The sequence below is a fragment of the Solanum dulcamara genome, chromosome 4, assembly GCF_947179165.1.
Source record: "Solanum dulcamara chromosome 4, daSolDulc1.2, whole genome shotgun sequence".
Lineage (NCBI taxonomy): Eukaryota > Viridiplantae > Streptophyta > Magnoliopsida > Solanales > Solanaceae > Solanum > Solanum dulcamara.
The window spans coordinates 16,104,129-16,176,217 of NC_077240.1; the positions used below are offsets into that span (position 1 = coordinate 16,104,129).

At 32.8% G+C, this 72,089-nt stretch overlaps 5 protein-coding genes and 1 long non-coding RNA gene across 9 annotated transcripts in view; 2 read left to right on the forward strand and 4 right to left on the reverse strand.

Moving 5' to 3' along the window:
* The first annotated feature begins 232 nt into the window (after positions 1-232).
* On the forward strand, positions 233-2,057 carry LOC129886613 (serine/threonine-protein kinase STY13-like). 2 transcript variants are annotated; one of them, XM_055961376.1, is made up of 4 exons: positions 233-577; positions 733-858; positions 1,044-1,295; positions 1,414-2,057. In XM_055961376.1, the coding sequence occupies exons 1-4, from the start codon at positions 560-562 to the stop codon at positions 1,426-1,428; spliced, it is 411 nt and encodes a 136-aa protein (XP_055817351.1). In that variant the 5' UTR covers positions 233-559; the 3' UTR covers positions 1,429-2,057. The 2 variants fall into 2 exon arrangements, with proteins under 2 accessions (XP_055817351.1, XP_055817352.1); XM_055961377.1 differs by having other exon boundaries at positions 1,423-2,057.
* A 20,041-nt stretch (positions 2,058-22,098) lies between these two features.
* Positions 22,099-24,307, reverse strand: LOC129884752 (gibberellin 20 oxidase 1-D-like). The gene is made up of 3 exons (XM_055959035.1): positions 23,626-24,307; positions 23,101-23,422; positions 22,099-22,652 (listed from the first exon to the last, which is right to left on the reverse strand). The coding sequence occupies exons 1-3, from the start codon at positions 24,219-24,221 to the stop codon at positions 22,389-22,391; spliced, it is 1,182 nt and encodes a 393-aa protein (XP_055815010.1). The 5' UTR covers positions 24,222-24,307; the 3' UTR covers positions 22,099-22,388.
* Positions 24,308-29,579: 5,272 nt separating this feature from the next.
* Positions 29,580-37,091, reverse strand: LOC129886614 (polygalacturonate 4-alpha-galacturonosyltransferase). Its single transcript, XM_055961378.1, has 11 exons — positions 36,832-37,091; positions 36,491-36,644; positions 32,994-33,028; positions 32,860-32,919; positions 32,622-32,759; positions 32,433-32,511; positions 32,302-32,348; positions 31,842-32,176; positions 31,389-31,746; positions 30,504-31,091; positions 29,580-30,224 (listed from the first exon to the last, which is right to left on the reverse strand). Exons 2-11 carry the CDS (start codon positions 36,639-36,641, stop codon positions 29,949-29,951), a joined length of 2,067 nt encoding a protein of 688 aa, XP_055817353.1. The 5' UTR covers positions 36,642-36,644; positions 36,832-37,091; the 3' UTR covers positions 29,580-29,948.
* Positions 37,092-51,179: 14,088 nt separating this feature from the next.
* Positions 51,180-52,518, reverse strand: LOC129886616 (uncharacterized). Its single transcript, XR_008766230.1, has 2 exons — positions 52,437-52,518; positions 51,180-51,305 (listed from the first exon to the last, which is right to left on the reverse strand). It is a non-coding gene; the product is annotated as an uncharacterized LOC129886616 (long non-coding RNA).
* Positions 52,261-58,159, forward strand: LOC129886615 (agamous-like MADS-box protein MADS3). Of its 2 annotated transcripts, none has more exons than XM_055961380.1 (8): positions 52,261-52,810; positions 55,869-55,944; positions 56,096-56,157; positions 56,274-56,373; positions 56,640-56,681; positions 57,259-57,300; positions 57,518-57,669; positions 57,936-58,159. In XM_055961380.1, the coding sequence occupies exons 1-8, from the start codon at positions 52,629-52,631 to the stop codon at positions 58,021-58,023; spliced, it is 744 nt and encodes a 247-aa protein (XP_055817355.1). In that variant the 5' UTR covers positions 52,261-52,628; the 3' UTR covers positions 58,024-58,159. The 2 variants fall into 2 exon arrangements, with proteins under 2 accessions (XP_055817355.1, XP_055817354.1); XM_055961379.1 differs by having other exon boundaries at positions 52,263-52,810; positions 57,259-57,321.
* A 1,674-nt stretch (positions 58,160-59,833) lies between these two features.
* The window catches only part of LOC129886617 (MADS-box protein SOC1-like), a 16,524-nt gene continuing 4,268 nt past the window's right edge, over positions 59,834-72,089 (reverse strand). For both annotated transcript variants that reach the window (XM_055961382.1, XM_055961381.1), the window contains exons 3-8: positions 61,029-61,113; positions 60,859-60,920; positions 60,670-60,769; positions 60,542-60,583; positions 60,265-60,306; positions 59,834-60,160 (exon numbers count right to left, since the gene is read on the reverse strand). In XM_055961382.1, coding sequence (XP_055817357.1) covers positions 60,023-60,160; positions 60,265-60,306; positions 60,542-60,583; positions 60,670-60,769; positions 60,859-60,920; positions 61,029-61,113 — 469 coding nt within the window. In that variant the 3' untranslated portion in view covers positions 59,834-60,022. The remainder of the gene's footprint in view (positions 60,161-60,264; positions 60,307-60,541; positions 60,584-60,669; positions 60,770-60,858; positions 60,921-61,028; positions 61,114-72,089) is intronic.

A 72,089-nucleotide genomic window follows, 5' to 3' on the forward strand; every position in this document is an offset into this window, starting at 1 on the left:
AATATAGTAGCAGACTAGCAGGTATATGGTGTTAGAGATTGACTTGTATTAGAATTTCACTTACAGTACTGTTTGATCTTAGCGAATTTTCAATTATTGTCGTTACTTGTACATCTTCCTAATACCACAAGTGAAGTTACAGATTTTGTACACAATTTTTTTCAGTTCAATTTCAATAGAGTTATTACCTTTTTAAAAAATTAATAATTATTTGTAAACTTACTCCATATACGATACGGTTTATAGTTTCCTAATATCAATCATTCCATATAGGAAACGGATTATAGTTTCCTAATATCATTAATCCCATTCCATATAGGAAGCGGATTTACGATGATTAATATATATACGTGAGGGTGGGGGACATCACAATTCACAGCACAAAAAAAATACTTAACAAAATACTAGGTTTTTCAAGTAAATATTACCTAGGCCGTGTGGAAGTTAACATGAAGATCACCATGGAGAAAGAAGAATGGGAATTGAATCCTAAAAAACTCAGCAGTCAAAAAACTCGTTGGCTATGGAGGTTTTGGATTAGTTTACAAAGGCTTTTACAATGGAAAAGAAGTCGCGGGTAAGTGCTAACTCTTCGGTGAGTTCAATCTTTATGATTTTTACTATTGTTATTATTAATATATTTTTTATAATTATGGATTCAAAAAGTAGTATGCATTTATCAAAAAAATTGGTGGCTTTTAATTAATACACAATTCTTTCGATGAATTTCAGTTAAAATGTTTGATTTTGGAGATGAAAAGAAAACTTCAAACGGACAAAAAAAAGAAATTGATGGAAGAGGTATTCATGCAAGAAGTTTCTATTTGGTGCACTCTTCAACACTCCAATATCACCAAGGTACATATCTACTTAATTAATTTCTCTCTTTTCTTATAATATTGATTATTCGTTTTGTTTACAAAGTAAAGTTTCCATCTATTTAAGCATTTATTTGAAATATTCTCCAAATTCTCCTTTCTTTTCTTATTGAAGCCTATATACAAAATTAGCTGATCATATTTAATTATATTAATTTTGTGCAGTTTATTGGGGCTATAAAGAAGAATAACATGTCAGAAATAAAAATGAAATGTCAAAACGGTTCAGTAAATGGATGTTGCATTGTTGTGGAATATGTTGGTGGAGGAACTCTTAGATCCTATCTTTCAAAATACACAATGAAGAAGGAGCTGCCTTTGGATACTATTGTCCAACTTGCAATGGACGTTGCTAAATGTTTAGACCCATATCCCCAACACATTCCTCGTAGTAAAATCTCACATCAAATTTATAAGGTATTTAATTACTCTCTTTTCATCTATTCGTTAATTAGTTTGTTATATATATATATGTACTTCATTCGACATACTAATGAGTTGTTTTGGAAATATATATCTAAATCGTGCCCGACAGCATTGTCAGATATAATGAAGAAATGTTGGGATGTAAAGCCAGAAAATAGGCCAGAGATGAAGGAAGTGTTGCATATGTTACAAGGCATTGAGACAAGTAGACAAGGAAGAAAACAAAAGCATATGTTTTGCTTTGCATAAAAAGACATATGAAGAGAGGAATTGATCATAATTATTGGCGAGCCCAACATCAATCACAGCCAAGGGCGATGCACAAAAAAGACACAAATTCCAGCAAGAGGCAACATTAAAAGAAGAGATCAATCAAAAGCACTGAGCAGACAAAAGATGGAGGAGATACATTATACATAAAAGAGACAACCAGATCAGGTGTTGGGTTGGATGTTTTCAAAAATGAACCTAATGTTCCTAATTAAACAGCTCCGATCCTTTCAATGGATAACATTGTGTTAACACGACATGTTGCTTGTCATACCGATCGAGGATTCTTTTAGAGCTATGTATGAAATCGTATGCTGGAATCTTGAATCTTTGTTCTTCAACAAACCTTTGATTTCTCCAGTTTTGGAACACTAAAACATATTTTACACATTTTAGAATTTCATTTTCACTGTTTGATTTCAGCATGTGGTCTGCTGTTAATAATTAATGTGCGTGTGGTCTGCTGTTAATAATTAATGTGAAAGGAGGATTGTTATTACATGTAGCCTTCTCCTCTCCCTCTTCTCACTAGTATTATTTTGTAGGCATAATACATAAATATGCCATTTAATTTGGCATCATTTCACATTTATGTCCTCCTACTGTAGATGTGCATAAGTAGACACTTAAACTTGTATAAAATTGAACAAATAGACACACGTGTCATACGTAACACAATACACGTAGGATGTCATGTAGGACGAATGTGTCTGTTTATTCAAGTTTTGGATAGTTAAAGTGTTTATTTGTGCACTAGTAAGGTTAAAAGGTCATAAGTACCAGCTGAAGCCAAGTTAAGAGTCATATTTAGATATTATGCCTATTTTGTAATTGCGTACATAGTCTCTTATGCTTCTATATATTGTAATATTTGTTGCGTTATTTGCTTTGTATCATGTTAGTTGATTGTTACTATATTTTTCTTGCAATCTTATTCAAGAACATTCCTTTTAAGCTGAGCGTCTACCGGAAACAACCTCTCTATCCCAAAAGATTGGGTAAGATTTGCGTGCATACAACATCACCAGATCCAACTTATGATATTACACTGAATATATTATTATTGTATTGTCGTTACATGTACATCTCCCTAATGCCACAAGTTACAAATTTTATACACAATATTTTAGTTCCTTTTCTATAATATAAAGGTTTTCTGAGTTTAACATGTCAGTTTTTTAGTTACAGATCATTAGAGCTGTCAAAATGGGCTTGACCCGTGAAGTCGACCCAACCCAACCCTTGAATTAAGTGGAGTTGGGTTAAATATTTTCAGCCCATTTAGGAATGAGAACTTTTAGCCCAGCCTCATGGGCTCAACTCGTGAGCCTCAGAGGCCGGCCCGCGGGTTATGAATTTTTAAAATATTTATTATATATATATTTAAGTAGTGTTTTATTTTGCTAAATCTTCAGCAACTAGACAATTGAGTTATTATAACTATGAATCTTGACTTCTTTTACTTTTGTGTTTGTCGTGAATTTTTAAAATATTTATTATATATATTTAAGTAGTGTTTTATTTTGCTAAATCTTCAGCAGCTAGGCAATTGAGTTATTATAACTATGAATCTTTGACCTCTTTTACTTTTGTGTTTATGCTTAATTTCTCGTTTCACCTTTGTTGTCTAGTTTATGAAGAAATGATCATGTAATGTATGTTGTTATGATGAATCTTATGATTGTTGACTGTTGTATCTTGCATGTTCTATTGTTTTGTAAGTATTCCACTAAAGTGTGTGTAACTCATGGACATGTGGATTTTTTGACGTATTGATGTTGTGTTGATCAATGTTCGATAGTCTTTCTAAGAGGACAATATTGTCCATCTTTTGATTAAAGGGTCAATCCGTCCCAACCCGCAATCTACTTAGGATTAGGTTAAGCTGTTATTTTATAGCCCTTTAGTTAAAATGATCAGTCCATTCTAACTCATTTAACTCACTAACCCTTTAGGAATGAATTGAATTAGATTGAGCCAGCTCATTTCGACAACTGATCATGCATTACAAATGCCATTGAAGAATATGATGGGCCTCATTGAACTTTTCTATTGCCATAAATGCATATGACATGGGCCCTTAGTCTTTAATATATTATGTTGACCATTTGATTGGAGTACGATGAATAGTAAGTACTTACTATTTTTAGGTAGGTTTATATCAAATTATTTTTAGGTGGTTTTCAACTTCGATTTAATTTGGTTTGAAGCTTTTAAAATAATTTTTTTGGTGCCAACAAAAAATAAAATAAATATAAAATCAAAGTAAATAATATTTAAAAATTAAAATCATATTAAGTAATAGTATGTCTCACCATGAAACATTTATTGTGCTTAAAAAATCATATTTATCTGTCAAGAATATTGTATTTCCGGGATCCAACTATTGCTCGAGGAAAACAAGGACGATGACGAATTTCTTTACATGACGTACATTGACAAAATTACGTTTGGATTCCTCTTGGGGATTAATATTTAAAGTTAATTATCTGAATTATAAATCTGTTGCTACTTTGATTTGCTCATGAATGATATATATATATTATTTAAAAATTTAATAAAAGTTCAGTTCTTCGGTGCACCGAAGCTCCGAGACCCTTACACCGAACACCAAATCGAAGAATTGACTTTTTTTAAAAAATACATGCACTAAACGGAAAAACGGAAGAACCGAAATCAAAAAACCGAATTAGCTCGGTTCGATTCGATTTTTTGATATTTATGACAACCCCCTACTAAACTATTTAATTTTTTGAGTTTCATATCTAAACTATTGATGGCGTGCGTTTCATTTTCAAACTATCACTCACTCGTTTGAGAAACACGTCTCAGCTAATATGTGTTGGTGTGTGTACTACACTTTTTCTTTGATTTAAAAAATCTTTCCACATGGTATTCCACATCAGGGGCGGCTCTACAGGCTTACAAAAAAGGCAGTTGCCTTAGGCCCCTAATTTGAGGGGCCTCATTTTTTAAAGCAATAATAAGTTATAAGTATTTTTAAAAAAATTAGTAATATTTGCAAAACAATATTAAGTTTTCATATAAGATAGAAAGAATTATTAGATGTTTTGACAAATCTAGAATACTATGTTTCAAAATAAATTAAAAGAATTAACTTATAATAATTTTCAAAATAAATAAATTAAGGCCTCTGTTTAAATTTGACTTTAGGCCTTGAATAAATTTGAGCCACAATTGTTCCACATAGACAAAAATTTTTACCTTGACAAACATTTAGTAAATGATAACTTCAAATTCAAATAATTAATCTCATATCACGTGCTTATCATTTAATTTTTTTTTTTTTGAATTTTCTAGTTTAGAAATTTTTCATTTTGTTATATTCGGTTTAATTATAAAATATATTTTTAAAACATTTGTATATATCTGACTCAAAATAAAATATGTAAAATTCTCTTGGAGGGTGGGATAGATTTTTTTTTAGAAAAAATAAAAAAATCTCTAATTTTTTTTTACAGGAGGGGAGGGGGGAGGGAGGTAGAGTGTTGTAAGAAATAATAAAAATAAATAAAAATATTGGTAAATTCATAATGATTTTCTTTCATTAAATCATAGTTACGTTTACGCATCGCTGTGGGGGGCAGGGGATCATCCAATCCACAACAAATCGAATGAAATCTGGCGAAAAAGAAGTGAACACTTTGCGGGGCGAATGTGATGTCTTTTTTAAAGACTCCAGAATAGTTTTAAATTTCAAAGAATAAATAATGAAAAGAATTTCACATTCTTTTATCAACTTAGATAGAAGCATTATATTGTTTTCTTGGGATTTCTAGTCAATCTTAATAACCTAATTAGATGAAAGTAAACATCAATCACCACCACCATATATAATTTGTCTCTAGATATTTTTGGGATTAAAAAGAAAGAGAAAAGTGCTAGTATAAGTAACGTATATTTTTTTTTAAAAAAACATAACGTATTATTCTCTACACTCTTTAAGTTTTGCCGCACATTAAACATAGATAGATCCAAGATTTAAAAATAGCAAGTACATTATCTATATATTTTTTTAAAAAATATTTTTATATTAATTTTTTATATACGTAAATATCATGTTTTGTCCTACCACTGCTTAAGTGCTATTATATATTTATACATATTTGATTAATTTTCCTACCACTGCTTAAGTGCTAGTATATATTTATATGTATTTAATTAATTTCTTAATATATATCTAAAGTATGTACTAAAATTAATGAGTTCCATCAAACCTATTACTAATTATACTATGGATCCGGTAAACAATATCAAACAACACGTACGCTTCATATCTCTATTTTTCAATCTGTAATTATATCCTTTGTGTGTCATTTAATTTTGTCTGTCTTAATTATAATCTTTGATGAAAGTTACAAACAAGCATCTTCATCTTTGTTTTATACCATGTCAAAACTCAAAAACTTCATGAAAATTGACACTATTAGTTTAAGGTAATTATGTGCAGTTTTACTTGTCTGTTTTTCTGAATTATTGCATATGTCCAAGTACTGTTTATTACTGTTAAAAAAAACGTCATTGTCGTTGCCATCACCATCTAGAAACTTTGTTTAGCTAGTCCTTGTCATAAAAAAAATGTTTTTAGTTTTGTTTGGTTAGCCAACTTAAATAGAAACAAAAGTTGGAACAAATGTTTCATTTTTGGCATATCAAAGCTTTTATTGTGAATTGCTCCAAGTCTTGATTTTACTTTCTACCTAATGTTTCCCCATTTAACAACTACTTTAAATTTGATGGAACAGTGGAGTTATAATTTTTTACCAAACTTTATTTTCAAAGTCCAAACTCAAAATAATTTTCGGAAAAAAATTGAAAAAAACTTGAGAACTAATGTTTGACAATGTATCTTATTATTATTTGACAAATATATTTGACAAACATCCCGAGTTCTCAATTTCTAAAAAAAAACTAATTAAAATTTGGGCCAAATTCTAGTATTTGAGAATTTTTAAAAATTTAAAAATTATCCCAAACTTTTATATTTTATAAAAACACTTATTATCTATTGATCCCAATTAATATCTATCTACAACCAACTCCATTAAAAAGAATAGATTATTTTTGATGGGTTATAATTTATCCTGAATCAGTGATAAGTTTGAGTGTGATATTATTGTACTGTTTTTGTCGATATTGTTGTTTTTGTTGTTGTTGATTGTTATCAATTATGTTGTAAGGTTATTTTTTAACAAAACATGTTTATTATAAAATGATAATACAAACTTATGGGTAACACTACTAAAAAACTGCCAAAAAATGACGCTAAAAAGCGATGGACTGCGTCGCTTTTTTTGTCAAATTTGACGGAAAAGCAACGCAGTCACTTCCGTTGCTTTTTTGCTCGACGCTTTTGAAGGAGCGACGGACAGGGTCGTAAAAAGCGATGGATTGCATCGCTCCTAATTTTTTTAATTAAAAAATATATATAAAAAAATGACGGACTCCGTCTTTTTATTTTTTTTTTTAAAAGAAATTATTTACTAAAAAACGACGGACATTTAGTCTCTGTCCGTCGCTTTGTTTATCTGAAAATTTTGCAGAAGAGCGACGGACAGGGTCCTTTAGTCCGTCGCTTTTCTGAAAAAATATAAAAACAAAAAACCAGAAAAGCGACGGACTAAAAGACCCTGTCCGTCGCTTTTTTGGAAAAATATATAAAAAAAAAATCAGAAATGCGACGGATTAACGGACCCTGTCCGTCGCTTTTCTGTTGCCCACTTGCAATCAAAATTCAATTCAATTGTATTCAATTCAGTCCATTCAAACACAAATAACAACAAATAAAATCTGCAAAATAAATAATAACAAACATAATTAAACACTTAAAATAAATAAAATCATAATTTAGAACGATTTAAAGTATTTCAAAGTTAACAAAAAAAATTCAAAATGTTCATAAACTAATATAGGAAACCCTAAGGACTATTTGCTATATATTCATCACTATTGTCGGAATCATCCGGAGTGGACACTCTTGAATAACGGGGCGGAGGCTGACGGACGAGGTTGAACACTTGTTCTTTAATTTGCTCAACTTGTTCATTCATACTTTTTTGATTCTCGATCCTTCTTTTCTCTGATTCTGCCAATGCGCGTGTAAGTTCTGCAATTTGCTGAGACATTGCAGCTATCTGAACCCCGTCAATGGCCTCGGCTTGACGCGATGATCCAATACCATCTAAATCTGATTGGAGTCGTCGTACATTATTTCGAGAGCCCATTCCATATATTCGGCCCTTGTGGCTGCCTCCAACTCTTTTTTTGTCCAAATTTGAGTGGGCTGTTCAGGCGTTAGCTGAACCGAATCTCCCATAGTTAGTAATCACTTATTAATATGTAATTTGATAATTTAATTTCACACTTACTTAAGATATGACTGAATTTCTGGACAGTTAAGCAGAATATGGATCACAGTTGATTGTCTTTCCATGTTAGTGAAACTTCGTCTTCCACGCTGTTTAGATCCTCGACCACAATGATTAAAAATTGAAATCGATGGATACATTGGATCACTATCACCTTCATCATTGCGATTAGGCCTATTTCTCCTGCATGGAACTTCATCGCCAAAGTAATAGGAATAAAAGTCACCAGTTTCTCTCACAATATGAGACTGATCAATTGAGCCTTCGATTTTTCCTCTCTGTTTAATTGTTTGTTTGCAGCTTCCAATTTTCCTAAATATATGTTAACTAATAATTATAGTATATATAAGAAGAATAAATTAATTACTTATATAAGAAAAACATTACCTCTCAAATGGATACATCCACCTTGTTTGAACTGGACCTCCAAGGCGGGCTTCTTTAACAAGATGAATCGGAAGATGCTCCATCACATCAAAAAAATCATATGGAAAAATCTTCTCTAGCTTTGTAGTGATAACAACAATATTTTCCTCCATCCTATCTAAACTACTTTCCAACAACTTTTCAGAACATAAATCTCTAAAGAAAAGACTTACCTCTGTGATTGGCTTCCATATCCTGTCAGGTAGGTGACTAAAAGCGATAGAAATCAATGTTTCCATGAATACATGACAATCATGACTTTTCATACCTATTAACTTTCCTTCATTCAAATCTGCCCGCTTACCCAAATTCGAAGCATAGCCCTCTGACATTCTCAAATTTTTAATCCACTCACATATATCACGTTTCTCATCCAATGTGAATGAATAACTATATCTGGATTAAAAAATTTCAAGCACCTACATTCACGACAAGGACACCTAACCAATTCATTTCGCTTAAAAATATCAAGTGTCATGGCATGATCAATAAAACTTCTTACACCGTCAATAAATTCAGGTTTCAAACCACCACCAACTTCATAATGCATGTTATACATCCACAAACGATGATCCATCTACAAAATTACATATATTCAAGCTTAATTAGTTCATAAAGACTGCAATTCATCGAGACTACAACTGTCATTAATTCAAGTTATAATTAATTAATTCATATAATAATTCAGTTCAAGTTATAATTAATTTAAGTTATAATTAATTAATTCATGTAATAATAAAGTTCAAGCTCTACTTAATTCAAATTGTAATTAATTCAAGTTATAATTAATTCAAATTATAATTAATTAATTCAAGTTCTAATTAATTCAAGTTATAATTAAGTTCAAATTCTAAATAATTCAAGTTATAATTAATTTCAGTTTCTAATTAATTCAAGTTATAATTAATTAATTCATATAATAATTAAGTTCAAGTTCTAATTAATTCAAGTCATAATTAAGTTCATATTCTAATTAATTCAAGTTATCATTAATTTTATGTTCTAATTAATTCAAGTTATAATTAATTTCAGTTTCTAATTAATTCAAGTTATAATTAATTCAAGTACAAATTAAGTTTCAAACCTCATGACATTCAGGTTGAAGTTATAAATTAAAATATCCTAAAATTCAAGTATTTAAGTTATTCAAACTAGCTACAAAGTTTAAAGAGTTCAAAATTTATACAAACCTAAAAAATTTCTAAGTTTAACTTCAAAAGTCCTAAAGTTCAACTTCATGACTTTAAATATCTAACTCTACTTAACTTAATTAATTCTAAAGTTTAAAGATTTCAAATATTATACAAACCTAAAGTTCAAAATTAGTATCTAAGTTATTCTAATTATAAGTTCTAAATTAAAGTCCTATATATAATTCAAGTATCCAATTTCCAATATTTTTGTAAGTTTCAAACTTCAAAATTTCCTTTATTCATGTATCTAAGTTATTCTAAAGTTCAACATTAGCTTAATTAGTTCAAAAGTAAGTTTAACCTCAACAAGATTTCTAAAGAAAATAAAAATTTCAACTTCAAAGTTCTAATTAAGTTCAACTTCTAAATTTAAGTATCCTAAAATTCAAGTATTTAAATTATTCTAATTATAAGTTCTAAAGTCCTAAAACTCAAGCCTCTAATTAAGTTCCAATATTTTTCTTTAAGTTTCAAACTTCAAAACTTCCTAAGTTACAATCCAATATACAAACAAACTACAACAAACTAAATGGAATAAACTAATTAAGTAACTACTAAATCACAAATTACTATCCAATTTACAATCTAATTCAAAAGACTCAAATCTAACTTAAAGCTTAAAATCAAAACTATAACTACATTCACTAATTTTACAATCCAATATACAAATAAACTACAACAAACTAAATGGCATAAACTAATTAACTAACTAACATCACAAATTACTAAACAAATTACAATCTAATTCAACAACTCAAATCTAACTTAAGCCCTACAATCAAAATTATAACTACATTCACTAATTTCACAATCCAATATACAAATGAACTACAACAAACTAAATGTAATCACCTAATTAACTAACTAACATTACAAATTAATAAAAAATTTACAATCTGATTCAACAACCCAAATCTAAATTAAGCCCTAAAATCAAAATTATAACTACTGTAACACCCCTCAAAAATTTTCTCTAAGATTCGGACCCTTCTTGTATACGGGTAGGGTCGAACCCGAGTATTGAGGGGCGTATGCATGAGCTAGGATGAGTCCCCAAGAAATTTAAGGATGTTGGAGGCAATGTGGGATCACAAGGGGCCCCTAGGACCAAATTAAATCCAAGAGATTCGTCGTGGCTAAGTCTTGGGATGAGTTCGTATAAGGGGTCGACTTCTAACGACCCTATCTTTTGAAAGACGACAATCTGGGTGTCCCACGACCTATCAAATTAAAGTTCGTCGAGTTTTCTTTCCAACGCCACCAAGAATGTACATTTTGGAGTTTGGAGTCAAAAGATATGACGATCCTAGGACGAACTAGCACGGCAGAGATTTTCAGGCCTGGGTTGCAATTGGTGGAAAACTGGGCTTGGCGCCGCAGTGGCGCGATGTGCCACTATCGCGCCAGGAACACACCTCAGTAGTTTGTCCCCTGGCACGGTGCGCCACTACGAGGTGTGCAGGTTTTTTCAAGCCAATTTCCAGAACCCAGAAAATATGGCCTTGGAGTTGTAAGGGCGCGACGCGCCACTATCGCGCCAAGAATGTGCCTCAGTAGTTTGGTCCTTGGCGCGGTGCGCCACTACGAGATTTGTAGGTTTTAGGCGTAATCGGCCTGACGCTGCAATGGCGCGACGTGCCACTATCGCGCCAGGAGCATTTTTGCCTTTTTCAGAACTTTTGAGAAGGGGCAATTTGGGAATTGTCCTAAATTATATATGTATCCTCCTTGAGCAATTGGTGACATATTTTTCATCCCCCACTCTCTCTCTAGAAAAGCCCTAGAAAACTCTCTCTTCTTCATCTTCTTCTTCTTCTCCAAGTCCCCCTTTAACAAAGATTGTTCCAAGAGCTTCAAGATTCGAGTTCTCCATTGAAGATCTAACCACAAGGTTTTCTTCAAAGTCTTCACTAAGGTATGTAAGGCTATCTAAAACATGGGTTGAGTCCACCCATGTGCCCTATACCTTCTTTGAGAATAAATATCCATAGGAATGGAGTTTCTTGCTAGAATTGTGTTCAAATGAGTTTGTTGTCTATTAGAGTAATTCTTGCTATGTTGATGAGGTTTAGTCGAGGACTTCCAAAAAGAGTCTTTGTGTGAGTATGAGTTGATGAAGATGAGTTTTTAAATATGTTTTATTGATTTTCTTAGCTATGTGGATTATGATAAAGGATGCTATTTTCTTGAAAATGATACTTATCTTGATTTGTTGATTTAAAGCCTTGAAGTTGTGATGAGTCCCAAAGATTAATTGAATGGATAGAGGAAATGATTGGTTATGTCTATATGTTGCTATAAATGTGCATTTAAATTTCTCTTGAAAGATATGATTATGAGAGGTTTGATTGTGATAGAGTTGATGAGTTGATAAGGTTTAAATGAGACTTGTCGATATGATTTGATTGAGTCGATTGGATGGAGTTTTATGAGCATTGAGTCTTGGGAAGAGTATCGAGCACCGAATTGGGTAAGAGTAAAGTCCATACTCGAACCCAATAACTACGTCGCCAAACATAGGAGGGGATTGAACCATTAAAGTCGGATGTTTCCCCAAAATGTTTGTCTTGACATTATAGGACTTGGTTGGATTGGATCCATGATTGGTTGACTCGTTCATGCCCTGGCAAAGCATGAACGGACGCGGCAACAACGTCGACTTGTTGTACTATCACTGGCTCATAAGTGATGGTTGTCGGGTAAGAGAAACTCCCACATAAGTCTTGATAGTACTCTGAGTCGGATTGAGTTGAATGGTATGTGATTGGTCCCGTCTAAACCGTATTCGCGTTTAGATCTAGGACACTTGATTGAGTTGTTATTTCTCTTGAGTTGAGTTCTGATAGAATTGATGTTTCCTTTATGTCCTTTCATTTGGCCATTTTACATACCAGTACATTCCACGTACTGACGTCATTTGACCTGCATCGTTTCATGATGCAGAGACAGGTACCAGAGATCATCAACCGGCGCTCCGTTGAAGATCCCCACCCCCTTCCTGCTAGCGGTGAGTCCTCCTAGTTGCGGAGGATGTTGAGCTCTTCTTGTATAGTTTTGATGTCACTTGCTTTATTTTGATTGTTTGTAGCCATGGGCTTGTCATGGGCACCTTCTAAATTGTAGATAGAGGCTTCATAGACCGGAGTGTAGAAATGTTGAATTCTTCTTTTGAGTAGCCCTTTTTAAAATTTCTTGTCGAGTTAATGATTGTTTGGCCTTTGGCCCTAATTTATGAACAGTATATCCTTAATTGAGTTTTTCGCTAAGAGAATGTGATTAAATGAACGGGTGACTGGACCAACTGGTTTACTCGGAGGTCAGAAATGGCCTTCGAGTGCCGGCCACGCCTAGGGTACCCTCCCGGGGCGTGACAACTACATTCACAAATTTTACAATCCAATATACAAATGAACTACAACAAACTAAATGTAATCAACTAATTAACAAATGACAAATAAAAAAAATTAAAATTTAGTTTTAGGTTTAGGCCCTAACCTCTTAAAAATGAATAATACTCCTAAAGCACCACAAGACGGCGGCGGCGGTGGTTGACTGACGGAGGATAGCGAAAGGGGTGGGGGGGCGGCTGTGGGAGGCGGTGCGGCGACGGATTTGTAGAGAGAAGAGAGAGTTTAGAGAGAGAGAGAAAACTGAAAAAAATATGTTCTGCGTTGAACATATTTAACAAAAAGCGACGGACAGCGTCTCTAAGTCCGTCGCTTTTTAAAAAATATTTGACTGCCATTTTGATCAAAAAGCGACGAACAAAGCGACACCGTCCGTCGCTATTTTAAATATGTTGACCAAAAATTTTGACCAGTAGCGACGGATTTAGCGACCCAGTCCGTCGCTACGTTAAAAAAAACTATAAAAACAAATAAAAGCGACGGACGGAGTCATAATATTTAATTTATAAATAATTATTTTTTAATAAAATATATAAAATATTTATATAAAAATAATATTTAATTTTAGCGGAAAAACCTGCCAAAATAAGCGACGGACTAGGCGTCACTGTCCTTCGCTCCTATTAAAAATAATTTAAAAATAAATAAAAATGACGGATAGCGTCGTTTTATCCGTCGCATTTTATTTGCGACGTAGTCCGTCGCTTTTTGACAGTTTTTTAGTAGTGTAATTTTGATAATTTTTATAACTTATGGGTATAAATCATATTTTTTAAAAAATTAAATATTTCTCCCAAAATCTATATATGGCCAAACACATGTGAAACTTCACTCAAAAATGACTTGTCAAAAATATTTGGAAATTTATGGTCGAATGTTAACTAATAAAGCATTAAACTCACTATAACAAATAGTGACGGACGATCAATTTCTGTCACGACTCACGACACAAATAAAAATTTTTTGCTGATTTTATTTAACGATTGATAAGTGATAGACGATCATAAAATTTATGTTAGCTATGGGTTATTTAACAACCTATCACATTCTGAAGCTAACTCTTGGATACCATAAGAAGTTGCATGTGATTTGGAGTGTGTAGTAATCAGATACTGTCTCCAAAAGCAAGCATTTTTTTTTTTTTTGGTTAATCTAAAATTTATATTTTATGGGTTAAATATTTAAGATTTTTTACATTTAATCCATGATATGTTAAAATTATGGGTTTATATATATTGTTTGTAGCAATTTTAATAGAAATGATAAAAATATTGGATTCAGATGAAATTTACTGTCGAAGTAATCTGTGTATAATGTCCATTATTTAAGAAAAAACTCTTCCTGTAGGAAAAATTTCATTTCCAGTATTATAATTAATTGGAGTCATCTGATTAAAATAAAAGGACCGCACTTTCCTGGGTGATGCAAGAAATTTACGTCATGACTAAAATTTCCATATTAATTACATCTGATTAATTAGGGGTGACGTTATTTTCAATAGTAAACATTAATATTTGTGGGCTAATTTCTTATGCACCTATACATAACTAATTTGAATTATTCCGGCCTCTTATGCTTAATTAATTAATTATTGTCTGCTTTAAACTCAACGGGCCTCATGCACTTGTCCATTAAGAAAACATTTCAGAAGTTAAATTAATATTTATATTCAACATCCTTTTTTTTATAGTTATTATGGATTAACGATTTTGATTTTGACAATGTTAGAATTTACTTTACCAAACAATAAATATAGCTCTATAAAGTTCTGTAGTTTTGACGTTATTTTTTTTTTAAAAAAAAAGTTTTACCGTGAAAGATTGTGATATAGTAATAAGTATTTTATTTTTAATTAGATATTTTGAATTCGATTAGTAAGTATGAATTCGTTCTTGATAGGAACTAAAAAACGCTTTACCTCCAGTAAAATTTTCCAATACAAATTCGAATTAATTGAACGCCAAATATATTATGAACACCGACTGAAGACCTAAAAAGTACTATCAGACAAGACCTGGAGCTATTGAATGAAAGAGTATCCTAGGCATTTTGCTAAGTTTTTATGCATTAGTTTGTAATTAAGAGTCATTTTACTCGCAAACTATTGGCAAATATTCAAGTGCGACAATCATAAATAAAGATGGTCAGAAGAAGCTGTAAGAATAATGTCATCCACATATAACAGAATATAAGCAATAGCAGAACCATTTCTGTAAACGAATAAAGAGTGATCTGACTTACTATGAGAGAACCCAATGGTAGCCACAAAATCAACAAATCTTTGGTACCAAGCTCGAGGAGCTTGTTTTAACTCGTACAAAGACTTTTTCAGAAGGCAAATATAGTCTGGAAATTGTTTGCTACGGAAACCCATGGGTTGATGCATATAAACTGTTTCACTGAGACGACCATGTAAGAAAGCATTCTTGACATCCATTTGATGAATGGGCCAAGATTTAGAGAGAGCAATGCTGAGAATTGCTCTAATGGTAGCCGGTTTAACCACGGGGCTAAACGTTTCATCACAATCAATGCCCTGTTGTTGTGTATTTCCGCTACCAACAAGACGAGCTTTGAAATGCTCAAAAGAACCATCAAAATTATGTTTATGACGAAAAATCCACATAGACCGAATAACATTCACATTAGGTGGCCTAGGCACTAATTCCCAAGTCTTATTTTCAATTAAAGTATTAAATTCATCTAACATTGCACTTTTCCAATTATGATCACGAAGCGCACTAATAGGATTTTTTGGGATAGGAGAAATATCAGTAGTGATCGTAGTGTGGTAGTTGGAAGAGTATTTGGGGTTGGGTTTAAAAATGTCGTTAGATGCACGCGTGGTCATGCGGTGTGAAATGGGGTTAGTAGGCCTAGAAGTGGTGTGAGGAGGGGTCAAGATAGCTGGGCTGGGTGTAGGAGAAGCAGCATGAGGTGAGGTGTGATCTGGGCCCGTGTGAGACTACGACCCAGATTGAGGAAGAGAGGTCAAATTTGTTTTGGGCTGCACAAGTTGGTCCGGTTGATTAGGTGGGTTAGTTTGCAATGTAGGTTGAGTGAAATTTTGTGACAAATAATATATTAAATGGGAATTAATAGTGTCACTAAAAATATCATAATCCGAATATTTTATTTTGTGAAGTTTGGAGAATGGAAATTCAGTTTCAACAAAATGAACATGACGACAGATTATGATTTTACCACTCAACATGTCATAGCATTTTGAACCACGATGATTAGGAGCCGGACCTAAATAAGCATAAGGAGTGGACCTTTCTTGTAATTTATGAATAGTAGATGAGGGGAATAATGAGAAACATAAGCAACCAAAAATACGCAAATCTGAATAATCCGGATCACTTTGATATAAGATTTGAGCGGGTGATTGGTTATTCAATACCTTAGAAGGAAGGTTGTTGAGAAGATATGTGGCCATGGGGAGTGCATGATGCCAAAAGGATAATGGCATGGATATATGAGCAAGAAGAGTTCGGATGATATTATTGATGGATTTTATGTGTATTTAGGCCTTGCCGTTTTGAGGAGATGTATGAGGACATGAAAGACGAAAAAGCATGCCATGTTTCTCAAAAAATTTCATAAAAGTTCTATTTATGTATTCCGTACCATTGTCACACTGAAACGTCTTAATATTAATTCAAATTGAGTTTTGACTAAAGCATGAAAAACTAATAACAATGGCCGAAAGTACTAACAATAGGAGAAGTCCAAAGATCACTATAAATAATATCGAACGGAAGAAAAGTATATGAAACCGAATCATAAAAAGGTAGCTTAGAATGTTTTCCAAGAGGAATAGAAGAACAAAAAGTTTTACAAGCCTTATTACAATCAATAAACTTTTTACTACAAAGAGACTTAAGTATATTATCTCCAGGGTGACCTAGACGATTGTGCCAAATATCCAAAGGCAAAGCAGTAAAAGCAGATTGATTGGTGGAAGAAACAGCTTGAGAGTTGGAGAAAAGTGGATATAAGTCTCCGGTGCTATCACATATCATTAGTCTGTTCCCCGTCTGTAAGTTATTAATAGAGAAATCAAAAGGGTCAAATGATATAAAAATTATATTATCTGTGGTAAACTTACGAATTGAGACTAGATTTTTGATGATTTTTTGAGCATGTAACACATTGTTTAAGGTAAATGGTGATAGTGTGAGGGAAAAATAATGAGACAGTGACCAATAATTGGAATTAAATGAACACTACCGACAACAATGTTATGATGCTTATTGTTTGAATTAAAATAAGAATAGAGAATACCTGCATCCGCCGTTATGTGAGATGTAGCACCGGTATCCATGTAGTAGTTCCCATCGGATTGAGAAAAGGAAAGAGAATGCATAGCGGCCTCAATATCGGTGGGTGTGTAGCTAGGAGCAGTAGGTGCAAGAGCATTAAAAGATTGAGGTCTAGGTCTAAGTACGCCTAGCCCAGAGGTTGAAGGGCGTTGGGCCCCTGGATTAGGCCTTGGCTGCCACTGGAATGCAGGAAACAGGCAAGAAGGCACTGTCCAACCTCCCCAACTAGGCTGCCACCTCGGTTGCCACTGTGTTGGTGGGTCTTGATGATGTGGCTGCCACTGGTGCTGCTGATGTGGCGGCTGACTTAGACTGGGTCCACTTGGGCTTTGTTGAGCTGCCTTTTTTTTGCCATTTGATTTCGAATTGTTCCTGTTTTTATTATTGTTGTTTCTTTTGTTGCTAGCAGAGGAGTCATTCGAAGAGGAAGAAGGTGCGGCAACCATGGCAACACTATCGACCCGACTTTCGGACACACCATTTTCACGAGCTTGGCGAGCCTTTATGGTATGCTCATTCATTTTCAACCTGGAACGACAACTTTCAAAAGGGGGCAATGGCTCTTGATTTTGTATAAAATCCACCGTACCACTATACACCTCCGGTAAGGAGCCGGTAAGATGTAAAACTAGGCGACTATTAGTCATCGGAGCATCAACATCAGCCAACATGTCCGCCAGAGATTATAAATAATTACAATAACTGTTAATTGAGGTAAAACCTTCGAAAACAACATTCGTAAAGTCCTCCTCGAGATGGTGGCTAGGGAGGCTTTGTTGTCTTGAAAAAGAGATTCAAGACGGTTCCACGTGCCCTCTGCCGTGTCATTGCGTTTGAGGATAGCTAGAAGAAGATCAGGAGCAATGGTAATGTAAATCCATTGCAATAGAACAGAGTCCAAACGCTTCCAAAGAGTCGGATCAGTCGACTTGATCTTAGTATAGGCAGCTAGAGCCAACGCTTCCGTGGGTGGAACCAAATGATCGTAAAGATCATAAACCATAGAAAGATTGATGAACAGAGTAGCCCAAGAATGATACAAGCCTTGCTCATTGTCTAATATTACGGGTACGAGAGACTTAATATTAGTGACGGTGAGAACAGGATGAAATTTGGGTGAATCTGCCATGAGAAGAGATGAAAGGAGATAGGAAAGAGATGAGGCTAGGATTAGGAGATCGTACTAGTCTGATACCATGAAGGAAGTGAATTGCTTGCTTAATTTCATTGAACTTGGTCAATATATACAAATTACAAGATATGCTAAATACAAAGATTGATACTAATAGTTAAAACTAAGGAACCTAAATATATGCTTGCTATAAATACAAAAGTACAATATTAATTAGAATATATTCAAAATATATTATTAAAGGCATAATATATTTTAACATATTCTAACATATGCTTGCTATAAATACAAAAGTACAATATTAATTAGAATATATTCAAAATATATTATTAAAGGCATAATATATTTTAACATATTCTAACAAGGAAGGAATGAATGGTCTTCTTATAGTCTTAGACATACCTTCCTTCTAAAAATTAGTTTTTGAGATTGAACTACTAAGCAAAATCTGTTTTTTATTCTTTTTGACGAATGGCGATGAATTTTTATCTTTCTTTACGGTTTATCTATCTTATAAGATAATGAAATTTCTTATCAAGTAGGTATCAATTGTCATTACGGATAAAATGGGATGCTGAGGCTACTACAAAAAAAAACATAAAATTCCGATGTACATTTCCATTAGAAATCTGTCAAAAATTCGAAATGTTTTGCAAAAAAAATCATTGGAAATGTTTCTGACTAGAGGTTTTTCGATGAAAACGCAATCGAAAATTTCACATTTTTTTAAGTAATAAGTTTCCAAAAGAGAGAAGGTATCCTTTCAGAGAATAAAAAAGTCTATTGAGACAAGAGAACAAAGAAATCACTTAAAAATAAAAAGGTGGATAAAGATGTACATAATTAGACATAAAAGAAGACATACTTGGTCTACATCAAAAAGAGGAATATGCTGATCATGATTATGTTATATCAAGGTAAAAAGAAGTAGTATATATATCGAATCATTATATTATCAAGGTATAAAAATCTAAATAAAGGAAGATGCCTTTTGTCTTAAGGATAACTTCCGATGCAATGTTTCTTTCTAATAGTATACTATAATATGATCACTTGATATTTTTGAACTTGTTGTGTTTCTGACATACTTGAACCAAACTCAACTCCAACCTAACAGACCTTATATTTCATTATAATATAAATGATTGCTTTGTCATAAACTTGCAAGACTATATACTACTGGCTATGGATATATATACTCCCTCGATAGTGTGGTAATTAAGGCAAACTTTAGCGATGACGTTGAGTCCATAAGCTGGAGTCGGGGGATGGGGACGCCCACAACTGAGGGTGGTTGATAGAGGGACTGACAGACATTTAGGCAGGTAAGTTATGAAGAAAGAGGTGCTCGATCATATATAACATATTAGGCAAATTACACATTTAAATGAGAAATGAAAGTAAAGATTTATAAGATATAAACAAGTTCACATGATACACATATTTTTGAACTCGATGATGACACAACCGAAAAGACATATTTTCGTGAAACATATTAAGCCAAAAGCGAACAATACGTGTCATTGTTGACAACCAAACACTTGAAAGAATTAAGCATATCTATGTGTGCGATGGTATTGGTCAATAGGAGATTGGAGAATATTGTGTCACAATGAAGCAAAGCAAATGGCCCTCTTTATGTAGCCAAATTCAGATGATGGAATTGAAGTGGAACATTTCATCTTCCTAAGATTTGATTTTCTCTCTCGAAATTTCTTGTCGACGACCACATTTTCAAAAAAAAAAGATATATGCTGCACTCTTCAAGATGCTTTCACCACAAACTTTAGCTTTTTAACATGTAAAGTTAGTCATTTCACTTCAAGTTATTTCATTAGGGTTGGACAGTTGGAATATATATTGAAGTTCCCACTACTTGATTGCCAATTGAAAGCACAACTATATTTAGCTAGCTAGTCTCACACTTAATTGTGGGTTCTCCTTGTCATTTTGAAAATAAAATAGAAATGTAAAAACAACAAAGATAGATTTAATTACTTAATCTAATATTCTATTATTTCCTTCTTTCAATCCTTAATAGCATATTGGTTACACATACGATCTAGTTTCCTAATTCAAAAATGTCTAATTAGGAGCAAAGTCTCGTTGGATGAGGTACGATGGGAAAAGAAGTGCATTTATAGTTAGAAAAATGTTACACTTTAGACATAAAGTACTGTCCTTGACCAAATAGAAAGTGAAGAATGGTCCCCTAAAGGCATTTGGCTTTCCAATATTTCTAGGACTGGAAAAAAAACTTATTAAGAATAAAGTGAAAACTTTTCGGAAAAAAAGTAAAAAAAATTCATGATCAAACAATTCCTTAAACGTGCTCGCACCAAACTAGTTTGAAAGGTATGCCAATTTATCCTCATGTATCACTTAATTAAGATTATATTTAATACATACAATACTTTAAAAAATGATAGTATGTACTATGGTAAAGTAATACTATGAGTCGGTGTAAACATAGTATTTTCCGGAACATTGATAGAGGGAGGAGAAAACAATTGGAGGACAAGATGAGTACTGTCCTTGTACGGCAAAATAACCAATTTGATAAGAAAAAGGAAAAAAATTAGAAGCCAGGTACGTTTCACCCTAGTACATTATTGGCATAGTCACTATGCAGTACGCACTGAATACTGATGGCATCTTTGCACTGTTAAAAGACTTGGGGGTCGTTTGAATATTTTATTCTCTATTTGATAAGAGGTATTAGTTAGTCCTAGATTATTTATCTCGACATTCATGTACTATAATGATGGGATAACTAATCTCATGGGATATCTCAATCCATGGAATGACGACTTTGTCTATCTCATCTCCATGCATGCACAACTAATGTTGAGCATCAAATAAAAGTTAAATTAGCAATTTTTATAATTTTTTAGCAAAATAAATAGGATCTAAAGAATTGGAGGTAGAAATTAACGGAATGTGTTATCAAGTTTATCAAAGAGGAAAATATACACTATTACGTACCTTCTTAGGGTTATTATGTAAAGTATTAATTTGTTGGATGCAAATAATAAGGTCGCTATCATAAAATCGGAGGGAGACAAACAAATGTGCTGAAATTTTTCGCTAATGAAGTACATAGATATGAAGAAGATTTGTTAATGTAAAATGATATAGTCACAATCCAAGCCTATGTCACGTATTTTCCACTTTGGCCCAACATACCTCATAGATTTGTCTCTTGAACAATATTATGATTGATCCCAAATATGTGTGTACTATATAAACTTATGTTATATTAGATAAAACTCTTCACTTTTCTTTCTCATTATTTTGATGTAGGTATCATTTGCACCTCTTCTTTTAGACGCTTGTCAGCTTAAAAAACTGTCAATTTTTCTTTGTGATCCATGTCACAGATAAATTTAAGAAAATAATTTTTTTACTCCAGGCATATTTAAGTTACGTAATTAATGAAAGATACTAAAAAAAATTACTTTTAACTTGTCTATGATGTATAGACTCCACATGATCATTCAATTGTCTTGGACTCACTCATGGCTTATCCTATCATAAAAAAGTTGAATGTCTTGACACCACATATGGCAATACTCAACCAAAGGGACAAAGGAAAAGATGAAAAACCACACATACATATATAAACTATTAATCTTATATAATCTCTATAAGGTAGCTGCTCAAATCATACGTAGTATGTTACAAGAAGATTCTCTTTGGACAGCTGTAATTTTTATTTCTTAAAATTGGGGGTAGGGAAGGGGAAGGGGATTACAAGGTCGGAATCGTACCCTCACCGGCAAGGTGAAAATTCAAGTAGTCAACCAACTGAGCTACTAAGATTCTCCGTCGTAATTGTTCTTTTCTTGTAGCTAAATTAAAGTTCAAAACCTTAATAGTACAAATACAAATAAAAGGACATATATATATATAATATATTGATATGTAGTTGTAATTATGTGTTTAGGAGTTTTTGTGTAGAAGCCAATGCACAAAGGCATCAAGAGTATTTTTGTCAGCTCTGTAATGTTTCTGAGTGAATTCAAGAAAAACTGGCCATGTGAAATCAGGGAACTTCCTTGGTAGATTCCTAGCAATCAACTCTTTTGGTGGGCTTACTACCTTGTCCTTCTTTGGACATAGGAAAAATGCCAATGACTTCCTTGTTCTTCTACAGTTTACAACTGCTCTGTGCAAGCAACTCTTGTATGTCCCATTTGACATTACCTGATAATAATTTCACATTCCAAATTAGCTTCTTCATACACTTTATAATTACACCACATTAATGCATGATATATATGAATAATCTTTAGTACTTTGTCTCTCATGTTGTTCTTTTGGGACCATAAATATGTACTTTCATACTTGTTTTGTCAATGTTATTGAGTTACACATTTGTAATGTTGTGTGGTTGTGAAAAGAATAATATGATTCTTCCTATCCTTTGTATTTATGACTTGATCTAAATACTCACAACCTAAGATAATTTTGACTTTATATGTACAATGTAGTTTTCTGGCAAAGAGGATTTGGATGAACCCCTTGCGCGCTCCTAGCTCCACCCCGCTTGCCACAATAGGTTAAAATATGTACAAAAGTTAAATCATTTACTTGTTATTTTCCAAGACTTGATATTTAATTTGTTTGTAGTTGTAAAAGAGTTGGGACTTACCATGAATGTATCACCAATGTTGACCACAAAAGCATTAGTATTAGTAGGAACAGAGTGCCATTTTTCATCCACAAAGACTTCAAGGCCACCAACATCATCTTGATGAAGGATGGTTAAGGAAGTAGGATCACAGTGAGGTCCTGTCCCTAGAGTCAAATCAGGCTTCTGGCAAATTGGGTAATAATTCAATCTCATTATTGAATCATTTCCTTCAAAAAACTCTCTGAAATATGCTCTTCCCACTCCAAGACTCTCCCCTAGAAGCTCCATCACACTAAGGGAAAGCTTGCTCATTTCTTCACAGTATTTTTGGTACACATCCCTACAAGTAAGTAATAAACATGTACGTACTAGTAAGAAAAGACTAGATAAAGTGACATATTTACTATGCCACGTTAATTTATAACTTTAACCCTACATGAAAATGTGACACATCAATAATTTTGACCTTTTGTTCTATTATAGAATAATAATGCACATATCAAATAAAATCATTTTGGCTAATATTGCACCAAATTATCTTACCCAAAATGAGTGTACTCTTGGCCCATGGTATTCAAGATGTAACTTTGGATTATATGATTTGAAAAGGGGAACTCAGCAGAATATCTAAAAGAAAGTGTTTCTTTCCAAGGAAGATTGCAAGAGAACCTACTAGTAAAGCTACTAGCATAACCAGAATAATCACCAACTTTTCTCTTTGCTCTTTCCTTTTCAACAAGGGGCTTCCCAAAGAAGAAATCCATATTCTTGTGAGCTTCATTGATGAGCTTCGTATCGATGCCATGGTTAACAACTAGGAAGAAGCCATGCTTTCGACATGCCTCATTGACAAGGCGAGTGGCATTGGAGACCGCGAAGGGGTCACCGGAGAGATAGCCATTCAAGTCTATTGGAGGAACATGTAATGGTGGTGATGGCTGAGGACATGGTTTTTCATCATCTGGCCATATGAATTGTTGAGGAATGTTTGAATTATTTTTAAGGAAATCAAAGACAAGAGATGTTTCTTGATCAACTTGTGTTTTATCATGCATTGTTGTTGTTGTTGTTGCATATGATGAAGAAATCATTGGAAGAGTGTTTGTTAAAATGGACTCTCTTTTTTTCAAGTAGACCATGTTGTAACAACTATATATAGAGATGAGGGGATTCTGACAGTTGGTTTTGAGGGCTTAGGGGAAGGGGCTAGGACAATCTTATTAGAATTAGAGGTACAAGTATTGTTTAGGATTTAAATCATATAAGGTTAACTTATATGTACTCATGTCAAATGGGTCGGATTGAATTTGGGAAGAGGGGGTCAAAATAGACATAAATTAATAAATGAGTGGATCGTTAATTAATTCCTCAACGATTACTTAGCTTCCGTTTGATCATAGATATTTAAATTGAAATTTGAGACTTTGAGTTTTTGAAATTGTGATTGTTGAAACTTGAAGTTGTGTTTGTACATGTATTTTACTTGAAAAAAATTAAACTGTTGTGAGTGAGTGAAATTTCTCCCAATTGGAATTGAAAATAATTTGAAGGCAAATTTTTAAAATTTAGGGACAAACAAATCTTTAAAAATAAAATTTTAAAATTTGATCAAATATGTGTGTTCACAAGATTTTTCATGAATCAATATAGACTACATATTTAGCCCAAGTCACCTCAAGCCCTCAACTTTACCTCAAATTAAGCAGGTTAAAGTGTATTGAGCTTTTGAGCTAAACCCACCCAAACTTAAATGAATTAAAATTTTTATTTTCATAGACTAATTTTATCACCTTTAATATTAATGAAGTAAAGAAGTCACGCTATAAGGTCAACCTTAAAAGTAAATAAAGAGTAGTTGGGTGTGAGGTATAAGGAATAATAATCTCAAGATAAAATGTAGGATTATTTTATTCTGCGTTTTGTTGGATGTATTAGCTAGTCATGCGATTATTTATCCCATCATTAGTCATACGATTATAAATGACTTATCACGGAATAACTTGTCCTGAGATAGTTAATTCCAAGATAAAGATATCGTAATAAGTGAAATTAGTAATTATAAAAAAGGAAGGCACATAATCTTCATTAACACGTTAAATTGTACAAAAAAAACTATTTAGGTTCATGTTAACAAGATAAATCCAATCTTGTCCAAACACTTCCTTTGTTTAATATATTTAAGAAAAAGGTGATATATCATTTTCCTTGAATGGGAAATAATACACACTTGGGGTGTGTGGAATGGATGAAAACATTTTTTGGAAAGATGTTTTTCTATTTTTTTTATTTAATTAGACAAAAATTTAATTAATATCTTCTCTAGAAAAAAAGTTCTCTAAAAATGAGAAAATAACTTTCTTAATGAAAGTAGAAAAAATAAATTTTATAAGCAAAGTGACATTCTATATATTTATTGTATTCTCTCATCCACCAACGCCCCCAACTATCTACCCCTTGACCATTCCACTCTCTGCCACCTCCCAGGCTCCACACCCTACCCCCTCCCACACCTATAATTTTTTTTAAAATTATATATAAATATTTTTAAAATTATATTATTTTTTTACTTTCTTATCTGACACTAAAAAATTAATTTATTTTTAGAAAAAATATTTTTATCCTAATTAAGTGGAAGTGTAAGGTAAAAAAAGACAAGTGAGTTTCATTGGAGAAATGGGCAAAGTGAAACGTCGGAATCTAAAAGCAAGTAATATTGCCACTGTTGCGTCGTTCTCACTAACTTGAATATTCTTCACCTTCTCCATTCTCTTCACTTTTTAAGATAACCATCTAATCCCTTTTAGCCCCTATATATCTACCATTACCTACATATTTTCATATATAATTTGAAATAAGTTTGATTTAAACTTGAAATTTTGTTTAGAATCTTTATTTTTTAAGTTGTATTTTTTTTATATAAATTTAAAAACTTCTTAAGTCATGAAAATTATCAAAAAAAATTTTGTAATTTTTATACAATCTTATTAATTGAGGAAAAGACATAAATTCCTCCCTTAAATTGTACCGAAAAGTCAGTTACACATTTAAATTATTATGGCGATCTATTACACACATAAACTACCTAAAAGTGAAACTATTACACAGCTGAATGCATAACACCACTCTCATAGTATGTGGTGTATTACACTCGCTGCCACGCGGTGCCACATCATCGCCATGTCAGAAATTATAATTTTTTATATATTTTTTTCTTTTCTTTTCTTTATTAATTAACTTTTCTTTTATTTACTATATTTTATACTAATTAACTCCTCATTAATTATTGACCACCCATCAGCCGCCGCCCCTCCAAACCCCGATCGTCTTCTCCGTCAAAATGGGGAGAAGAATTCTTCTTCTTCTTAATGGGTTTTGAAAGAAAAAAAAATCAAGATTCAAAATGGAGAGTAAATAGAGGTGGGTGTAAAGAAGAAGAGGGTATGTGGGTGTGAAGAAGAAAGAACGTGGGGGTGGGGTAATTTTTATTTTTTTTAACTTTTATAGAATCTGATACGCTGCTCCTTTTTTTTGCCACGTCAATTTTAAGGGGGTAATAGTTTCACTTTTAGGTAGTTTAGGTGTGTAATAGATCGCCACGATAATTTAAGTGTGTAACTGACTTTTCGGTATAACTTCAGGAGAAAATTTATGTCTTTTCCCTATTAATTGAGCAAACTATAGTTCATAAATAAGATTTCATAATATCTGAATGCGTTGAATTGGTATATCATATATTTTCATATTCTTTTTATAAATAAATGTTGATGATTATAAATTTTCAGACACATATAACTTTATAAAGATTCATTAGTCAATAATAATATCAACTAGCTATTGTGTAATATAGTTATTTCGCATGGTAGAACAATATTTTCACGCTAGTGTGTGTTTTTGAAAATTTAAAATGATAGATTTTTTTGAAAAAAAACCAACAGTACTTAAATCAGTGTCATCTTTGTATATGCCAAAAAAAAAATATATCAATATTACCATTATTGTAGCTTTGATTTTTCTCCCCCATCTGTTCACATCATTGTAAAGTTATCGCACAATCTGTGCTATGAACTACGTGTTGAGCATGTTATGGCTAGATTGCATATGATGCTAACAAATTTCGTCGACACAATTAATTATAATGCCTTTATATACTTATGATTGAAATCTTCCGTGGACATACAATATTAATCAATCAATCACGTTATTTCAGTCATACATGCACGTGCGGAGCGGATATACAATTAAATTTATATGCATCAACAGGGTAAATTTATTTTATACTATCATATTATTGAAAAGAGTTTTACACGTAATTTTTCATAGGAAATTAAACTATTAATCTTAAAAATTGCGTAAGTTGTTACAACACGTAAAATTAGAGCATATATAACACGGCTTCATACTCGTCAAAGAAGAAGAAAGAAGCATTTTCAGTTTTGAATTAAAATTTGTTAAAACTGACTAAATTTTAAATAAGTGATTCTTAAGAACCAAATATGTTTTAAATTGGAAGTGCCTACATGTGGTGTGTCATTTCCACGAAGGAAACATAAATGCTTAAGGACCTAATAACCTCATCTATATTACTATATATACGTGTGTTTGGATTTTGGAATGAACATATATATACTCATTATATTACTACGAATATTTACACTTTTATCAAGTCTATAATTAAGTAGTCATCATTACATTCAAATTGTATTTATCAAGTCTATAATTAAGTAGTCATCATTACATTCAAATTGTATTTATATATTGATAGAACATCCTATATATAGATTAAGCAATCCAGCGGAGAAAGCTGGTAATTAGCATTTATGTTAAGGCTAGAGCAGTAAATTTATATGAGTTGCATGTACTAATTAACAGAAAGAGGGCAACAGCCCATGTTACCTCACATTTGTTTCCTGTTTTTTTCTTGGTACTTTTCTGAATCATAGAGGATGTGACATATGCAAATACGTACTATATATACTTTAAATCATATTTAGACACATATAATATATGCTCACTTTCCCGAAATTCTATTTGCACTTCGGATTCGAGAAATACATAGAATAAAATTCTCTTGCATTTTGTACGTTCACCACACAAGATATTATTAATATTTGTATCGCAAATTCAAAGGTTTAGGCTTGTTGTATTGCAAATAGCCATGACTCTAGATAGGAAGAACTGAAAGTTGCGTATTATGATAGAAGGTTTAGGCTTGCTATTTGTTATTGTCTATCGTAGTACTAGTCGTATCCTTATAGTTCTTGTCATATGTTATTTATTGTGTTTCGATTATCACACTATTTTGTTGTTGTTAATGTTTCTTCCTTGTAGACGTTACAATGCTTTTCTTATTAATTAGGGGTGTGCAAAAAACCGAACCGACCAATAAACCGAAAAAAATGTTATTAGGTTATTGCTATTGGGTTAAAGGATTTTTAATGGTTTTGTAAAAAAAATTATCGGGTTATCGGTTCAGTATCGATTTTTAGTATTGGGTTATTGGATAAACTGATAACCAATTAAGACGGTAGTAATGTACTACTTTACCCTTCATAAATATTAAATATTAGCAATAATTTAACATAACTAGACACTATATCAATACGCTACAGTCTTCACAATACTTCTACTTCACACTAGACCACTTTAGTCTTTCTTCAAAACCTAAATATTAAAGTACGTAAAGACTAAGAATTGTTCAAGATTGTCTTGTTGAGCTGCTTGGTTTTAGTTTTAATTAGTTTTACTTTGTAATTGTAGCTTTTGCAAGTTTGTAAACGTCTATAATTTAATTAACATCAGAAATTTCATATTATGTTTTGGTTGTAACATGTAATTATAGCTTTCGTTCTACATCTGTTCTTATTGATACAATTTCTCATTATCTTTCTTGTTTGAGTATTTCAAAGCATTTACGTGCTTACAGCTTATTTGGTTGTTTCACGCTAAATTGTTAGAGAAGTGAGAAGTCATATATTTATTTTATGAGCACTTTCTTATTGGGTAAATCGAAAACCGAACGGTTAACGATCAAAAATCGATAAACCAAAAATCGATAAAAATATCTTATTGGTTTATGGTTTAGTGTATTTAAAAACCAAAAATCGATAAACCGAACCGACCGATGCACACCCCTATTAACTACTATGATTTCTTCATTATTTTCTTCTTCCTTTACTTGGGTTTGATACACTTGAGCCAAAAATCTTTCAGAAACAGTGTCTCTACCTCCACGAGGTAGTAATAAAATTTGCATACACTCAACTCTCCTCAGACCCTACTAGTGTATTTAGTGGGATTTCAGCAGGGTATATTATTGTTATTGTTGTTGTATTGCAAATTCAAATTAAGGATAAAAAGATCCCGCGCTAGACGTAAAATTAGTTCCTTATTCTTATTCATTGCTCCTCTTTGTACTCCGTTACTCTCTGGATTTGTTTTTCCACAGAACGTTGTAGTATATATCTATCTATTGGTATAAAATTTTGCAACTGTGGAAGTAAACTCAACTCACAGAAGTTGGATTTAATTCTAGAATATAAGTCAGTTGCTGGTCAAAGAATACACTAGAGTAAATAAAATTACAAACTCTTTGTTTTACCTATATAATTGAGCATTAGCTCCAAGCAGAGGGGACGGGTTACCGACGAACAAGGGATCAGACAGCAGAAACTGTAAAATGAATATATATTGGACTCACAGGGGAAGAATAAAGAATTAAGTGACATTTGCTCGAAGGAGACAAGACAAATGTTGCTATAGAAGAGCTCTCATCAGCCACAAGCAAATTATAGACAGGTGACCAGTCTGTCACACAGAAGGCGAGACAAAAGAGTAGATCTAACTGTGTTGCGGCTTTCATTGAACCTTCATTCACTTAGTTTACAGCTACGCATGTATGGATGGTCAAATTTTATATATTTTGTCCAGTACGACCTGTACTTTGTCATTGCCAACTCCAGCCACGGTTTCATGTTACCATTGTAATGTACCACGGCTGCATTCTCAATATCTGACCGATCAATGCTTGGATTGTATCCCAAACCGAGCACATGCCACGACTTGTCTAGTGGATGTGTGAGCCCGTAAAATGTGATCAGCCCTGGAGGTAGAGTTCCCAGTTTCCAAAGGACCCTGTCTTCATTCTAATGCAAAGGTAGAAGAGAAACAAAGTCCAACTTAGTAAAGACCTCAAATATCAACTAAATTCTATATTAAGGAAATATTAGGTTCTGTGAATAAATATCTTTTTTGTTTTTGTTTTTTGGGGAATAAATATCTACATGGGTGTAAAAACAATTTAGGAAGGAGAAACATCAAGCTTAGTCCATATGTCATTTTACATACTTCATGTGCTATGAAAACTGTTAGAACCAAAATTAAAAAATTACCAAGACGGATGGAAAGGTAACAAGAATTCTTACCATGTTTTGCCACTTGTGATAAATGCCTGTTATATCTTTCTTCTTCCACTCCTTAAGATCAAACATGTTCATGCCATATGCCCACCCACAGGCATTTGGATCAAAGTTTCTAGCAATATGAGGATTTGAGAAGTTTAGGTACTTGTCAAAACGATGAAAACTCTGACCACAGGTCTCAACTGCACCATTCACTTTCCCATGAAGGTCAACTGACCACAATCCTGTTAAGTCTTTCTGAACAACAATGTCATCATCAAGAAAAAGGATCTTATTCAATTTTGGATAAACCTGAGGGAGATAAAACCTTAGGTGATTGAGCATTGAAAGATATTTGGGGTTCCGGTACTTCAAGTTAGAAGAACCAGCAGATAAGGTGTTGGGATGAGCAGCCTTGAAATAATATTCTTTCATAGCAGCAGATTCTAGCTGCCGCAGAACAGGACAATATGAAGAATTAAGCCACTTGAATTCATCAACATTTTCAACATGGATTGTAGCTTTTCCAGGAGGGTTCAACAAAAACCACATGTTCATAGCTCCAAAGTTCAATTTATCACTGACTAGATGAAATACATGTTTTTCTGGTTCCTGCAAAATATCAACTAGCATCTTCATAAACCCACTAGAGACATAGTGCTAATTTCATTAAAGCCAATAATATAGGTGATGAACAACAGAAAAATGCAAGGCAATGAAATATATTCAAGGGTACCCCAACTATAGCATGCTTTTTAATGTTTGGTGATTGTTATCATGAATTGGATGAGAATGATAGTGCACCGGCAAGTAACAAGCTGGAAAGTGAAATAGAATTTCTCTCAGACACAAAACGATCTTTAAAGGAAAATGTGGATGATGGTCTCCGAAATATCAAAAAAAACTCACCTTAGCATTCACAATAGTTGAGTTGACAACGACTGAAGCAGCCAAAACATTATCAGAAAATAGGGCATAATGGAAGAGATCAGGATTTTCCAGATTCTCGCTTCTTGGGAACTTTCTTTTTTCAGGAGGAAGGAGGTAATAATCAATAGTCAAACGCATGGACAAGCAATGAATCCCATTCGGTATAGTCTTTGCAGCTAATTGGCTCAAAAAAGTGCTTTGCCTCTTCAAACCTCTGACTTGCTCATCTGCAGATTGCAGCATTGCTCTGAGTTTCGTTGTCACGAGCTTGCAGTCATAGAGCTGCTCTCTAGCTTTAGATAGCACTTGACCCATAGCTTTCATTTTCTCATGTGCACTATTGAACAGGGGAACATGAATGTATTACTCACCACTATATGAAGCAGAGAGAAAGCAACTTGATCAAGCATGCAAAAAAGTCAAAAGAAATACCTGCGTGTTAGATCAGCATCCGAGCTTGCATCACCTAACGCACGCTGACTTTCTTTAAGCCGAGCCTGTAAGTCATGGGCCAATTCAAGTTTTTTTTTCATTGTTGCAATGCTTATGTACACCCTTGCCATAATCATTTGATCTCGCATCAAGCGCACTGTTGAATCAGTGTTATCATTATCATTTTCTTTCCTCCATACGCTGTACTTTCCCAGCACAGAAGAGTCAACTGACTTGGAGCGTTCGATGGCAGCATTTTCAAGCTTCACAGTCACATCAGCATCTCGTTTCACTAAATCAGCAGCACGCTTTTCACGTCTTCTCTCTCGCAATTGCTGCAGAGCAGATTGAAAAATAGCTATAACTCAATTATTCATAGACACAAGGCAAGTCTCCAAATGCTGATATCAGAAGTACATAAAGTCGATGCAAGTCTAAATCGCCCGATAATCATACTTACCCTTCTGGCCAACTTAGCGGGTGAATCCAGAAACTGGGAATGATCCCCTGGAAAATAAGATAGTCTTTTTGATTATTCGTATGTGCACGAGGCATTAAATTTATCACCAAGATCTGTAACAAGCTATTTACCATCAACAGGACTATCGTGTTTGCCTCTGGTGATTTCTGGTTTGGAATCTGCAGCAGCTACCTGACTTTGCATATTTACCTGTGAACATCAAAAAAGATAACAAAGTCAGTATCTTGCTAGTCACATGATTTTTCAGGACACAAATTTTAGTTACAAAAATCCAAGCTTAGCCTGACTTTCATCCAGACCTTTGCATTAGCTGCACTTTCCTTGGATATGATTTCTTGCCCAACAAATTTCCATGAGGCAGACAAGTTGTTCTTTCTAAGAGAATCAAGACTGAGAGGTCCTAAATCAGCTGTACTGGCTTTGATGACGTCAATCACCTGAAAAGTCACAATTACTTGAGAGTCGAAATTATCCTCATTGTAGACCAAAAGGGGAGTGCTAAACTTGATAACAAAATTCAAACAATTGGAAACTTGCCTCTTTTGTCAACAATGGTTTGATTTGTTGCAGAGCAAGCCTCTCTCTCCAATGTAGATCCTGCAGCAGAATGAAAATTCTCCTTATTCAACTACATTCAGAAACCTGTAATTCTAATCGATGGCAAAGCCTACCTGTTTACTTGAAGTGGTTGAAAAATCATTATGATCTGCAGAAGAACAATAAGTTGAGTTAGAACAACTTAGAATAATGTGCGAGACAACTGTAGTATTTGTAACAATTACATCATGAGTATTTCATCCCACAAGAACAATAATAAACATCCATTTTGAAGTGAGAACAGCCACTTATGCAGCTGTTACCTTAGCTTTCTCACTCATAAGATGCCAATTGACAACAATCAAAATAATGCTGGTAACCCCAAGCCCTCCACCAACAAGAATAACCCTCGCCCCTTCCAGCAAAATATTGTAAGTGACCTGCTTTCTCTTTAAGGAGTCCAATGAAGTAGCTTTTAAATCTTACTAATCTGAGATACCATTAGTAATTGGCAATATCTGAGATTCCGTTTCTCAATCTCAACATGTTTAAGAATATACTCCCTCTGTTTCATGTTGCATGGCCCCTATACCAAAAATAGATGTTTCATGTTACTAAAAATACCCTCATTCTACCCTTAGTATTAAATAATTACGTAAAGTAGTAGTAGTCAAACTTAGAGTTCCAAAGCATTATTAATAAGGTTAGTTTAATAAAATACATCTCTCAATCTCATTAAAGTTCTCTTAAGGGGTGTATCAGATCAACAGGGGCCAATTAATATGAAGTGGAGGAGTAATAAATATCTGACATGATTTTAGAGAATGCTAAGAGTCAACCATCTAACTGACTTAACAGGTCTTGTTAAATGGATAGACAAGAAGTTGACCAGTTGAACTAAACTAGTGTCCAGGAAAAAAAAGAGAGTATAGAATAGCAGAATGAAAACCAAGTAAGCTGAGCTAAAATATACAAAACTATATCTATGCAATAGCAGATCAGGTATAATTGATCTTCCATCAAGAATGAAACATCACACTACAAACGTTTCCCAAGTTCAAGCTAGGCATTAAGCTCATAGATGGTTACAGTAAACATGACAAGCATACAAATTTTTAATAAGCAAAACATGACAAGCGTACAAAAAACCATCACCCCTTTTGCTATCACTGTCTTGGTGTATATACTAACGGAAATTTTGGATTTATCAAAAGAAAAAAACTTCAGCTCACATCCTACAAGCTCGCAGTCTTTGAGAAAGGGACTGACCACATTGAATCTTATTGTACGCAACCTTACCTTACATTTCTATTTCCGCGGCTTAAATCTCTGACCTTCTAATCAGACAACAGCAACTACTATGTTTGCACCAAGGCTCTCCTTCCATTTACCAAAAATAAGTTGGTTGCAGTGCTGTAGCTTATTTGAGTTGCACCTACGATCCATCTTTTTCCAATTTTTTATCATTTTCAAACTTCTATTCTAGTATTATATAGCATAGAGCTAAGAATAAGAATATCTGACCTACAGAAGAAAGAATAAAGTGGGTTTACCCTAGGACTTTACAATGCTCTATATCAACAAGTTTTTGATGGAGCAAGATGGATGCACATCTTGATAAGGGAGGATATACATGGAATACAAGACTCTGAAGTATGTTCTCCAAATTCCAAAAATGTGGTATCAGTCTCCCCTTCATGGATTACCATTCCTAGCAGAGGAGAATAACTAATAACTATTTTATTTTTTTTGGACCAAATCTACCTTGTCAAGCACCCTGTGTGAACGCGGGATGCTCTCGCAAACCTCTACTAGCATATTAATATCCAAAAGTAAAATACACAGAGGAGTGAAATATAGTACACTAGTTTCTTAAAGTAATGATGTTATGATATAACCTAATAGAGGCACATCTTTTCCATTCAATTTTACTTTGTTCCATAGTTGTTTTGCTATGGGTGATCTTCTAAGTTCTAATTCATTGCAAGAGTATAAAGAGGTTTTGATTTAGTATGACTCAAGTACTCAACTAAGATTATTTTGAGGAGTATTGAGTCCACCCAGCTTATTATCACTTCTGAAACATACTACTCTTTCCATCACAAACTATTTGTCCTTTTTATCTTGGGTTGTCGCAAAGGTGAATCCAATTCGCTAAAAGGGAAGTCTTTATCCAACAATCTCCAGCAATTCTTTGAAAATAAACCATCAAAATAACCTTTTAACCAGTACTTTAGTATTTACTTACACTTACTAAGATAATATATAAGTCAAATTAACATCTTAGTCTTTGTGTCCAATCAAAAACCTCATATAAAGGGATGGAAGGAGAGTACTAAAAAGCTGATGAAAGGTAACACATCACAAGAGTTCTAGTCCTCAGACTAATACCTATACAGTAAACAGTCAACTCCTATGAATCTAAAATTAAATTGATAACACAAAAGCATGCAGCATGCAGTTTCTGCCGCGCATCTAAAAAAAATTGGTAACCTGAAATCAGAATACAAATTCATGTCCACAAGACATCATCATAATTCTCTGCCTAATGCAGAGCAACTGAAATTATTTCAACCAAAATAAACAAATGTACTGTTCCTTTTTTTAACCTCAACAGGAACATGTTGGCATAAATACAACATATGCACATCAACAGAAAAATCCTATATATCCATTAACACAGTAAGAATTAAAGCCAAAGCCCACCACCCCTCAACAGAAGAGAGTTGATACTAGTACTCCCTAACTCCATGTAAGAAGCCAATAGATCACAGGAGCAGCAGAATAGGCAAATCAAATTCCACTACTGAATCTGTCAACTCTCAATAGAAATGGCTAACTAGCCAAAAATTTATCAACACTTGAACACTTCAAGCATTGTAAACCCTTCAGATTTCCCAAATCAACATGCTTCATAGTTGGCCAATATCCATAGATGGTTGGTAAACATGGGGCATCAAGGCCACTTTAGCACAGGTATATGATATCTTCTCTCTTTCTTTTATTTTATAGCACAAGTATATTTTTTGACAGGAAGTGCACAAATCAAAGAGTGAGTTTGTCACTATGAAAGAAAGAGCCTTGTGTCCCATTTACATTAAATAGTCTCCAACTAGATGCAACAAAACTTAGTTAATGCTACCAACATCAACATGATGAACTCAACAAAAAGAGTTCAGCAAACTTTTTAGCCTAAAATACAATGTAGCTTCAAGCATTTAACAAAGAACACAGTTGTAAAGAGAAAGGGATTGTATTATAAAGCAAGCACTAAGTAAGTATTGCAGTATTTACAAGTTAGCAAAAAACCAACATAAGAATCCCTTTCCAGTCTTAGAGGCTAAAGTAAGTTAAAGTATTGATTATACTTCATTTACAAGTTCCTATTTACACCAAAAGGAAAGCAAAAGTATGCAATTAAACTTGGGACTGAGACATGGTTGAATACATATAATCAAAGAATGCAGTTAACAAAAGAAACTAATCAAGGAGTTGTTTGTTGTAATCCATCACTCTCAATTTGTACTAACTAAGTTGACACACACACAACAATTTTCAGTAGAGAGATAAACACGAAAACGGAAGATAATCATACAAATACTGTGTCTTAATGAGAGAAATATAAACTAACCAAAAGAAGTAGAGGTGTAAAGGCCACGTCCAACAAAGAAAATCAATGGAGCAAGGAATGAACAGAAGATGAGAATCACAACTGGGAAGCTAGATCCAGTACTTCTGTTCCTTTGGGTGCCTAAACCTGATGAACCCCTCTTCAATGCCATGTCCTGTTCCCCAGAACAAGAGTCAATAAACCAACACACAAACACAAATTAACACATATACAGCACAAATTGCCATTAAAAGCGTAAAAATAAGCCCCAAAAAGAAGTAACAAAAAAAACCAAAGGGAAACAACAATGACCCATCAAAGATTGCACCCATAAAAGAAGTAAAAAGAGAAAGAGAGATTACATAGGGACTTCCAAGAAACGAAAAGATTGGATTTTTCGGACTATGGATGATTCTTGAAATCACAATGTGATTAGAGAATCATGGCCTCTGATGAATGAAAGGGGGAAATGGGTATCGGAAAAGAGAGAATATATGAACAAGAAGAAGAAGAAGAAAGAGATCTGAGAAATTGGAGTTTGATGGGAAAAAATGTATAATTCTTTTTTGCCTTTTCTCTTCTATCTTCTCTCTCTTTCAATTTCTGATTATCCTTTTTTTTTTTGCTTGGCTTAAGAAATAATCCGTAGTGGAAAGTAGAGCCAACGGCGTCGTTCTTACGCCGACACGGACCACACTTCTCAACTTGTAATTATTTATGGTTATAAGGATTGGGATTACGAGAGTCATATACTATGGTTATTCCTCTTGAAATAATTAATTATTTTAAAATTATTATTTATATTTAATGTGAAAATAAAATAATATTACAATTTAAAAATAATTAATCTTGAAATAAATTATATATTCCTGCTTCATAATTATATGATTCTTGGGAGAGGAAACATCATGTAGGGTATCCTTTATAATCCGCGATGCAACTAATCAATGAACTAAAGAAGGTTGCCAAACTATTTACTCTTGTAAATGGTTTTGTTTTTTTTTGTATTTTGGATAATTTACACTCCAAAATGAACAATTAATTATTCAAAGTAGATATTGTTAAACTTATGTCTATATTATTGTCCTATATATGAATGGAATTTTATTTATCTTAAATATGTAATCCCATATGAATGAAATTATGTGTCTTTAAATATGTCTTTTGTATTAACTTATTTACAAAGAAGCCCTATGGCCTCAACGCTAGGCAGGAACAGCAGAAGAATTCAAAGCGCCTTGGGCATGCAATCCAAAAAGATAGAAAGACCGCTCGCTCGAAGAAAACTCTTTTAGAGCCTGGTACTAGCCAAGCCCCCTCTCCAACCAATCAAGTGGCTGAACGCTCCCTCGACTCGGCAACAAGAGTCGGTTACGGAATAGCCTTTTAGTCGGCTTAGCGGTAAATGCGCAAAATGTGACTCACCTGACGATCTTATTCTATATAGTATCTCGTTGGACAACCACTATGTTTATATCCTTTCTTTCTCATACAAAGTGCGTATACACTTAACAAAATCACTTCTTCTTTGAACAGTAAAGAGAGAAACAAATAAAAAAAGGGTCTGGCCCTCCTCGCTTCTCCTTGTTCCTGTTCCTAATTCCTCCCCGGGTAGTTCCCAATGTTTGGCACTTTCCATACTTCATGGGTGCAACATCAACAAATTCGCTCATGATCAAGTTACAACCTAAGATCTATGACCATATTATATTAACTGTTCGTATTTCGTTTATTCCATTGGTATGCTCCTAGATACCTGTAATTGTGATCCGTTTACCAGAACCAAGGGGTCTTTCTGTAGAAACCTCCACGAACTATCGTCGTTTTTTGATGGTTTTTTCGCTTCTCACAGCTGCTCTTTCCACATCTCTGGATATCTGGTGCCAAATTGTCGTCCCTTTTCTTATTTCTTTGATAATAGAGTTGGCTATCTTTGTGGCATCGATTGTACAAGTTCATGAAGAGGGCTGGACGAATGGAATGAGGGAAAGTGTCTCGATCGACAAAAAAGAAGAGTAGCCTCCCTAGAACCTGGCAAAGTCATTATCAATGAATTCCCGAGCAATTCTCAACCAACATATGCAATTCATTTCCGTAAAGATTATAACACACAAGAAGACTCCTTACCGCTCCGTGAGGAGCGGGATGAGTGATACATCTGGCGAGCGTCGGTATTACGTTTAACTTCATCCACCCAAAATATATTTTTTGAAGTGATGGAGGATTTGGCTTAACACTTTTTGTATATATTTAAATAAATAAATATACAAAGATATGAATGTTGTGCCTAAGCTTGTGTCTCTTATAAAAGTAATTGAAATCTTGCACAATACTTTTTATGAATATATATATATATATCGAGTAATTTTACTCATTAAAAATTAGACAAATAAGAAAAAAAATTGTAGCATTTTTTTATTTTTATTGAAATTTGAATTTTGATTTTCTGTAAATTTTCACTTATGTCTTTGATTGTTATGACACACTTTAATTATTGACTACTTTAACCATCTTACAATGGAAACAACTTAATATAAGATAAATATTGTTCTGGAATTGATGGATACTCTGGATTTGATGTTAATTTACATAGCAGGAAGCACTATATATAGCTTCACCATATATTCATATAATGAACTTATGTAAAACTGGGACTGCATATCAAGTAAAAAAAAACACAAAATACCCTACAAAATGAGTTAAGATAAACATACGTTAATTCGATCGTCATAATTATATATAAAAAAATTTGTTGAATTTGTTTTTTTGGATGCAATACTGTAAATTGTGTTTCTAATTAATCGGACAAATTAATGTTCGATAAAATCACCCCAAAACAAATGGTCATTGTAATTGGGCCCAATTGTAAATCAGTTGTATGCACATCCTCAATATTTGCATCAAATCAAATGGGCAGTTGGAAATCTAGACTTTATTAATTACTTAAAATTAAGGAAAAGTTACATATTTATTTTCTTGTCAAATATAATTATAACTGTTAGCCATATATGTATATATATAACAAAATATAACTAGTTATGTATAGAAAATGTATATCCTACATAGTATGTATACATACACATTAATAGATAAAAATATATATTGACCAATTGTTATTTTGTTGAGCAGTTATATAATGTAAAAAAAATTCTAAAATTAAATGATACTCTCTCCGATCCATATTAGTGTTTCAGCTTTTACATTTTAACCCAAATCAAATGAGCTTTTACACATCAACACGATATTAATTGTTTTTCTTTTTAAATTTACCTTTATGTAGATAAGCAATTTTTTACATAATCAAGAAATCATATTAAATATATATTATTCTAAGGGTTATTTTATTAGAAATACATCTTCTAAGAATGTGTAAATTTCTTAAGGATAAAAAAAATCATATAATATGACTTAGAGAGTGTAAAAGTTTATGTGGAGTTTTATGTCACGTATATAATAATATAAGTATTAACTCAATAGAAACACATAAAATTCATCTAAGCTACATATTTAGTGACTTGATCATAAATAATTATGGCCGCTAGCCAATATACCTAATTTGTCAGCGATTTTTTAAATGAACAATTATTATTCAACATTATTACAACAGAGAAGCAAATTAAGTAGCTGACAAATTGGTCTCTCTGAATCGCAATCTTTTCACTTTCAAGAAATATTTGAATAACAATAACTCCCTTCTTCAAGTTAAAAGATCTTTTGACAGTAGATATATAGATGGGAATTATCAATTTACATTTATATCATCTCATGTATATACATAATTTAGGCTATCAATCAAGGAAGATTAGGATGCTAATTTCCTCAACTCACTGTGTAATGTCCCCTATTTTTGGAGATGAATAAAATGCCTTGCTTCTTGAAAAAAAATGTATTCAAAATTTCTCAAATACACAATTTAATTAAGGAGATTAGTTTTCCTAGGAAATTCTCAACTTCCGGGTCCATTTTATTTGTCATATTTTGTCACGCCCCGGGAGGGTACCCTAGACGTAACCGGCACCCGAAGGCCATTTCTGACCTCCGAGCGAACCACCTGGTCCAGTCACACATTCGTTCTATCACATTCTCTTAGCGGAACTCAATTAATGAAATACTATTCACAATATGGGGGCCGAAGGCCATACATGTTTAACTCGACAAAATAAATATAATAAAACTCCTCACAATAACCATTCAACCTCCCCACACTCCAGTCTATGAAGCCTCTATCAAAGTCTAAAAGGTGCCAATGACAAGCCCATGGCTACCAAGAAATCAAAGTAAAGGAAGCTACAACAAAACTATACAATAAGGTTCAACATCCTCCAGAAACTAGGAGGACTCACCAACTCGCTGGGAGTGTATGTGGATCTTCAACGGAGCGCCGGTCGATGATCTCTAGTACCTGTCTCTGCATCATGAAACGATGCAGGCCAAATGGCATCAGTACATGGAATGTACGAGTATGTAAAATGTCTGAATGCAATGAACATCAAGGAAGAATCAGTCAACTCAGAATCTCAACTCACATATATATATATACAGGACAACTCACTCAAATGTCCTAAGTCTAAACAAAAATATGATTTAGACGGGACCAATCACATATCATTTAACTCAGTCTGACTCAGAGTACTATCAAGATCTATCTGGGAGTTTCTCTTAACCGACAACCATCACTTATGAGCCAGTGACAGTACAACAAGCCGACATTGTTGCCGTGTCCGTTCATACTTTGCCAGGGCATGAACGAGTCAATCAATCATGGATCCAATCCAACCAAGTCATATAATGTCAGGACAAAACTCTCAGGGAAGCATCTGACTTTAACGGTTCAATCCCCCCTACGTTTGGCAACACATGTATTGGGTTCGAGTATGGACTATACTCTTGCCCAATTCGGTGCTCGATACTCCTTCCAAGACTCAATGCTCATAAAACTCCATCCAATCAACTCAATCAACTCATATCGACAAGTCTAATTACAACCCTGTCAACTCATAAACTCTATCACAATCGAATTTCTTCTAATCGTACTATCCGATCAATCTCAATCATCTCTTCAAAAAATTTAATTGCATAATTATAGCAATATATAGACATAACCAATCATTTACTCTATCCATTTGAGAAATCCTTGAGACTCATCACAACTCAAGACTTTAAATCACACTCTAAAATAGGCAACACTTCTTAGGAAAATAACCTCTTTTATCATAATCCACATAGTTAAGAAGATCAATAAAACATATTTAACAACTCATCTTCATCAACTCATATTCACATATAGGCTCATTTTGGGAACTCCTTGGCTCAACAACATCAACACATATAGGGTCAAATAAATAGGGGACAAAGTTCATACAAATATAAACTATACCAAGAAACTCTATTTTCATGAGCATCTAACCTCAAAGCAAGAGTAGGGAACATGAGTGGACTCAATCCATGTTTTAGATAGCCTTACATACCTTAAAATAGATGCTTGAAGAAACTTTGTTGTTGGGTCTTCAATGGAAGCTTGAGGTCTTGAAGCTCTTGGAACAATTCCTTGTTGGAAATGGAGAAGAAGAAGAAGAAGAAGAAGGAGAGAGAGAGAGAGAGAGGTTTCTAGGGCTTTTAGAGAGAGAGTGAGGGATTGAAAATGATCCCAAAATGTGTTAAGGCTGATACATATATAATTTGGGACAATTCCCAAATTGCCCCTTCTTAAAAGTTCTGAAAAATAGGCGAAAATGCACTTGGCACGATAGTGGCGCGTCGCGCCCTTGCAACGCCAGGCCAATTACGCCTAAAACCTGCACACCTCGTAGTGGCGCGCCGCGCCAAGGACCAAACTACGGAGGCACATTCTTGGCGCGATAGTGGCGCGTCGCGCCCTTATAGCGCCAAGGCCAAAGTTTCTGGGTTCTGAGAATTGGCTTGAAAAACCCTGCACACCTTTTAGTGGCGCGCCGCGCCAGAGCCCAAACTACTGAGGCATGTTTCTGGCGCGATAGTGGCGCGTCGCGCCACTGAGGCGCCAAGCCCAATTTTCCAGCAAATGCAACCCAGGCCTGAAAATCCCTGTTGTGCTAGTTCACCTTAGGATCGACGTATCTTTTGACTCCAAACTTCAAAAATTACATTCTTAGTGGCGTTGGAAAGAAGACTCGACGACCTTTAATTTGATGGGTCGTGGGCCACCCAGATTGTCGTCTTTCAAAAGATAGGGTTATTAGAAGTCGACCCTATACACGAACTCATCCTAAAACTTAACCACGATGAACCTTTTGGACTTGGCTTGGTCCTAGGGGTCCTCTATGACCCCACATCACCTCCAACACTCTTCAATTTCTCAGAGACTCGTCTTAACTCAAGCACATACTTCGAAATAAATACGGTTGACCCTACACGTGTACAAGAAAGGTCCGAATCTTAGGGAAAAATTTTGAGGGGTGCTACATATTTTGTTTAATATACCCCTTAAGAAAAGCATTAGCTAGAAGATATTTTAATTAAATAATTCTTATTTATTATTTCTCCCAATTTAATACTTTTCTCTTTTGCACCATATTAATATCTCTCCATATTTATGACTAAGCATAAATGTGGAAACAAACAATCAGTTATACCTTTATTTTTTCAAAATGACAACCATTTTGAACTATCTATTTTTAGTAAGACCGATAAGTAAAATGATAAGTAAAATTAACTGTTGTGCATTGTGTAGGTTTGTTTTTAGTTTAAAATTTAGAGCCAAACCTTTCCTCTTTTTTTTTTTCCTTCTCTTTTTGATACACTAGCTTCTTCAACAATGGTTTTTCTGGGAAAACAACATGTGATAGACTTTTTTGATATTCCTTATTTTTCCTATGTTTTATGTATAACTGGAGATGGGTACATGTATATATCTAATGTAGACCAGTAACATGTGCATGGAGTTGTCCCAGGAGGATAAGCATTCAAGAAACCAAATTCAACTGCTCAAAACCTAACTCAAGCCTCCCTGTCCACATTAATTGGGGATTGGGACATTGCCCATGAAAACCTCATGCCATAAAGGATATTTCAAAGGTACTGTTGCTGATTGCCAGGCGTTTGATCATAAGATTTGAGAGTTTGATTTCAAAACAACGTTTGGTTAAGAAGTAGATATAAAATTTTAATTTTAGCTTCAAGTAATGATTTTAAATTTCAAATTCTTCAAGAAGTATGATATTGAAATTTCAAATTGTGATTTTATTTTTTTCTTAAATGTAAAACTTGACGCATAAATTTATATTTTATTAAAAAGGACCCATTATTTTAAATTTTGCAACAAAAAAAAACTCACGCTCAACGTGAACAAATTGGTCACAACATACCATGGAAGGATTATATTAAAAAATTGCTAGTACTACTATTATTGATTTTTTGGACTAATGAATCTTTGTAAAATTTTATTTATTTAAAGCTTTGTAATAACACGTAATTGCAAGCATTTATTTATTAAAAAAAATCAAGATATGTGATTTATTAATGCATCTTCTTACGATCTTTTTGCACCTTATTTATAAACTATGATTTGCTCATTTGATAAGATTGTAGAAGAGTACGGGAAATTTTTGATGGTTTTTATAAACTGTGAGGTTTTCATGTTTATGAGGAAAAAAATACAACATGAAAAGTCTAAATTCCATAATTAAATAAAATTTTAACTTCAAAATAACCTGAATATTTTTTAAATCATGTCCAAACAGACCCTAAATTCTAACGAAGCTTCATGAATTCATAATTGATTTTATTTTATTTTTTAGATAATTGTTACTTTCAATGTTAAAGCTGTTTAATTCAATAAGAAAAAAAACAATAGAAAAAAAGGTTCAGTATTTACTTTTCTTCAATTCTTCGTAAGACTAATAAAGTATCGAATGATCGATTTGATTTGGTGATAAAAAAGATAAATATTTGTAATATTCTAACACCAACCAACGAATCAAACAATATCTTGATTCTTGATGATCAATATCTATATATAACAAAGAAAAACTAGAGAATTCTTTTAATTTGAATTCTAATATCTTCTCATAATCTAGGATTATTAATGGGCTCTCACCACTTGGATTTGATGATAATAACTACTCCATCCATTCAATTTTATTTATTCAGTATTTTAAAAAATATATTTTTATTTTTATTTGTTATTTTTTTACATATTAAAAAAAGATTAAAAAAACAAAATATTTTATCTTTAACATTAATTATTTATTCCGTACATTATTTTTCAAGACCTAAAACTATACATATATTAATCATTATTTTTTAATTAGCGTATAAAAGTCAAAAAAATAAACGAGTAAAAGTTAATGAAGAGAAGTATGCAAAGTGAATTTCATTAAATTCACCTGTATTTGATCAGTGGTGGAACTATTCAATTTGGTTCCCATAAGTGAGTAGATGGCTTGAAAGCTCAGCTTGTTTAGAAATGGAAATAGGACATTGAAATGCTAGGGACCGACCCATTAAAAACTTCTAAAAATGGAAAAATCTAACCATCACTACACCCCAGCAACCTGCCAAATTGTCTCCACTATTTACTTCCTTTTAATATAATCATTTGAAACCCCACTAACTCAATTAATTTTTATTTTAAAAAATAAAATAAAATTGGGGGTGGGGAAGTGTCATGATCCGAAACCGGCTGTGATGACACTCATTTCAATCCCCCGAGATAAGTCAGTCTAAAACTCAACGAAAAGCAAATGCAGAAGTAATTGAGATAAAACAAGGTTTAACTTAGTCAAAAACAAATAAATAATCTCAAAATCCCTCAAAACTGGTTGTCACGTGTACAAGTCACTAACACATTACCGAAGTACGGAAGAGAATACAGTCACAATGTCTTTGTCTCTAGAATAAGACTAAAACATAATAAAAGAGTAAAAGGTATCCGCTAGATGGATGTAACCGCTACCTCAACACTTGAAATGACAGCCGCAGATGTGGTAGAAAACACTAGGAGATCAAGCAGATACGGGCTCACAACCTACACAAGTGTAGAAGCAATGGGTGAGTACCAAACAACATGGTCAGCAAGTGGATAACTAAAACTAAGCAAAGCTTAATACATACAAGTACTCCTGTCATCCCAACCGAACCTTCTTAACTATAACCTGCATAAAACCAGCCCAATCTACACTCTACACAATAATAATTAATACAGTCCACTAATACTCATCAGTAGTCTCATCAAGTGAATCATATCAAGTCAAGTTCAACATATATAGAGCAGTAAGTGGTAAATACGAATTCACAAATATCAACAAAGTGCGATGCAATGCAATGAGATAATGCATGTCTGTCCTATCAGTACACATTCGCTGAATTATAGTTCGAAATCCATGGGGGACATTTCTGTCCATGTTACCTTCCACGGAGCGTGTGGCCCGACCCCTTTGTTTCATAATACCTGCCACGGAGCGTGTGGCCCGACCCCTTTATTTCATAATACCTGCCACGGAGCGTGTGGCCCGACCCCTTTTATTTCATATCATTTTCAGTCTCAACACAATATATCAGAACCAATGCAATCAATTCATGTTCATATAATTCACGATAATAACATGACAACAACAATAATTTTTTCTTTCTCACATCAACATAGTCATTTTACATGTCCAAAATAAATCCATAATCACAACATATCAATTCCACCAATACATGTCATTAGATTACCATTTTATACCCCTCATCTCCATTTTTAAAGCCAAACATACAGTCAATAACTCAGTCCAATTCTTATTACTCCCAGTACACATAACATGGATATACAGGCATCTACAAGCTTAAACTGAGGTTTAGAAATTCACCTGTCTCAAATAATCAAGCAATTACTCCGGAACTTGAGCCTTCCCCTTTGGTTGGGCTTCCAAATTAATGTAATCTAGTCAAATAAATAATCACAAGAAGATTTCGAAACTAACAACATTTATATCACTATATGTCTAGCCTAGACCCAAAAACTCACCCAAATCTATACTTCATTCCCTAAATCTCAAGCCTAGGGTTAAGACCCAATTTCTCCTAATACATAAAATCAAATGATCTTCATATAATACAATATGTGTAATATTTAATTACCTATCTCAATATATCAAAACTTAATTTATAAAATGATAACAAAATAATTATAATAATATATAAATAAGAACAAACGTCTACCATTGCAGTGACTTAAGTTAGAGAAATCCAATTTGCAAATTCATAATTCTTATGCCAAAATACACCACAATTACCCAACTATTCCATCATATATAAGAATATGACCATCCAATGATATGATTACACCCATATAGTCATAAACATCTTGGTTTCCCCAAGCCAAAAAAACCCACTTACTACAGACCACTTTTCATTTTTTTTCTCCTTTTGCAATTCAATTTGGCTTCTTTCTCATTCACATCCGACATTTACGATCCCTATTCATATACACAGAGATTTAGGTGCGGTGTATAATTTACCTGATGCAATTTGGTTCAAGTTTTTGATGTCGCTGAATGCTGTCCTCTTTTCTTTCGTCTAGGGCTATTAACCGCAGTTGGATTGTGTTATATAAAAAAAAACAATAACCTTCTTTAACTTATTTCAATAAATAGGTCAAGTGCTGTATGAAATTAAATAAATTATTAATTTGATCCACCAATTAAATTAATTCTCTAAAATTATCCATCAACTAATTAACCGAGGTTACCGAAAGATCTAAAATTTTCAACTTACATTTACGAAAAGGGTCTTCTATGAAAGGAAGATGACTATGAGGCCGTTTGGATGAGCTTTAAGTTGGTCAAAACCAACTTAAAACCCCTTTTTAGCTTTTGGACGTTTTGTCTAATGCTAACTTTAAGCCATAAAGTTCTTAAAATCAGTCAAAAATAAAAACTTAGGATTCCTAACTTTTTTTCCCTAAGTGCTTAAAGTCATTTTTTTAGCATGAAAATTGCTTTTATATCCCTTATATTTTAACTAAATTCCCAAACTACCCTTTTTATTCTTTTAACCCTAAAATTCACATCATTTTCCTCGTTTAAGCACTTTTATCCAAACACTCAACTGTTTATTTATAAAAATAACTTTCAGCACTTCAAAGTTCTAAAAACACTTCATACATAAAAGTTACTTTTTTTAAGCTCATCTAAACGGGCTCTATTTCTCAAAATGACCTAACGGGTCATTACAGGAAGGAGAAATGAGGAGGAGATTATAATGTAGGGAATCGAGTCCTCACCAATAAGGTGAAAGTTCAGATAGTCAACCAACTAAGCTACTAAAATTTCCCTAATTAATTTAAATTAAATAAAGTAAAATTCATTAAAGGGGAAGTATTTCTTATTAAGTTTTTTTTTTCATTCTGAGAACTCAAATCTTTCATTTGCGTGGTTTCAACTATATATTGGCAACCTTCTCAAGTAATTTAAGTCATAGTGGTTTGGTTTTGTGCTTGTTTATGGGCTTTTAATTTGATAAAATGATTTCTAAAAGATATATATATGTTACATACCACAAATTCTAAGGCATATGTTACAGAAAAAGATTATGGTTGGCTGAATTTGTTAAATATATTTTTATTTAGACACCTCAATAAAATACTATTTTTTGTGTGTAGTAGGATCGCGGAGTGTGCATAACCCACACATCACGTTGAATTAGCCTAAATTAAGACGACCGTTTTATCTTATATGCCGGCAGGCCATACCTTTTTTGTAATAATTAATATTATATGAACAAGATAGTAAAATGGAAAAATTTTCAATTAGAAAATGTCCCTAGTTGTAATGTGATGCATAAGTAAATTTTTAAGAACAAATATACACTTACACTACTCTAAGAAATAAAGAGAAATAAGAGTGTACGTACGTATACTAGTGTTAGAAGGTGTAAAGTCATATCAATGAAAGGAATAGACTGCACTTGACACTGTCTACTAGAAATAATATGATGTGCTCTAAGACAATGCAAGGACATCTTTATCATTACATAGAATTAACGATGAAGCGTGTGTTGTATATATATATATATTGTGTTTTAACTTTTTTCTCTAATGCCTTATTTCCCATTATATATATATATATTGGGTCCCCATTTATTAAAAAGCCCTACGTATGTCAAGTGTTCAATTTCAAATGTAACATTATAATAATGCTAAGAGATAGGACACACTCAGTAATCAGTATCTTGCTTAAACATTTAATTTATCAATGACAGGATATATATTTTATTAAAGTACTCTTAGCTAAGAATAATAGAACAGAAAGATACAAAAAGATCCTTAAATTATATATGGATTCCATGTTTCTTAAGTACTCTAATAAACTAGTTAGGATTATGATTTGTCACTTAATTAGATGTGTAATAGTCACATTTGATTCAATGTTTGTCAAGAGCTTTTCTATACACTCTTTAATGTTAGTTATAGTACTGATAAATTGGAGATTTATAGAACTACTCATAATCTTAAGGGAAACCTTAATTTGTTCTAAATGACATAATTGTTTTATCAAATACTTATATCAAAATGAAATGGATCCAAATTAGAACAGAAATAAATGATTAACTTGGATGTTTTATACCTGATTGATCGATGCTCGCTAAATTACTATACATTCACTAAACTAATCTTTTTGTTCACTTTTATCTCTCTTTTTTTTGTTTGTGTCAGATGTTCGATATCTGTTTTGATATTATATATATTCCAACTAATTCAGATTTACATAACGTTAAGGCCACATGATGATAATATCAAACTCGAGTTAAAAACTTTTAATTAATTATACGATACTCCATTACTTTTGGTTGGAACAAGAAAAGAGAGGGGTTAAATTAAAGTTGCCAAAATTGGAAGAATGGTGTAAAAATTGGATCGTGCTGGAAACAACCAAAATGAGTAATATTTACAGTGTGATCACATGACTTTACATGCACTGCCACTGCCATAGAAATAAAAATGAAAAAAAATGTATATCATGAGTCTTCCCTCTATTATGTTTGTCCCAAGATTCATGCCAAACCTATGCATCCTGTATTCCCTCAATTTGTAGTCTTGTATATTTTGAACTAATTTATAGAGACAATTTCTGTGCTGAAAAGAATTACTCCTTAAAAACAAGTTTGGTAAAAATACTAGAAGTCAATTTTCCCAAGCAATAATTGATTAAGTAGTGTAAGAGCCCATATGGACATGATTTCAAATTAGATTGATTTTGAAATTGAAATTTTTATAATTTTGATTTTTTAAAATTGTATTAGAATCTCCTGATACGTCCATTGCATTAATTAATAAATCACACATCTCCATGTTCCTATTATAAATAAGTATTTGTGTGCTATTACAAACTTGTAAATACACAACTTTACAAAGATTCATTGATCAAAAAATTTAATAATAATAGTAACTAGTTACTCTTTAATATAATCCTTCTATATGATATGGACAATTTATTCACGTCGAACATGAATCTTTTTTATAAAATTTAAATAATGGATTGTTATTTTTTTTTGTAAAATATTAACTGATGAGTCAAGTTTTACATCTAAAGAAACTTGAAATCACAATTTGGAATTTGAAATTCTACGAGAATTTAAGATTAGAAATAGAAGTTGAAATTTTGTGTAAATTTCATAAACAAACGTTCTGATTTTAAATGGAATCTGTAACCAGTGATGTGATCGACACCAAAGTGTTAGATGTGGTTCATTTCTTGACTTACTTTGTTTCTTTATTTGTCTTGTAAGAAAAAAGAAGAAAGAGAAACATCCTCAAAGCCTAGTAAGAAGGGAAAAGACTTGCCCTTTTGTCTGCTCGTGGGACGAATTAAAAGAACAAGTCAGTAGTACATTACTCTAACCTGCTTCTAAGGCTAATATTAATATGTTACGTATTTATTGTTTGATTCTTTTATTTTGTACCTACTTTTTAATTAGTCGACTTGCTAATGAACTTGAAATATAGGTCATAAAACTGATATCACGACTATAAAGAACGAATTTAGTAAAAATAGATTCTGATATCATATGAAAGTATATGAGGAATCAACCAATTTTGATCGACTCTTTTAGTACATGTTCTTCTCACTAAGTCACTATTGGTTGGCTCTAGAATAGTCAGTTACTATACCACGTACGTAGTACATCAATTTCTTTTCTTTTTTTTTGATAAACAAGATATTATATTAATAATTAACATGCATCATTACATAGTGTACATCAATTTCATTAATTAGTTTAGTTGTAGGATCTTAAAATAACGAGTAAACGTTGTACCTCTTAGCTTGATAGTAGTGGATGGTGGTTATTGATCCCCCACCTTGAAGATATTCTCAACTTATCTTTGCACTTTTTCTTGCTTTTCTATTTTATTTAAAACCCATAGATATCTTACTTATCTTTCTACAAATTAATATTTTTTCTAATATGAGTTATAAAAAAACACAATAGTGACGTCAGGAATTTCACTAATTAAGAATATTTTAAGGTTTAATTAATATTTATTGATGAATAGTAATTTTTGATTTATGTACCCAATATTATTTTTTTATATAACTATGCTAGAGTATACGTATTCAACTGAGCACTCTTCACGTAGCCATATACCTTATGTTGCTATCTCCATCGATATTAAAACAATAAGCAATTTTTTTAATAAAAGAGTTACAATAAGTATTCTTGAGGAGTCATTCATCATTTACAAATAGAGCAATCTTTGAGAATTATTTTCATGTTCATTGATATTAGTCTTTGAAAGACTTAAGCACATACGAGAGGTTTAAGAAGAGTTTTTCCGTCCACGGACAACAACTCCATTTTGGGTTAATGTTTCTCCTTTCTTTTATTGATTTACGTATAGGCCAGCCACGGTGAAATAGAAGAATTATACATGTGACTTTTGTCAAATGAAGTGCATCAAAGACGAAGAGGACAAAATATTAATAGAAGAGGAATATATATATGTAAGACGGAGACGAAAATTATACTTCCATGAACTCTTGAACGTAAGAAGGTAACATTGTGCTTGGTGATTTGAAGAAACCATGTTTGCTACCATTTACAATCAATGCGTACCAGTGTGAACTATCCTTATATGATAGTATAAAAAATATTTATCATCATCTATATATAAAAATTAAACTCTACAATTTTATAGTTGATGCTAGTAAAATTGACTTAAAAAATGAATTAAGTGCAATATGATAAATATCTCCCTTAAAGGATATAGCACATGTCCATTTGATTATGATTTATGATTTATGATTCCTTAATTGATTGCAAATTCCTGGTAATTACCTAACCACGATACCCTAGGAATTCCTAAATACAACCTACTACAAGACAAGTTCTTCTTTAGCTACCCTTTACTGTCACTGGCAATAAATAGAACAAGCTAGGTTTCTTATATTTTCAAATAATTAGGACCCTTTTGGAAATTGGCATGAAGTTCCAAACAAATATTCCATTGTCATAAACTTACTAATTAGTCCTTAAAAGAAATTATGGTTGCTAAATTAGCCCATGCATTTTTTGAAGAAAAAAAAATAATATCCTTGACAAATTAATATTTGATGTGAGCCTTTGTCTCTCAACAATTAATAAGATGGTCCAAAATATTAGTTGGATGCTACTATCAAACTTTGTTAATGTCTTCACACAAATGAACAGAAACTAAACTATCTGAAACTTGGACCTTTTGAATTCATTGAACCTAATTTTCTTGGACCACTTATTCACTTTTTCATCATCATTTTGAAATTGAAAGGTCCTTCCTTTTAATTCAATCTTATAATGAAAAATAAATTACTATTGGTCTGTGACCAGGTTTCTTTTACCCCAAAAGAGAAGGTAACAAAGTTTCTTACAACAAGAAGAAATGAGTTATTTTAGGGAAAAAATAGAGCAAATTTTTTTTCCTTAGAGGATTTTTTTATAAAAGAATGAAGCAAAAGAAGAATTATTAGGTTACCATTTTCTTGCAAGAAGAGATCCAAGATTGAGCCTTCATCTCTCAGCTTCCACATTTATAAGAAAGGAGTTTTGCAGTACACTTTTTACTTTATTGTGCTAACCCCACCTCTCCTTGTTTCCCTATTCATTACTGATCATAACATAAATAATCTTCTTCATAGAATTATTAGCTAGTTAGGAAAGAAAAAAAATGGGGAGAGGGAGAGTGGAACTAAAGAGAATAGAGAACAAAATCAACCGTCAAGTGACATTTTCTAAGAGGAGGAATGGTTTGTTGAAGAAAGCTTATGAACTATCAGTTCTTTGTGAGGCTGAAGTTGCTCTCATCATCTTCTCTAGTCGTGGAAAGCTCTATGAGTTTGGTAGTGCAGGGTATATAAATATATATACTAAACTTTTTTATACATGAAAAGTGTGTGTCAAGTTTACTTTGTGTGGGCTCTTGATTAATAGCTATATCTTGATGTGGGTTCTTCTAAATCATAAAAAGATCACAACTTTATGTCTTTTTTCATATGGGGTTCTTTAAAATCATAAAAAGATTACAGCTTTATGTTTTTTTTCATGTGGGGTTCTTCTAAATCATAAAAAGATTACAACTTTATGTATATTTTTTCCATATGGGTTTATCATAGATATAAAGAAAGATAAACACACACAGAGTAAAAGACAAAGTGAGGTCAGTTGTTTTTTTGTTTATCTGGGAGAGTGGGTTTTAAGTTTTTAATTCTATTATTTTCTATTTTTTTGTTGGATAAATAGACTTGCTAAATTGGTATTGGCTTTTGCAGCACTTTACACAAGCACCAATTTATGTTTTATCTGTTGTCTCTTAAGTGGAGTTTTCAGATTTAGATCTCTTGAGTTTTCTTTCCTCTTATTTTAATGTTTGATCAGAATGTGATGAATATGAGAAGGGGGTTTGGTTTTACCAATGGGAAATTGACACGTTTCAATGGTTTTTTGAGTAGAGAGCTTTCTAATCCACAAAAACAAAAGATCAGAGAAAGGACTGACTAGGTCTTGAAACTTCTTCTTCTTTCAACCCTTTTGGACAAATGTGTAAGATCTAGGGTTTCTCTCCATTTTGTTCCTACCATTCCCTTTCATCTTTTTCTTTAATGCATTTAGAGTTTCTTGGAGCACTTATTAGTCCAATGGTTCTAAAACATAAAAAAGTTTCAAACTTTGTCTTCTTTATACCTTTTCATCCTTAGATCTTAAGGTCCTTTCACTGATTTCTACTATACAAACCAGACTCATACATTTTCTTCTGTTGTGACCAAATCCTTTGTGTAAAAGAGAGCACTGTACTACACTGCACATCAAAAAGTAGTGGCATATACCTGTGGAAAGGGAATTTGTTCATATTTGAGATTTCTTGCATTTATCAGTTTTGCAGGTAAGTATATGATCTGATTGCTACTTTCTATGTAAGAAAATAGGAGTTTTCTTTATCAGTTCCCAGACCCCAAGAATTGATCAAGATCTCTTTTTTTCTTCCCATTTTGGTGAAACTTTTACTGATGAATTTTATTAGATTCTGGAGTTTTTCAATATAAAACTTTGCCTCCAGCTCATGTTCTTTGAGCAAGTGTACTTATGAAACTTACTTTTATTCCCTCCCATCCAAAGCCTTAAACTTCTCACTGTTATGTATGTACATATGTTCTTTTTCATGTTCTTCAATTTTTTGACATCATTTCTTTGTTCTTGTTTTGTTGAAGAATGATTGTATTAAAGAAAAAAATGCTTTCTTTGTTTTTGGTAATATCTCTGAATTTTTAACTCATACACATCAATATGTTGGGGTAATAGCACAGTGTTGAAGAGGACTCCTTTTTTGCATAATTTTTTTTTGTTGTTTTTCAAGAAAATTACAAGAGAAAAAGTAGTGTCCAACTACAAAATTCTTGTCTTCTTAATCACATTTGTACTATACCATGTAGCACTCTTGTTTAGAATTAGGGTTTTGTATATAGAAAATGTGATCTTTGTTAGTAGATACAAAATAGAAAACCTGATTGGGCATTTTAAATCCTTGAATTGTACTCCATACGATTCATATTAGTTGTCTACTTTTTTTTTTACACGTTATTTAATGGAAGGTTGCAAGGTGGAAAAGTTATAGAGCCCTTCCACTTTCCCCTTACTAATATGGGGCGGAGGAAGTAGTACCAAAAGAGATAGAGCCCTTAATTCAATGTCTAAATGGTAGTGTTTATATTTCTAATTATCCTTAAAGAATTGACAAAATGAATTTCTTTTTCCATTTTTTCTTGCTAAGTCTTTTTCCACTTTTTTTTTTGTTAAGTCTTTTTCCACTTCCCAAATATGGAAGGCTGGAAGAAGGAAAAAGACAACCTCTTGCTATACCATAGGCCAATTAAATAAAATGGAGCAAATGAATAGAAATGAGAAGACTTTTGCTATTTAATCCTCGTGTACTCTTCCAGCTTTTGGCTTTTTAAATTTCTACTGTATGCCTCCTTTTTGCCCATTATATATTCAATAGTTTTCTTTTCTTTTAGAGTTTGTTTGTTTGTTCTTGTGTTTTTTTCTTTTCTTTTTGGTTTTGGGGTGGAATGGATGGTTAGTTGAGCCTATGTCCTTTTCATGGGTTATTTATGTGAATTTTTATTTTTATTTTTAAATTGGTGGCAGTAAGATTTGAACTTTGGAATTTTTTTTGTTTTTATACCATATTGACATGTATAATCCACTAATTGAAAATTTTAAACTAGTATACATAATAGGCAGCAGCTCAAATATAGTGCAATAATATTATCTCAAAGATGTGCTGAATATGATAGAGGAAATTAAACTTGGTATTGGCTTCATTCCCTTACACATTATTTAGTAGTATTCCGTTTGTTTTAATTTGTTTGTTTTATCTTTTTATTAGTCCGTTTAGAAAAAGAATGCATCTTTTTTTTGATAACTCTTTAATTTAATTTTTCATATGACCCTAAGATCACAAAATTAAAGTACACTTTGGTATATTCCACATATCGTTAGTTTAAGACTATAAAACTTAAAATTCTTCTTTATTTTCTTAAACTTCATGCTAAGTTAAAATTAGACAAACAAATTGAATGGGGGAGTAATAAGAATACAAGCGCCAAAAAAACATTTTTTTTCCTGTGAAACACTAAAGAAACCACCTTGTATAACCTGATCTGTGCAAAATCATGTTGTACACATGATTGCATGTTGATGTGCTTTCCATGTTTTATGTAATACTATCTGTGTTCTGAGTTTTTTTTACCTTCAACAAGGCATTGTTTGATAGCCTTAATCAGTAAAATATTTGTGTAATTAATTATCTTTTATCTCTCGTTAAACGTCTCACTTAATTAATTTAAAAAATAAGAATAGATATTTGGAAAGAAAAGTAATATTTTGTATATTGTATTTGTTTTGTTGGCAGTATCACTAATACCCTTGAGAGGTACCAACGTTGTTGCGTTAATCCTCAAGACAATTGTGGTGAAAGAGAAACACAGGTAATTTGAAGCTTCATATTCTATATGTTTCCAAAAAAACCAATCAATTGGCATATTGTTATTATCACAGTTTTAGAATTGTACTAACTTTAAGTTATTATGGTTCTTCCTAATCATGCATAATTTGTTATTTTGGTTGTTGTAAATTTAGAGCTGGTACCAAGAGGTCTCAAAATTAAAGGCCAAGTTCGAAGCCCTTCAACGAACTCAAAGGTTAATTAAATATGTCAATTGACAATATTATAATTTTGACATATATATATATCGATCGTTGAAATTAAGTTTGTTAAGCCTTCTGAGAAGTTTTATTATTGGTAATACATATGAAGGCACTTGCTTGGTGAAGATCTTGGGGCACTGAGTGTGAAGGAGTTGCAAAATCTTGAAAAACAACTTGAAGGTGCACTTGCACAAGCTAGGCAAAGAAAGGTAATTAATTGCCATATTTTACGATTTTGTTACATATATTCGATATGAAAAAGTTTATTATGTGCTTCACGCAATTGATATTAGTTGTATGAGGTTTCTCTTTGCCTCACAAAAAAATGAATCCAAATCTAATCCTATTTGGTCCACGAACTTTGAATCTACCTTTTCTGTGAAATACAAAGAAATTTCGTGTTGCCAGTGTCAGTTGTATAATATTTTTTTTTTACTTTTGGTACTAATTAAGCATTGGTTTCTGCATTGTGTAGACACAAATAATGATGGAACAGATGGAGGAGCTTCGTAGAAAGGTAAGATATAATATGCAGAAAGAAGAATATTACTAGTATATATATGATCATTCTTGAGTATCACAATTATAAATTTGTTATGAAAGGTAAATGGATGCAAAAGAAGAATATTACTAGTAAATATATGTAGTAAACTGCAGTTTAATTCTGTACCCATTATAAAGGACTTACTGAGCCTTTTGATGTCTTTTTGTGTCATGCGTGGTGACTGATCATAAGTCCTAACTATATTGTGACAACACCTTTTCATTTAGTTGGTGACACATATTTCAGGTCGATAACTTTTGATTCGAGATCTCTTTTAATTAAAAAGGAAATAATTAAATTTGTTTCCAGAACTACTATTCGGAATACCACCTAAATAACTATAGTCATAGAGCCAAATACGTTGGGTAGAAAGAGTCTGAGATGGGCTCAATGACATAGCATACATCTTGGTAATTAAGGGCGTATATTTACCGTGCAAAATGTGATGAACGTGAATTAATGATTCATTCTCAAAATAAGTATTTTATATAAATATTTTAAAAAATTCTAGATTCGTCTCTATTGTTAATTGGTTTTATTATGTTATCAGGAACGTCATCTTGGTGATGTGAACAAGCAACTGAAGATTAAGGTTTCTCTAGAACTATCATCGGTATTCATTCAACTTGAAGAACAGTCCTATAGTGTTTGGACTTTTCAAAAATATCGGCGAGTGCGTGTCTTCGACACATGTATGACAATATTTTTGGAGAATCCAAGCAACATAGGATGCATTAATGCTTTGTTAAGTCCATATATAGAGTTGCATATATATAGTGAAGAGTTTGCTTTTTTCTATGTTGGCACAGTTTGAGGCTGAAGGACAAGGTGGACTGAGAACTCTTCCTTTTCCATGGAGTTGTAATGCATCAGCAGAAGCTGGAAGCGGAACCTTTCATGTCCACCATTCTCAATCAAATCACATGAATTGTGATCAACCTGATCCAGTTCTTCAAATAGGGTATACATACATTACTAGCTTTCATCAAATAATTAATTGATTGCACTCACTCAATATTTGATAATTATATATATTGCCCGTAAAAGTCAATACTTCCTTTAATTTATGTGACATTTTCTGTTTTGTTCTGTTCTGTTCTTGAGATTAAACTATGTGAACTTTGATCAACATTTTAGGTATCATATAGACACGATGAGAAGAATTAATTACAACTTATATTAATACTTTGCGTGTATAGTTCTTAAATATCTAAATTGTACCTGCAGGTACCATCAGTATATGGCTGCAGATGGAGCCTCAGGGTCAAGGAGCATGGCTGTTGAGAGCAACATCATCCATGGCTGGGATCTTTGATTTCTAATTCTACTTCTGGATATAGTGAAAGTTTTTGCTTTTAAGTTTTTCAGACTAAATTAAAACTAAGTGACATATTTATGATTTGAAATGCTTGTTATATAGTAATGTATAATTTTAGTAAGTGTTACACTCCTGTTTTAACTTTTATAATCTTTTCCATTTTCTCACAAAATTAATTGGGAATGCATAGTTTGACTAAACAAAGGGAATATTTTTAGAGACCCTAATGAAGGCCAGTTTGACAACTTTTTTGGAATATCATAAGTATATAAATTTATATATTATTATTCCAAGTAATTTAAATCATGAAATTGACTTTTCTGATAACAAAATTAAAATAGGAAAATAAGCGTAAGATCGCAAATTATAAGTAATATAAATATTACGAAATCAAAACTACATGAAAAGAGTTTTGTGAAAATTTTCCCATCATGACAAAGTCCTTTATTTTATTTTCTTTCCTTTTTATAGGAGTAGAACTTTTTAATATGCCTTAAAATATAAGTATTATATTTCTTTTATATACAAATAATTATTTTTTTAACATTTCCATTTGTATACAATAACAACAATAATAAGCCTAACGTAATCCCACGAAGGTGGTATGTAACGCAACCTTACCTTACTTTGTGAGGATAGAGAGATTGGTTTTAAATAGACTCTCGGCTCAAGTAAATCATATAAAAAATAATATGATAGGAAATGTAGTACTAAAGAAGTCAAGTAGGAAATAATGAAAAAAAAAACAATAATAACAACAAATATTATGGTAAACAATGTAAAGGATCACATGTGGAGGAAAAAACATGTAATAATAAATCGAAGATTAAAATAGTAAGAGAGTAATAATAAAAATAATTAAAAGAAAATGTTTTTATTTGTACATTTTAAAAAATAATTTATAATCATATAAATATTTATGTTTTATTAAAACCATATATTTTAAGTCTTTTCCTCTTTCTTAAATTGTGTTCTTTTAAATTTACGAACACAAGAAGTCAAATTCCACTACATAAATTAGGAAGGAGTGAGTAGTATCAAATATGTTAGAATTAATAATGTAGAGTTTGTTGAATTAAAAGTTAATATACATTGTATAGTTCAAAGTATGTGTTCTTGTTACTTCTTTTTTTTTAAAATATCGTTTACTATTATATCCGTGACGCTTTTAACTTTTATTTTATTTGCAAAAACTGTAGCTAATTTCAAAGTATTTTGATGGAATTTTAGTAAGTTAAATTATTACTCCTATGTAGCTATATATTCTCAAATAAATTTGTTTACTAGGTTTTGATAATGAAACAGAGCTCGACCAAAGTTGGATATGAAATCCCACAGATGGAGGATATAGAGACTCCTTAAATATTGACATTATTTTCAACATTTGCAGTGTTCCAATTACAATTAGGAGAAATTTCATCACACAATTCAAAAGAAATCTTTTAGTAGGCATTTGATGATAAATTTCAAATATTTTCACTTTATTTAGAATTTTTGAAGGTGGAGTTATATATATATATTTTTTGCAAAAGAGAAATTTTTGAAGAGGGGTTCGAAAACAAGTTTGGAGAACTTTTTGCAGGAATTTCAAGGAAGAGTGAATGGTTAAAAGTTAAAACTAACCTCCCCATTGAGACAAAGTTTTTGTTTCTGATAAATAAGGTTTTGATGTAAGAGATCTTTGATATAAAGAAATAATGTAGCAAAACGAACAAGATAGTCAATAGCCATGATTCTTAACATAGACAACAATTAGAGTAATATACTTGTCCCTAAAATATGAAAGAAGAGTTATAATTATTAAGAGTGTCGATCAAACGAGATATAATTAATACACATCCTTAGTACAAACCATATCAGAAGTAATCAAAAGGTCCATCGAGACATAAGCCTAATTAGTTTGCTTGCTCAAATGCACAATTATATAGCATGAAGACTATTTGACAATTGATTATATACCCCTTTTAACTGCAGATAGGCAACAAGATCAATTCTTTTAGAGACGTCTTACTCTGCACTCCGGTGGTCCTATAAACAATTCAGTCTCAACATCTGATTTTTCGCTACCATCTGTACAAACAGCTTCTCCTTCCTTCTCTTCACTTGGTGTTTCTCTCTGTTGAAGGCCACCAAACTAAAAACATAGGCACCAGATATGTCAATTTTATAGCCGACTATGAATTAGAGTCCAAGAGTTTGTGAAAAAAGAATACTGATCCAAGGAAATGAAAAATATACCTTCTCCCTCAGTATTGCATTTTCAGCAGCAAGGATTTTCCCCTGGATTTGTAAGAAAGGAAAGCATTAAGCAAAAAAGTAGTAAAGCACGCAGTTGGAAATTCTTCGACAGAGACATTCACATTCAACAAAGTAAGGCATATCGATAGATTGTTATTTTGAATTCACTGCAGTTTGAATGATTACATCATCTATATATGAATTGTAACTCATATATTACTAATTTGTACCTATGTGTGAATTAAAGCTCAAAATATATCAGTCAATGAGGCCTTACCTTTTCTTTTAGTCGCTCAACCTGCTCCTTAAAAAGTTGAATCTGAAAAGAACAAGATAAGATAAATGTCAAGTTCCCGAGACTTGGTAAGAAGAACAGATCAATTTATTAGACTTTACTCAAGAAACCTTTCGTGCACGTATGGTGCTGACACTCCGTTCCAACTGTTTTTCTATCTGTTGTACTTCTTGAAGGGTACAGGACTGGAGACCTTCTCCCAAGAATTTCCTGATGCAAATTTCATTTGTTTTAGAAGGATCTTTAAAACTTAACTATGAAAGGGAGAGAAATGACAATGCAACAACTTTTAACTGAACCTTCGTGATGTTTCAAGGAGCTCTATCTTCATCATTAAACTTGCTGCCTCATGCTGCATTTGCTGCATTTTTGTGTAAGCTACAGTAAGCCTTTTATTAACTTTTTGGCAAGAAACTACTAGTTGCTTTCTAATTTATCCTATGGAGGAGACACAAAACCAAGAATCCACCTGCATATGCTGTGCCCCAACTTGGTTTTCAGGTTGAACTCTGTCTTTAGGATGCTTCTTATAACGCTCTATTATCTCCTGCATGCTGCAAAATTCTCCAAGTAGTTGCGGGTTGGTTAAAATTGGAACATATTTCATATATAGGAAGTGACAATATCACACGTAGCGACAACAATGAATTAGCAATATCCTTCATACAATCTAATCATTTCTTAAGCTATGTACTTTCGTTTTCTTGCTTTACTTTATTAGCAGAGAGGAGGAAGAGAAAGATTATTACAAGAAGCCGAACCATCAAGCTCCAAATATTGACAGCAGCATAGTGTCATGGGCCTAGACCCGTTATATGCACCTCACCTAGCAGGCCAGCAAGCTCGCTATGTTTGTGTGAAGTAGGAAACGAATCTAGTAGAGAAAACTTTGGAGTGTGGGGAAACAAGTATGTTTTGATTTACAAGTTTTTAACACAAGATCACTCACTAGATTCACTACACATTTGGAATACCTCACTTAGTACAATGACTTTCTAAGTTGTGGGGACTCTTCACTTTTGACGCCGCACCCGTGTCGAATTCTCCAAAAAATACACTATTTTTGGAGAATCCGACACGCACCCGTAGACTTTTTTAAGAGTCCCAGCAACATAGCTGACTTTTCTAGTTTGACTTGCTCACTAGTTCATTAAAGTGGTGGGAGTCCATTCCTATTTACTGCCAAGAAATCTCTAAGATTAGTTAATTATGGCAATCCCTCAAGTCTGTGGACATGGGCTTGGCCCTCTTTAGAACCTCCCATCACCTAAATCCAGTATGCCTTGAAGGACTCATATATGTGTGGACATGGGCTTGTACATATATGTGTTTTCCAGTCAAAACTACCATATATATGATCCATGTCCACTTCTGCTTGTTATCTAGCTTTCTCTGCATTTGCGAATAGCAATGCTTACTTATAGAGCCGGACTCATGCCCCTAAAGAAAAATTTGAACTGTTATTATCTTGTTGTGTAACACTGCACGACTATAAAATACAAAAAAGTAAAAATAAAGTCATGTGCCATTGCACAACTAGGAAGCAAACAAGTTTTTTTGAAAGAGTTGCGGAAACGTCGGTTTGCAATAAATTTTAAATAAATGAAAAATAAATCAACCATAAATAAAATCTAAAGAAACAAGAAAATTATTGATAAAAAAATATGGGTATAATTATGTTCCTCCCTTGATTCTTCCTTCTGGATTTTCTCCTTGATTCGAGGGCCGTTAGTGCGTATTTCTCAAACTAGAATTATTTGGATTTGATCTTCATCATGATTTGAGGGCCGTTAGTGGCGTATTTCTCGAACTAACTTGGATGATTTGAATTTGATCTCCATGAAAGAATTTGTGATCTTCTTGAAGTATTTCGTTATCAAGAAGAGTTTGACATATTTTGATCTCTTTATGAATATTCCATTAATTTATGAAATTTTCAAGATGCTTTTCAAAGGAATAAATTGCTCTTTATATAGTCATAGATTAGAGTTTAGGGTAGAGTAGCCTCCAAGAACTTTGACTGAAATTGTAGAGTCCCAATTGGAATTGAACACGTCTTGTTGAGTCCTATAAAATTTCGATGTCTACAATGTTCATGACAAGTAATAAAGTAATGGCCAAATTGCCGTTTAGATGCGCCGTCAATGCAATTTGTTTGTCGCTGGGAGTAGGACACTTTATCTGTAACGACCTATTCCATCCTTACTAAATAAATCTGCGGCAAAGGTATACGGATCTCATTCATTATAAAAATTAAGACCAATTCCTTGGTATGAGAGTGCATTAGTTGTAAATTAAGATCGTACAATACCCCTATCTTAAAGTTAAGTTAAAAGTATGTTTTCCGATTTAGTTTTGAATTTGAGTTAAACTAAGGTCAACTTCAAATGAACATAACTCTCAGCCTATAATATATTAGGTAGCTCATGACCTGTCAAATTAAGTATATATCAGTCTTTTTTCCAATGCCATAGAGTTTACCTCATTTAGAGTTTGGAGTAAATATTTATGCCTATTTTACCAAGTATTGTCTGTGTTAAGTCGTTGTGGCTGGATTTGATGGGCAAGAATGAAAATGAGGCGTATTTTTATTGTCTTCTTCTTACCTTGAGTGCCAAAATAGATGAGGGTTATCCTACAAACCCCCTAAAAACTGCTCTAGGCTTGGAGAGGAAGAAAAAAGAGATTCCTAGCACAAGGAAGGCTACAACCCACAAATTTTAGGCCTGTCTCCATAGTTTCTCCTTCCGGAAGTCAAGAATCATGCTTTAATCCTTCTACAACTACTTGGAACCCAGGTAGGCTAGGCTTCTCAATTGAATAGTTATAAATTCATTCTCATCGCTTAATATAATATAGATTGACGGGAGATTTTATGTCTAGTCATTCGGGCATGGAGTCCGGATGGATAAATCATTGTCAATTATTGTTTAAAGTGGGAATGTATGATGTGGTCATAATTATTATGTAACTGGTGATAAAGGTCAAATCTTTGAATGTTAACCTTGGTGAAACTGTTTAGAAAGTCAATGACTCTTGTGAGATTAAATGTAGACAATAGCTAGGTCATAACAAAATCTTGAGACTCGGGGATTATGGGCTATTGATGCATATAGGGATAGACTTATACAATAATTGTGTGTGTTTAAGCTAATTATTCACTATGAATTACTTAAGTAATGCTTCTCACAAAATAAAGGGTGAATGTGAATGACTTAGTGTTGATAGACCTCATGCCATGAACCTATTTGATTACTTGTGGTTGTAGGTTATGATTTAGTCTATATCATAGAGAGACTCTTAATAGTGATTGAGTATTGCTGTGATGTTTATCATGCATTTAATTGTTGTGGTTGGGTGATTGATATATTGTTCTGATTGGTCTACAATTTCAAGACCATAAAATTCATAATCTTGAATTTGCTCAACCAAAAGTGATATCTTGAATAAAGAAGGTTTGATGAAATATTGTTAATGAAGGAAAGGATAGAATGAAATCAATGAAATGACTATTTATGAACAATTGCATACAATGAACATATTACTTGATTGTGCAAGTATGTGAACTTTCGTTGTGGCCTGTGATTGTGTTTGTGATTGTGATATTGGATTGCGTGTCATGTTCCGACACATAATTGGATCGAGCGTCACGTTTCGACACATATATTGAATCAGGTGTCACGTTCTGACACATACTAACTATTGGATCGAGTGTCACACCGATACACTAAGAGTTTGGCTATGAGTTCAATAAGAGAACCATTGTATGACTATTATTTTGAAATTGATCTTGACTATATGTGTGATGATAGATAAACTGACCCGATTATAATTGAGCATGTTCATCTTGTGTAATAATCGATATGAAAGGACCGAAGATCTAAGTGTTACCATGTTGACTGTTGTATTTGAGATTTACACTATGAAACTGTATATTGCTCTTGAAATGGTAAATTGATAATGTGTTCCTGTATATGCCTGTTTGGGTTATGTTATGGTTGCTAGATGCGTCCGTATTATAGGTATGAGGACATGGGTAAACAATTGGAGAGCTGTTGATGTGTTGTTTAGTGTGATTAGGAGTCAGATATTGATGGTGCTCTGTTAGTACATGTGTTAAAGGGAGGAATTGGAAAGAATTCGGAGATTCTGTCTCCGAGCCACAATTTTCAGCACAGAAGCAATTTTCAACACATATGGTATGCTGATGGCACTGATTTCTTTGTAGAACAAAGAACAAGCAGGTGACAATGATTTGAAAAACTTCAACATTATCCGTTTGAAGATTCAATTGAAAGTTCATGCATCAGACTGTTGCTTAGACGTTCAATAAAAAAGCTTGCAACTAATTAGAAGAAACAATATCCATCCTTGGAAGACAAGTTGACACTCATTAATTGTTTATCAAACAGTCAAGGAAGAAAAGTTTGGCTTGGTGTTATGCAAAGACAGACATTTGCCCTAGGCATAAGTAATAAGGAAAAAAACTCATAGGTGAACTAATTGATGCATATTAAGTATTTATGTACTCTCCTTTTAAAATAAAAAAAAAAACCTTCCCTATGAAGATTGCAAAGCAAGTTACTCTCTGCACAAAATTTTACAAGTACTAAGGTTTCAAGTAGTGTTGGACAGATTTGAAAAAGAAGACTAGCAAGATATTGTTTGGTAGATGCATTAGAAAAACTAATGTATACATTAGCTTTGAGTATTATAAGTATCTTGATTGGCACATCTTTTTCAATCTATGAATCAGTAATGTAAGTTAGTTATGCACGCTATTTGCTATTAAGGTATATATAACTAATACATGGAAATTTATGATAATAGTAATATAAAGAATTTTAACACATGCACTTGCATAGTTAAAGACACAATTGTCCCTCAAAATATTGTTCACATCCTTTTCACCATATTTGTGGAGGCTATTTTTTTAAACAAATAAACTTTTTAAAAAATTATGCAATGCATATTATTTTTAGGGTAACTTACAGAAATCCCACTAGTTTAGGAGCATTATATTTAGATATAGATTAGTTTGCAATATTACGAATCTTACCAGATTTTGGACTTCGGATACATGTATCTGGAGAGTCCAAATACACGAATCTTGGATGCATAGGGTCAAAATTAAGTGTAATTTGTTCTAGATACACTGTATCCAAATGGAGTCGCATGTATTTGAGATACATAAACAAATCTCGCTCGCCACTCTCTTATCTCGCTCGTGTATCTGGTGTCCTAGATACATGTATCTAGTGTTAATGTGATTCGTATGTATCTGAAATACATAAACAAATCCTGCTCACCTCCCTCCCGTTATCACTCTCCTCTCTAACTGTTTAGTGTATCTAGTAGCAAAAAATATGTATGTAGTTGTATCTGACTTGAAATCTGGATGAAATTATTAATTAGTGAGAAAATATGTAATTATTTCAAACTATACAGAGGATTAATAAATATGGTAGGAATATTTGTGCAATTAGGTAGTTTTTCCTTATTTTTAATATACCAAACCCTTTATCAAAAAAATATACCAAACCAAACATTACATCAGAAATATTTCAACATAACTAATGAAAACATAACTAATACCAACATTGTTAATACACCATATTCAATATTATTTTTATATACCCTGACAAATGACACCTATCAGTTTCATGCACTTACTTTGAGGATCTTTCTTTTCTTACTCCTTTATTTGTAAGAAGAAATTTAAGCCTAAGATTGATAACTCAACCTTATTCTTGATTTTTATATCCTTTTTTTATCTAAGCATTCTTATTTATATTACCATCACAATGTATGTTATAAATCTTGTGATAATCATAGCTTGCTTAGTTCTTGCTAGTTCTTATTTTCTACACACTTGCGAGAAAGGGTTGATTCTTAATTGGATTAAACAGTAAATTTCAATAATATTTTTGTTTTAAAAGTAAATATCTCATAATAAATTGGGTCTTTTCTATTTCTCCTAACCTCTTATAATAAATTGTGTTTTTTCTACTACTCATAACATCTCATAATAAATTGAGTTTTTTTCTACTATTCTTAATATCGGAGAAGGCAAAAATATAGGGAATTCACCGAATTAAGAGAAAAAAGAGGGAGCATATTTGTGATAAGTCTCCTCTCGTTACTTATGAATAAATGTCTTAAGTTAAAGCTTTTACAAAGTGAAAGATTTCTCATTCTAAATAAGAATGAGAGGACAAGAAGCTTATGGCCTAAAATGCTCGGATCCTCAAAAGTTTCATGCACCATTGTCGGATTCTCAATTTTCAATTCCAACATGTATATAGGTAAAACAATACTATTGCGAACATTAGCAATTTTGCAAAATCTATCAAAAAATTATATATTTTTTACTGAGACTACAACTCTGCCAACTCAGATTATCCACAATAAAAAATAATTAAAAGGGGAGAACAAACTACAAGACTTGAGTTAAAAAAGAACTTCATCCTTGATCCTTAGTTCTTTTTATTTCTTTTTTGGTAGGTTGAATTGTAAGAACTGAACTTAATAAACTCATGTTAGTTTTATAATGAAGAAGTTACGTCAAGTCCTCCTCTATATTCCATTTGATGACTAGTTATATATATATCCCTTTAAGAAAACTTTAGATTAAAAAAAATTGTGACTCTAATTTGACATGGTATCAGAGCCAATATTTTTCTTTTTTCTCATCTACATTATCCCTTACTCATCGTCAAATGATAACAATTTTCTTAACATCCTCTATTGGGTGTTATTCTTGATATTTTTTTTATCATAATTGGATTTTTCTTTTCCTAAAATGAAAATACAATTTTTTTCTCCAATTAAAAAAAGTTTTGGATTAAACCGAGTCTTCTTCTTTCTAACTTGATAACATACACAAGCTTTTGAAAGCTCTTGAAAATGTCTTGTAGTAGGAGGACCCAAAGTTCTTTCCTGAATAGGTAGGCACATAGTATCAAAAAATCTCTAGTGAAGCTTTCTTTTGTCTTCATCACCGCCTCACCAAAAGTTAGCTAACATTTTTTCCAACCGGTCGATTCTTCCCCTCGTTCTTTTCGATCTTGTACCCTATGTAGGCAGTTGGAGATGGGAATGCATGTGTTTATGGATTGAATGAGATTCAAGCTAGGAAAATGGTGGAATTTGTCAATGTTATTATAAGGACTTTGAGAGTCTTGTTTACGGAGAAAACTTGTGAGACACAAGTGTTGCATTGTCACTTAGTAAACCTTTTTTTTCTTGTGAGTGAATTTTGTGATATTATTTCTCTCAATATTTTATGTTCTCTTTTATATGTGTGAGTGATTGAATTTGGGATTTATGTGGAGGGGTAGGGGTAGACCGAAAAAGTATTAGTGAGAGGTAATTAGACAAGATATGGCACAATTCCATACCGGGGCAGTCAACTACTAAAGCAATTCATCTTATGCGGAGACTGGTAAAAAAATTTAGAGAAAGAAAGAGGGATCTTCATATGGTGTTCATTGATCTTGAAAAGGCTTATGACAAAGTTTCGACGGATGTTCTCTGAAAGTGTCTGGAGGCTAAAGGTGTCCCGATGGTGTATATTAGGGCGATAAAAGACATGTATGTTGGAGTCAAAACTCGAGTTAGGACGGTGGGAGGTGACTTAGAGTATTTTCCTATTGAGATGGGACTACATCAGGGATCGGTGCTAAGTCTTTTTTTTTTGCCTTGGTGATGGGTGAGCTGACACGGTCTTTACAGAAAGAGGTTCCATAGTGTATGCTATTTGCAGATGACATAATTTTGACTGATGAGACTCGGGATAGAGTTAATGGTAGATTGAAAGTTTGAAGACAAACTCTGAAGTCCAAAGGGCTCAAATTGAGCAGGATCAAAACAGAATATTTGGAGTGCAAATTCAGTGTTGTGAGGGATGAAGAGGGCATAAAAGTTAGGTTTTCCACTCAACCTATCCCCAAGAAAGAAAGCTTTAAATATCTTGGATCCGTCATCCAGAGTTATGGGGACATCGACGAGGATGTCACGCATCACATTAGGCAGCATGGATGAAATTGGAGGCTTGCCTCTGGAGTCCTGTGTGATAAGAAGATACCAACTAAACTTAAAGGTAAGTTTTACAAAATAGTGGTTAGACCGTCGTTGTTATATGGCGTGGAGTGATGGCTAGTCAAGAACTCTCATGTTCAGAAGATACATGTTGCGGAGATAAAGATGCTGAGATGGATGTGTGGACATACTAAGAATGATAAGATTAAGAATGAGGTTGTTCGAGAGAAGGCGGGGGTGACCTCTGTGACAGACAAGAGGAGAGAAGCGAGATTGAGATGGTTTGAGCATATGCAGATGAGAGGGGTCGACGCCCCAATTAGGAGATGCGAGCGGTTGGATTTAGGGGTTATGAGGAGGGGTATGGGTAGACCGAAAAAGTATTGGAGAGAGGTAATTAGACAGAATATGGCACAACTCCATATCACCGAAGACATGACCTTAGATAGAAAGGAATGGAGGTCGCGAATTAAGGTAGAAGGCTAGTAGGGGTAGAATATTATCTTTCCTTTGACGATTTAGGTTTGTTCTTAGGTCTAGGCATGTCTTTTTTAGTTGTGATGCTATTGCCTTTCGATTTCACATTATTTTGCTATCGTATTGTTCTTGTTTTGTAAAATTTGCATGGCATTTCGCTTTAGTCATTATGCTATATATATTATTTCTCTCTCTTATTTAGAGCTGATACTTTTGAGCCGAGGATCTTTCGGAAACAGCCTCTCTATCACAATGAGGTAGTGGTAAGGTCTGTGTACATCCTACCCTCCCCAGACCCCACTTGTGGAATTTTACTGGGTATGTTGTTGTTGTTGTTATAGTAGGTAATTTGACTTATTTTTCAGATTACAAATTGTATTTGGCACAAATTCCTTCAAAATTAGAAAAATGACTATACCGATAGAAATAGAGAAAACAAGTCTTATATTGTATTCCTCTCCTACCCTTACTCCAATATACCCCGTAAGACCACCCCTACTAAGTACGCCTCATTGCCACCATCTATCTCCCCCGTGTTTATCTAGATTATAAAAAAATTCCGTGAAAAATATTTATCCTTCGTACTGAATGTACATCACCCTTAAAAAGGCTTAGTTGTGTATATCGTTTCTTTCTTGATAATATAATAATATATTATACTGACAATATATATAATATAAACGTAATTTAAAATTGTAGATATTTTCTGGATAGTTGTGGGAGTAAGGGAATCAAACACTTTCTGCGAAAAAGAAAGAATTGAACAAAACTCACTTCAAAAATAAGAAATATTTAAGTTTTATCCACTCAAATATTTATATAATTAGGTCACTTATGTAATTATAAGTAAATCTTCTGATAAGTATTAGTTTGGTAAAAATAATAATTAATCTGTTATTGTTAAAATTATTGTGGAAAAGAATTTTACACTGTCAATTCATATTTTTTAAAAAATCATTTTATTATGATTGATGTAAGTTGTAACCCCTTTTCTCTATCAAAAAAGATAATACAACTAGAACAATCCTAAATTAATGAAACTCAACTTGGAACACAAAACATGACAAGTCGACTATCAGATCTAATTGATCACACCCAAAAATAGTAAATCAAATATTAGAATAAAAGATAGAGCGAGGAAAATATCAACGATATCGTCGAACTACTTAATGTGAGGGTGACATGAAGGGTTGCTCGAATGATAAGAATCTTTCACCTCCAACTCTGGAAGCTCCTACGGAGAGGTAAAAAAAAAAAACTTATTGTGAGGGTTAATGCCTAATGACATTAGTCTTTTAAGTAAGAAATTTTAACACTAATTAATACTCAAAGGTGAATTTTGAAATTATACCCCAAAACATTTTGACAATGATTAAGTAGCTTAAGACTTCAATAAGTCTCTTTGGTAATCCTTACATAACACTTGTAGGACAATTAAGGTTGACTCAGATGTCATGTAAATAATTGAATCCGTCTCCTCTACATTTTCCTTTGTCTCCATTTCGACAATTTCTTATTTGGATGGAAACCAAATGTCCCATTTTAAGGCAAGGGGTGGAATAGCTCGAAGCAATCAATGTTGTTCATACTCTCCAAAATGTTGTTGAATTCGTGTTGAATCCTTTAGAAATGCAATGCATACTTTGAAAGGATCCAATACACACCCAATAATATTTTTGAAGAGTTTGAGCAACACAAGAAACAACTACATAGCTCAACGGCAAAGAGCAGTATATGTAGGTAAACAAAATTAGAATGCATACAACATTGGCACAAACTAAACTATTCTGGCAGTGCATCTTCTAAAGTGTTTCTTTGTCTGAAATCTCTTACTTCTATCTCAATGAAATTGCATATTTAATTAAATGTATATGTGGTCGACCATCTTCCTCATAACTTATTTGCATCTTCATATGTAAAGGGATTGTCACATTTGTATGCAGTTATATAAATGAGGAAAGCATTACAAACTATCCAATTGGATCACGATCGAATTCCCCACGAGATAAAGCTAATTTTTTTTGTATAAATAAAGTATATCAGAAGGTAGTTATATTATTAGGCCTTCTGATTTTGGCTGACGGAATCACCAAATAGCTATTAAGTTGGGCTATATTGAGGCCCGTTTGCTAATCAACGCCACTCAGGCATTGTCTGGGTAATTGTATAAGAAAAAGGGTAAATTACCCTTTTACACATATTCCCCTAATATATTTACTTTTATTCTCATATACATCAAAAAATTTCCAAATTTCCTCTTTTTCCTTTCTCTCTCTATACCTCACTGATACATCCGCCTCTTCCTTCATCCTTGCCCTAATTTGCTCTAGTTAATTTGTTATTCTTCAACTGTTAATCAATTTCAAGGTTCCAAATAAGGTATATTTCAATCTTCCCTTATATGGAATTTTACTCCATCCTCATTCAATCTGATTTCTCCTAAAATTTGTATATTTTGATTTCTTCTGAAAATCTTTGAAAAATCTTCTAAATTTTTATCATTTGCTTTCTTCTGTAAATCTTTCTATTTTTGTTTCTCATACCTTCAATGATACATATGGAATCCGTTCATGGTCTCAAACAGTCCAATAAAAATCAACGAATTCTTGTTTCTCCTGGTTCTGATTCGTCTTGGAAAGGTTACGACGAAGTTAGATCCAAACATCGTAACGATCCAGCAGTGTTGAATAAGCTACGTGAGAAATTGAAGTCGAAAGCTACAGTTAAACATGCACCCAAAGAAATAGACAACAAGATTGAAGGGGTTACAACATGCCCTAATCTCCCAAAGGTATGTGTTCAATTAAGTTTTTGTTTTAGAATGAAAATTTTGTGAAGGTTTTAATGATTCTGATACATATCATTTATGTATCAGATACATAATGTCTTTTTCAAATGTAATTTTTTGGAGATTTACTATTTCTGATACATCATCTTTAAGTGTCATTTTATGTTGTTTCAAGTTTTAATGAAGCTGATACATATCATTTATGTATCAGATACATAATGTCTT

Coding starts and splice junctions, on each gene's coding strand:
- LOC129884752 (XM_055959035.1), bottom strand. CDS start 24,221: ATGGTCTACTTGAAAAAAAGAGAGTCCATTTTAACAAACACTCTTCCA. Junction 23,423..23,625: donor CAAGAGTACACTCATTTTGG/GTAAGATAATTT, acceptor ACTTACTTGTAG/GGATGTGTACCAAAAATACT. Junction 22,653..23,100: donor ACATTGGTGATACATTCATG/GTAAGTCCCAAC, acceptor AATTATTATCAG/GTAATGTCAAATGGGACATA.
- LOC129886613 (XM_055961376.1), top strand. Junction 859..1,043: donor AACACTCCAATATCACCAAG/GTACATATCTAC, acceptor AATTTTGTGCAG/TTTATTGGGGCTATAAAGAA.
- LOC129886614 (XM_055961378.1), bottom strand. CDS start 36,641: ATGGCATTGAAGAGGGGTTCATCAGGTTTAGGCACCCAAAGGAACAGA. Junction 32,512..32,621: donor AAAGTGCAGCTAATGCAAAG/GTCTGGATGAAA, acceptor TGATGTTCACAG/GTAAATATGCAAAGTCAGGT. Junction 31,747..31,841: donor GATGCTGATCTAACACGCAG/GTATTTCTTTTG, acceptor CCTGTTCAATAG/TGCACATGAGAAAATGAAAG.
- LOC129886615 (XM_055961379.1), top strand. CDS start 52,629: ATGGGGAGAGGGAGAGTGGAACTAAAGAGAATAGAGAACAAAATCAAC. Junction 56,158..56,273: donor GCCCTTCAACGAACTCAAAG/GTTAATTAAATA, acceptor ATACATATGAAG/GCACTTGCTTGGTGAAGATC. Junction 56,682..57,258: donor TGGAGGAGCTTCGTAGAAAG/GTAAGATATAAT, acceptor TTATGTTATCAG/GAACGTCATCTTGGTGATGT.